Source organism: Dioscorea cayenensis, chromosome 9 (genome assembly GCF_009730915.1).
Source record: "Dioscorea cayenensis subsp. rotundata cultivar TDr96_F1 chromosome 9, TDr96_F1_v2_PseudoChromosome.rev07_lg8_w22 25.fasta, whole genome shotgun sequence".
In the NCBI taxonomy this organism is placed as follows: Eukaryota; Viridiplantae; Streptophyta; class Magnoliopsida; order Dioscoreales; family Dioscoreaceae; genus Dioscorea; species Dioscorea cayenensis.
Genome location: NC_052479.1, coordinates 5,317,790 through 5,389,878, shown reverse-complemented (window position 1 = coordinate 5,389,878; position 72,089 = coordinate 5,317,790). Strand labels below are relative to the sequence as shown.

Genomic DNA, 72,089 nt, shown 5'->3' with positions numbered 1-72,089 from the left:
TACACAACCGATGTGGTACTATATTTCCAACAGACATGTCATCTATTAGTTAAATATATATATATAACATGGATAGAGAATTGCTTGAATAATCATATATAAGTGGATAATTACTGATATATTCTCATAAAGTTACATTTATTTATTCATTTGTATTTGTTTATATATTTTTTTATGGATTTAACATATAAATTTTATAAAAAAAAAATTAAGTTGCTTTTGGGTTACAGATTTATATAAATAAATAAATAATACTGATGTGCAATGGAGTCCAAGTAAATATCATTTTTATAGGGTATAGAAATAATTTTTTAAATTTATATTATATATATATATATATATACAGAGAGAGAGAGAGAGAGAGATTAGGTATATCATGAATATATGGGTTGGTGGATGATCTTCATAACTAACAATTTTTGGTAGTTTGTTGCCTTCTTGGGCTCCATTAATTGATTGCCCAAACTCATCTCATGCTGTATGCACCCTGTATGAGCTCATTAATTTTTCATTTTTTATTTTTCAAAATCCAACAACTCACACACACATTCACAATGAGAAAGATTCAACAAGTAAAGACCCAAATATAACTATTTCAAAATAATTAGAAATCAACAATTAATTAAACTTTAAAGTATAAGAATCAATTACCAAGTACTCCTCCACTTTTTTTAATTTAATTTGTATACACATTTAATTTAATTTATTATAAAAAAAATTATTGCATCACAAATTGGTAAACACAAACCTTAGAAAATATATAATTTTCTTAAGAAGTGTAGTTGTTCATCTCAAGTTATAAAATTTCCAACTTGGTTGCTTCTGTTTGGGTTAAAATTTCTTTTATATCATTTTCATGTGAAAATAGATGTAAAAATGAAAAATAAATAAATTCTTTAAAATTCTTAATTTTGAAAATGCATGTACAATGCATGCATAATATATATATATATATATATATAATTCTTTTTGTATTTCATAATAACTGCCACATTTGGATTTTTTTTTTCAAATTATTTCATGTATAAGACTTCTAAAAAAATATTAATTTTTTTTTAATTTTTTTTTTCTTATATCGAGCAAGGTGTGTGCATTAATAACCGTAAATAACTCTAATAAAGATAAAAATTTCTTATGATGATCTTTCTTTAGATTTTAGAAGTTTTAATGACAATACTCGAATTTGACAATTAATATGAAACGGAGAAAGTAATACACATAATTAAAGTTAGAAAATCTCTTAACTTAAACCAACGAACTCTTGATTTATTAGCATCGTGAACCTGAATAAAATGTTCATGTTCTTGCCAAAAAAACAGATTCAAACTTCAACTCAAACATATGTGAAGTATTAACTCTCAGTTTACGCACACTCCTGATATAATTTATCCACATTCATTATTATTAGTTTGGGTCAAAAATTTTCTATACCATTTCCATCATTTCTTACATGTGGAAACCAAAGACAATCTCATTCCTTGAGTTTTCACATGGTGCATTGAAATCAATTCTCTAGGAAACAAGCCTTTTGGGGGGGTACAGTTTAGGTGATACACTCACTCCAATATTGACTTGCAGACAAATTGTGATGACATATCCACCCTCAAGCCCATTCTTTGTTACTTGGAAGTTTTTGATCATTGTCTAGGACTGACTCTATGCAAAAACTAGACAAGAGAAATTGACAGATCATTTTTATAACCTTAATAGTCTGGCATTTCTCATCTTCTTCTCCTTCTTCATTGTAAAAATCAAACTTTTTTAACCAAATAAAAAAAAAATACTAGAATTGAAGTTCATTTTATTATTCCATAACTCATTCTGTTTGTGCATCTTATTTTCCAATAACTGTTGAAAGAAAAAAAAAACACTGTAAAAGAAAAGAAAAACTAGTTTGGTTTGCATAAAAAGGATTTCTTCTCCTTTCATCTTTGTCAGTGGTCCTTTGTTTTCTGTTCTCATTTTTTCTAAATTAAAATTTTCCTCCTTAATTTTTTTTTTTGTTAAACTTAATAAATATATATAAATATTAATTAAAGATCTGGTAGGTTAAAAAAAAAAAATTACCATGAATTAAGCAAAAAAGAAGAAAAAAGAAAAAGAAAACAAACCAAGATATGTCTCAATCAATCAAACATGATTTAAAATTAGTTAATTCGTTAGAGTTTATCTTCTCATACGAAAAAAACGTTGCGTTTACGTATTTTCGTTAATTTACCGGCACTTATAAAAACCCTAACACCACCTCCATCATCCATAACTGAACCATCAAATCATACCCATTTTCCATCTTTTTTTTTAATAAATAAATAAATAAGTAAATAAATAAAACTAAAATTTGCCCTTTTTCCATTAATTTGATTTTGATTAAACTTAAAAATTCCACCTTTTTTTTTTGCTTCTGTACAAAACCTCCTCCGAAGAAAACCTGAACTTATTTTGTGTAGAGAGGCAAAAGAGTACTAAAATTAACATTAAAAAAGAAATAAAAAAATAATAATAAGAGAGAGAAAAACTAGAGATCCAAAGAGGCCTTTTTGCTTTGCTCTTCTTCTTCTCTTCATCTTCTTCGTCGTCTTCGTGGGTCGTAGTTTTCTACTCGATCTTAGCGACGCCGATGCGGTTCACCGGCATCGGAGCGCCGGGGTGGGTTCCGGCGCCGTGTTCTAGTGCTGACATATAGCTTCGGACTTCCTTACGGATCATCTCCTGCATCACTGATAGGAACTCGGCGCTGAAAGGGAACGCGGATGGGCTCCTCCTATCTACGGCGTCGACGTCCATCCGCTCTGGTTCCGGCAGCGGCGCCGCCGGATGGTGGTCGGAGGAGTCGGATGGATCGGATCCGGGGAGAGAAAGAGAGAGGGATAAGGAAGTTACCGGATCGTCGTGGGGAGGAGAATCGATCTGAGGTTGAGGCGGTGATGGTGGAGGTGGAGGAGGAGGAGGAGCGGCGATGCTGATCCCAAGTCCGACCACGCCGGACCTCGGCACCGGCCGGTAGATCTGAGACGCCACCGCCGGCGTCATCATCGGATGGCTATGATGACTCGAATCACTAACGTCCGACCCCGACGGACTACTCGGGCTGAAAGCAAAGCCCTCCGCCGGACATCACCGGACCGACGCTGCTCGCCCGCTTCAACGGGCTGCACATCTTCATGGAACTCGAGATCCGACGGCAGCGAATCGTAGTGCTGAAGCTGAACATGATGACCGCCGCCGCCGCCGCCGCCGCCGCCGCCGTTGGAGAACTTCCTCTTAAGCGTAGAGTTCCAGTGGTTCTTGATGGCGTTGTCGGTGCGACCTGAGAGGAGACGAGCGATGGTCGCCCACTTGTTGCCAAACCGCTGGTGTGCCCGCAAGATGGTCTCATCCTCCTCCGGCGTGAAACGGCCGGTGCTCGACCTGAGGTGAGAGCTGGTTACACCACCGGAGCCGGCACGACTTGCCGGAACGACCAGGGATGGATTTGCTGATCAAGGACCAGTTCCTCGGTCCATGCTTCCCCACCAACCGCTGCAAAGCTTCATCCTCCTCAGGACTCCATGGACCCTTTATCCTCTCCGCCGCCGTCTCTTTCCCTCTCGCCGGCGCCGCCATCGCCACCAACCAAACCCTAAATCTAGGTCAGTACTATAATTTCTCGTTTTGATATTTTCACACCCTAATTTTTTTTCCTAATAATTCGATCGAGCATGGAAATCGCAAAGGAAAAGACGATGGAGAGAAGAATGGTTGGGGAGGTTGAAACGGGTTATTATAAAGCGTGGAGCGGGTTACCTGCTCTTCCGGTCATATATCACCGGTTGTAGCCCGTGCCAAACGCCCGCTACTTCCAGGCAGGCGGTTGCTTGCATACAGCTGGCGTGTGGACACGCGTCACACATCCGGAGCCGTTTCTTGATAAGGATCGAACCGCTCGCTCTCTCGTACGGTTATGGGAAACGCTAGTTGAAACGCCCGGAAACGCGATCGGGAATCGCGTTCTCTCAACCCGGCGAGAAGTTTGCCGTTTGTCGCGACGTCGTAATTAGTGGGTTCACTGCAAAACTGGTACTGTTTTCTATTTATATATATATATATAACGCTCTAACCAAATTATTCGTTATTTTTTAAAAAAAATTAATTTAAATTAGAAGGGTATTTTGGTAAAAGAACATTGAGATTAATTTAATTTTTGAAATTTGAAATCAGTTGGAAGTGGTCTGGTTGGTCCCCCCCAACGAACCACATAGAAAAAAAATATATATATATATATATATATTCTCGGAATGACTCGTGACTTAAATGGTACGTTATACTCGCGTGGACAACTGGTTTTCGGATAAGAACGAATTTTCACCGTTCTTTTCGCCTCGTAAGTAGCACACTCTCGTAACAGTAGCGCCGGTACACACTTATAAAACACTGCATGCGGAGCTAACATAACGGTTAAAGCTTTAGGATTCGTGCTCGTTTGAGTCGGTGGGTGATTGACCGTACAGGTGTACGCAGAGCAAGTACCACTTCGCTACGGTTTCGTTTTTCTGTTTTTCTGTTTTTATTTTTTATTTTATATTTTTTAAAATAATAATAAATTTCCCGCGGATTTGCTTCATTTCGTCAAACATAGTAACTGTATGCAGCTAAGCCTTGGACTATTTTATTTTATTCAATATTTATTTTATTTATTAATTAATTTTATAATAAATAATAAATAAATGAGTATGTTTCTAGGAAAGACATGAAAGGGCTGGATCCAGAAGAGGGGGGTGGGCGGCGGGGGTTTGACTAAAGCCAGGCTGGAACCCAATTTCATGAGGTTAGTTACACTCTCTCTTTCGGTCTTTCATTTTCTTTATTATTATTCACTTGCATGCATATCTCTATATATATATTATATATATTTATAATAATATATATGTTTAAATTAATTTAAAATTTTTTTATGGTTTTAAAATAAAAGATTTTGTTTGGAGACCGTATCTAGTTTAAATATTCAAATGAGTATATTTTTTTATTATTATTAATAGTATTTTTTTTATTTCATTATAAAATTAGTGTAGAATCTTGTTATATAAATTAAATCACATATTTATGAAACCACCACTGTGTTTTTTATTTAAATATGTAATTGAAGAAAATTAATTGAAACATAAAAACAGATAATAACTTTTATTTAAAAAGTAAATCACAGCATATACCTATCAGTCATTTTTTTTATATTTTAATAAAAAGGATGCTGTTTATCTTTAGCGGTTCACTCTTTTATCCTTATTTAAAATTCCAATTAACTTGTGTGTCAACCACACAATGAATTTTCAAAAAGGATTAAAATATTTATTTATCATTTTTATCTGTTAGAATATTCTAAGCACCTCATAACCTCCACGCAAATAACCTGACTTCATCACCAATTTTTTAAATAATCCAATTAATAATTTAATTAAAAATTATTAATATCAATGAACACGCATCATCAATTTACAAATCCCATAGAAATACAGTGAAAAAAATAATATATAATATTTTAATTTCAGCCGCAAATCAGTATTAATAATAATAATTGAATCAATCACAATCATCTAATTCTATTTACATTTAACTTAAAATTTAACCAAATTATAAAACCCAAGGGCATTAAACCAACCTGTTCGGTGATAGTACAATGTTTCATCTTACTTTTTCTCTCTATCTCTCTCATTCAGATTTTCTCTCTAACTTTTAAAAATCCTGGGACATTCATGTGAACATCCTCATATAATGTATTGGATATATATAGTATGGTAAATACATGTTTACAAACACTAGACTATAAAAGACTACTATATATATCCAAAATAATATATTAAAAAGTATAACCTAACAACGATAATCCCCATGGTATACAATTTTACAGAAAAAAATAATATGATTTCTATAACTATACAATGCTAAATTTCTTCATTATATAACTTTTGAGAGTTGAAAAATATAACTTTTCCCACAAGAGACATAATATACAATAAATAAACAGTTTCTGCACAGTGCTTTTCATCAAAGTAAACAGTGCGTGACTAGCACTGCAAAGCAACGTCCTAAACTCTTGTTCTCATATTATATTTTATATATTTTATTATATATATATATTTTTTTTTAATATATCACTAAATTATTAATAATATATATTATTATTATTATTATTATTATTATTATAGAGAGAAGAGAAGGGGGGTTAGGTGGCAGTGGGAGACAAGAATCAGAAGGCGGATCATTACTGCCGTCCTGTCAAAGCCAGCCTGTATATAAATACCTCTAACCTACTATTACCCGTTAACCCCTCTTCTCCTCACCGACACTTACCGGTCACTCTTATTACTGGTCCACTCTCTACTACTATTATTTCACTACTATGCTACTAACCGGCATAGTATTGCTTTTTTTCTTTTTATATATATATATATAATTTTATTATTTTTAAAAAATATATTTAACTTTAACAAAAAAAAATTAAATTAAATTAAAAATAAGAAAGAGTTTGTTAGGGTTGGCATAGAGAGGAGACAAGGACTCTTTCGGAGCTGTTTCACTTTGTCCGTTATATAAATAAATGGAAGCACCAACCCATGCTTCTCTTACGTACACGTATCTTATTTATTATTTATTATTTCTTATTTATTTTCCCCCTGGTTCAATGATTCCTCCTGTCTCACTATCCAACACCACATCCTCCTTTTTTTAATTTTTTTAAAATAATAATTATCTATTTTCTCATGTCAATAAAAAAATTTTAATTGGATTTATATCAATTTATTATTTCATCATTTTGAATATTTTTAACTGAAAATTACTCAATTATATTATATGTATATTAAGTTTAATTATATTAATTTTACTCGTGAGTGAAATGATTTACCTCCAACAACATAAGTGCCATATTGTTCTAAAAACAATAAATCTGCTTTTTTTCAGTGTTTTTTTGTCTTTAGTAATATGGAATCAGCCTACAAATATTTTACTATTCTAATTGAAGCTTCATTACCCTGAAAAACAATACCTTGAAATTTCTCATTCTACAAATCTTTTGAAACATATAATTATAGCATAATAAAATCTTCAACAATAGTTTAATTTGCCTCTATTGATTTTCATTAAAATTGAACTTATATTCCTATTTTGGGTATTCCTATTTTTTAATTTTTAATATAATTATGATTTATCTATTTTATCAAATGTATATAAATATATATATATATATATATATATATATATATATATATATTTATTGTGGTGGTGAGCCTAAGTATATGGAAAAAGGATATAGCACAAGTAGGTCAGCCGCTATTGAATATTGGGTTCATATTCATGTACATACATATAAAGCACACAATATCTTTTTCCCTTTTTCTTTTTTTTTTCTTTTATCTTTTCTACGTTATGTTACATTGCATTATACATGTGCTTCATATGACCATGCATGTACTACCAACCAACTCCTATTCATGTTTGACTCTTATTATTCCGACACTTTTATTATTTCTCTTTTCGTTTACATTTATTCCCATTTTTAAATTATTAAAAGAATTTAATGTATATATATGTTTCATGTACAATAACACTATTCAAATCAATGCTTGAGTTATTTCCATTTTAATAGTCTAATAATAATCCATTAAAAATTTGGGATTTTAAAAATTTAAAAAAATTAGTTTTAAAAAATCCTTCCAAAAATCCTTCCACAATCTTAAATAAATCATGTTAAAAACATTTATATATATGAAATTAGTATGTCTCATTTTGATTCAATTAGAAATTACAACAAATTTACTCATTAAATACACAAACACTTCACACAGAAAACCTAGTGTAATAGACCATCAAAATATTTAAATATCAATAAATAAAAACTAATAATAAATTTTCTTAAAAATAAAACTTAAATATTTATTTATTCATCACAAAGTCACATACAAAACTATCTAAATCAAATCTGCTTTTTTTTTCATGTTAACCCTTCTCACCAAAATAATTCCAAATTTTTTCAAAGACTAAATCACAAAATCAACCATTATTATATTATAATAATAAATTTAAAAGTAAACAATTCCAATGACCAATATTTAAAAGTTACCATTTTAAATTTATTTTATTTCAATTTTTACTACAATTTGCCCATCAAACAAACACTTTAATAATAAATTTAATGCACGAGAGTATGTCACATAATATATCATATGAAATGGCTAATCTCAATGTTGTAAAAACCCGACCGAACCGGCCGGTCAATCGGTCAACTGGTGAACACGTTGGACCCGACCGCCCGGTTTTTTTTATTTTATTTTTAAAATTTTTAAAGTTAAACTAGTTTAAATCAAGATATTACATACATATATTTTATTTTATTTCTTATTTTTTTTATTGTTGTTGTATAATTATATTTTATTTAATTATTTATTTTTAAAATATTTGTTATATAGTTGTATTTTTGTATATTTGTACTTTGAAAAATTCAAATTTATTTAGAGTTGATACTTTGTGATTCTTTTAAAAACAATATAACTTTACAATTATAATTTTGTATTTTTTTAATTTTTACTTATTTTTTAAATTATTTTTACTTTTTTTTTATTTTTTAAAAATTTATGTATTTGAAAAATCGGTTGGACCGTGAACCGGTTGGCTAACCAAGTTGACAATAGGTCCGGTTTTTAAAACATTGGCTAACTTAAATAAAACACATCAAACTAAAATTTAATAAATAAAGTATATAAATGATAATAATAAATAAATAAATAAAGAATAAGAAAAGGGACAAAAAGAAGCGGGGATTTGGGGAATCGTACTTTTAAGCCATGCAGCAGCGGTTACGCGTTGACAGCTGTTCCACACTTAACGTCCACCTACTTTCCCTTCTTTCCCGCCCATTCACATACCACGTGGATTTTTTTTTATTCATTTATTTTTTTCCAAAAAAATGATTTAATTAATTATTTATTTAACTTCTATTGTAAATTTTTTAAAACAATAATAATAATAAAAGGTAATAATAGTATGGAGAGTATAGATAGATAGGGATGATGGAAGACTTGGTCCCATGTGCACGTGCCATTGCGTCTCTCCCGTGTTTCAATGCACACGTGTGGCATGTGTCCCTTTCCTTTCCCATCTCTTCTTCCAAGTTCCAACTTAGCTTGCTTTTTCCTCTCCTCGAAATTATAATAATAATTATAATTATTATTATTTATAATAATATTTTTAAAACATTTTGAATTTAAGGATGTAATTAGTTAAGACGGAAATCCACTTTTGGAAATTAATCAAATAATTCATGTCGGTGGAGATGAGTTTGCTTTGTTAACTAGATTTTGAGATGTTTGACTATACCAATTATAGTATATTTTTGTTATTTTTTACACTAAATTTAATTAATCATGTAAGTCTTAAAAGTTAATTTAAAACATAAGTTTAATTTTTTTAAAAAAATAAATTTAGGAGTAATAAATGCTTATAATTAAAAAAAAAATTTGTTGATTTTAACAAATAAAGAAAACTCTTGGTTCACCAACAAAAGAACAAAGGCCAGAGTTAGATAACAAAATAAATAAATAAAACAAATAAAGCATGTTAGATAAATAGAACAATTAAATTACACCTTCACGATTATATAAATATTTAGACTAACTTTGTCAATAATATATACTCTCTACGTTCCTTTTTATTTGTCATGGTTAACCGAATCTCAGATATAAAAAATTTAGTTATTTTATAAAATTTTATAAAAAAAAAATTAGTTTTTTTAAATTAGTCATAATTTATATTTTCACATTTCTCTCATATTTAATTTCAAAAAATATTCAATTGTTAAGGAAAATTTAGATAAAAAATAATAAATAGTTATTGATGTTAAAAATAACATATAAAAAGTAATTTAGGTAGTATCATTTTTAAATTATTAAATTATTATATATAAATAATACCATAAATAATAATTTATGAAATATTTACTAAATATAAACACATTAAATATAAATATATTCTCATACTCCATTTTACCAAATAATTTATATATTTAAATAATAATAAAATATAAAAAAAAGAAGGGTAATATGGTAAATGGAGATAGCAAGGGATTGGGTCTGAGGATGTCCCCCGAGGGCAGGCACCGTCCTAATATTAAATTCTTATCTGGCTGGACCAGCATCCAAACAAGATCCCATATTTTACCCTTTTTATATTATTTTTATATTTTTATATTTTATATTAAATTAATTAACTAATTATTCCACCAGTTCATACCAACATTTGCATTCCCGAGACATCCCCACTACTCCCACTTCCACTATTCACACTTGTACACTTTAAAAAAACAAAACATATATATATATAAATTTATTAGATATATATATAAATAAATAATATTAAAATAAAAATATTAAAAATATATATATATATAAATAAGGGTTTGATTTGATGAAAGCCTGACCTAACCCATTTGATGACTTTAACTAGGGGTCCAATTATTAAAGCCCCTAGATTGAGATAAAGTTTATATTATAAAGCGTAGTTTAATGTAGTTTGATTGAAGGTTTTGTTTTTATTTTATTTTGATCATGATCATGATCATCATCATCAAGTCTAGTTTTAACTTTATTTCAAGTAAAAGCACAAAAAGGAGTTAAACGTGCCGTTTTTGTGTCCACACTCTTTTGTTTTTATCTTTTTTTATTCGTTATTTGTTATTTTTATATATATATATATATATATATATATTTATGTGGTTTCTTATGTTACAGAGATTGTGATTGATTTTGAGGTGAGAAAAATTAAAAAAAATAGAAAAATAGTTTATTTACACTTGTGTTTTGTTTACTTGTTGAAAATGATGTTAAAAAACAGATGTGATTCTGAGAATGACAAAAGAAGGAAAAAAAAAAAAGAATAATATTGGTTTGATTGAGCATATTTAGTGAAAATTGATGGATGTGAGACAAACAAAAGTAAATATTCTAATATATATTAAAAGTCAATTAATATATTCTAATTCTGCCAGTTAATTCATTTTCATTTAAATATATTAAAATAATCTACGTTCATTAATTTTTCCATAATATTTGCTCATTAAATTATAATTTATTTTTTTATAAAAATAAACAAGTCAGTCACCTTTCCATTTACTAATGTATTAGTAAAACTAATTTTTTACTTAATTACTCATACAATATATATATATATATATAATTATTTAAAATTATTTTTTAAAAATATTAACCTTTTTTTTCCTCCACTCAATAATGGTAAGAAAATATTTATTAAAGATAAATAAATTTGTACATGGGATTTTCAGGTAGTGAGCTTGTAGTTTACAAGGGTATATATCCTTAATTTTATTTTATTTTTTAATATATAAAATAAAATTCTTAAATTTTTTTAATATCTTAAATTAGTAATAAAAGAGATTTTTTTCCCCAATTTTTTTATTAATATTATTTAAAATTATTATTTTTTTAAAAAAAGATGGTGGTTATTCTCACTTGATCTTTCTCTGTCTCTCTCTCATGAATTATTGACGTCACGTGGAAAACAAGAGGATAGTCGGATAGGCATCATGTCATCATCCATCCAATGGCCCACACAACGCCACGTCATCTCACAACCTCCCTACTCCCGCTCCCAACTTCCAACAACCAAACCATTCTCGAGCCTCGTGCGCTTGACACGTGTGTCACTTCATGCTTTGGTGGGGTCCACCCCCACTCTCCCAATCTTCTTTTGTCGTCTAGTGACTGTTGTATGACGTGGCGTCCCCCCTCCTAAACCAACCCTTAACCGCTGCTGGTTCTTCGATTCTGCTCCCTTTTGGCGGGTTGCCACGTCACCACGCCAGCTTGAACCCACTCTCTCTCTCTCTCTCTCTCATATTAATATATATATATATATATATAATCTTTATTTTGAGTTCGTGTCGTGCCGCACGTGTGGGGCTATCATTACCCTCGTTTTAGATTAGCTTTCATACTACTAAATCGTTTTTCGTTTCCTCGTTCTCGTTTCCCGTTTCTCAACTTCTAACTAATTGGCTTTTATGCATGTGCACCCTGTACATTTTGAAAATTATATTTTTCAGGTATAATTAATTAAACATCACTAAAAGAAAAATTCAAAACTTAGTAGACAAATTCTCTTACAATTGAATTTTGCAGATAATATCTTTTATTTCCCGTTTCTCAACTTCTAACTAATTGGCTTTTATACATGTGCACCCTGTACATTTTGAAAATTATATTTTTCAGGGAAAATTAATTAAACATTACTTAAAAAAAATTCAAAACTTAATAGACAAATTCTCTTACAATTTAATTTTGCAGATAATATCTTTTATTTTAATTTATATTTATTTTCAGCCACTACAGTTCACTCTGTTAATTTATTTTGATCTTACAATATATGTTTTTTGTTTAATAAATATATTTTTATTTAACATTCTTTGTTTATGTGTAATCATATGTTTTTTAAGTTAATATATTACTTATTTTATCTAATATTTATTTTTGATGTTTAATATATGATATTTTTTGATTAACATTATCTGTTTCCGCTTAAAAAGTTGATGATTATTATGGTCAATGTTAGCTAGTTTTATAAGAGATTTATTGAAAAATAAATTATCAAAAAAATAAAAAACTTTTTGGAAATACTCAAATTTGACTAGACGATATGTAAATAAATGAAACTTGGGAGTGACTTTTAGGGTATTTCTAGTATTTTTTATGTTTTGGCTGATGTGTTTTTTAGTTAATTTTTGTTTTATTTTTACTTAGTAATTTTGAAATTTTACTTTTGAGTGGAATTTGAGCTCGGTTTATGTGAGTTGCATTTTTTTAATCTTTATTAATGAGTTAATAATGTATTTAGTATATATATATATATATATTGGACTGGGTTTATAATAAATTTTAAAATAAATAATATATTATATACTTAAAATTAATTTTTAAATCAAAAAAAATCAAAAGATATTAAACGAAAACAAGCATTATCTTAAAATTAAAAATCAGAGTCTTATACCATCTAAACTAAATCCAATATAAAATATATTAAAATAAATTTTCTTTGGATTTTATTTAAAATCATTAAAAAAAATTATTATTTGGGGTCATATAAAACAATATAAACTACTACTCATGTTGTTATACAGTTAAATAACGGTTGAGAACCAGAAAACTTAGTATCTAAATAAGTTCACATCTCTTGTCTTAGTTTGGAAGAAGAGTTCCAAGTTACCATATTTTTAAAAATAAATAATTAAAATAAAAAAAAATTTCATAGTTTCTCGAATGATGACGTGGCACTCGTTTGCGGTTATGAAAATGGGAATTTTGCAAGCCACTAAAGCAACAGTGGACCATGAGTGGTTGGAAATCTGTTTCCGTTTTCCTTCTTTTTACTTTTTATTTTTTTCTTTTATTATTTTTTTATTAAATAAATAAATAAATAATAAAATAAATATTTGGTGGGGCTTTCCAAAACGGCCGATGCGCCAACTGACTCCCACCCACAGACGCTAAACGACAAACAAAGTCGTTGCTTCATGGAACGAGTTCCCATATTTTTCATTTATTTTATTGATTTATTTATTATATATATATTTATTTATTTATTTAAAATTAAAGAAAACAGCTTCCCGTGGACGCTGCTCGTCCAACCACTCTACCTTTTGGCTTTTCTCTCAAGCGCTTCTATTGATCCCCTGCATGGCTCCGAACAGCATTCTTCACTTTGCCCAACCAATCAATGACTGAAACGTGTTCTTTTCATTATTAATTATAATTTTTTTAATACATATACCATTCTTTCTTTAAAAAATAATAAACAAAAGATCTGTAATTTTTATTTATAATTATTTTTAAAATTGTGTTAATAGATTATTAAACACATATTTCTCAGCATGATTGATAGATGTTCCTTTTATAGAATGATTTTGTAAAAGAATGTATGAATATCTTTTTGAATGCTCAATCTCACTTGAGTTGGTTGGTTAGTTGAATTTTCAAATGACATGTAAGTTCGAGCATCTATTTCACGTAGTTAACATAATATTTTTCATGAATTTATTTTATAAAAAAATAAATTTAAATTTTTTATATGTTGTTCTTTTGTTATTCAAACCATTTTAAAATATTTTACAATATGATTTTTTTAATTATAAAACACTTTTAAAAAACAAGAGTTTTTATATGATTAAAAAAAAACATTGTCAACAAGTGGTATACTAGTCTCAGGGCTTGCAACTGAAAAATTCCACGTGATTGAGTGAGGTTGTACATATTGGATAATTAATTTCTTCTTTGTATGTGCACCCCAAACAAACTATGCATGTCGCATTTATTAAAAAAATTTATTAACTTTATAAAAATACATGCTAAGAGGTTTATCATCTTACAACTCTCTTAGTATGCCATATGACATGATTTAGAACCTGTATTTTCTAGAAATCTGATTATTCAACAATTTATATGAAAAAACATTCGCTTTGTTCATCAAATAATAGATCATTTAATTAATTAATTAATTAAATTAAATTAACCAAAACTAATTAGCATGTGTGTTAATGAATGAAATTACTCATTAATACTTCACAGTTTTATTGACTATTATTAATTACACAACGGAAAGCGAATTATGAATTGGGAATAAGGATTAGATAAAGAGGAATGGTTAGGTTTAAAGGGATGATGATGATGCATGGCCCCTCAACTTGAATGAAGAGAAGGCAAGTTGGTGTTGGGCATCCTCACATCTTTTCTTCTCTTTCCCTTTCGTTCTCCATGGCCAACTTCTTTCCCTAACTTTTTCATTATATATATATATATATTTATATATTGAAAAAAATTATATATATATATATATATCTATACATACACATATAGAAAATAGGGTTTAGTGACTTTTAATTATTTTCAGGGTTCTTAGTGGTGGTTCCCATCATATCACCATCAGCCTTGCAAAATATCTTTCATTTCACACATCACTCTCGTTCTCAACCTCCACTACTTAACAGCCTTCCAATCATGTTTCTTTTGTTAGTTCAAACTTTACCCTCATTTGTTATATATTTATATATATGTATAGAGTTTTAATAAATTTAGTTTGAGTTTGTGATTTTGTTTTTGTTTATAGTTTGAGCTTGATTATATGCTAAGCTTTTGAATTTCTAAATGTAAAGAACGGTGGTTGTTTTTTTAGCAGTTTGATAGTTTATATGTTTATTGTCGTTTATTTGTTGCCCCTTTTGTTTGTTAATATAAATAAATTTTATTAATAAAACTAAAATTATATGATCATTTTGATTTCGACATCTTTAGTTTTGATAATATATATATAAACTTCATCTTAATTTATTTTACACGTCACTCAAGTTATATCATAATGAGGTAAATCAATTTGAATTTTATAATGTCAATGGGATAGAAGAACTACTAGTCTAGTTTAATTTTTATAAACTAATATCCGATTTAAATTTTATTATTTTGTCGGTGAAATATAATTTTGTTTTTTAATTTCAAAATTAATTAAATGGCGATATAGACAAAAACATCGATATGTTTCACTATATAAACATTTAATCACTCTATTAAATCAAACTCAAACTTTCAACATCTAAATACTAACATATATATATATATATATACAGTCATAGGACAATTGAGTCTCACCGATCACCCACTCACCAAAGGCTAAATCATAATCCATGCAAAGAGTAATATAAGTTTATAAGTCTCTTTCTTTGACCCATCTTAATTAGAAGTGTATCTTCTTATAAACACTATAATTAAAGCACAAACATTGCATCACTAAACCTTCTCAAACTCATGATACTTTTCCCTTGTTTCCTCTTACTTGGTACTTTCCCTTTTATTACATACTTTATCATTAATGTGGGTGTTTAGTGGCCCTTCTTCTTTTTTAAGTTGGCCACCCATTAACAGTAATTAATTAATTAATTAAGCAATTTCCTTTCATGCTAATCCAAACACAAGGTGGCAAAGTAAAGGCAAGTGAGTCTCTCTCACTCTTTCTCTCTTTCTCAATCATTCACTAGTTTAATTATTATTTTTTCTCCTTTAACTTAAAACAAAGGATAAAGGAATGGTTCTAAAAGATGGGAACACTCACCACCCTTGATGGAATCTAGGTGACAGCCTTGTGAGGCAACTTCTTATTATTTTCATGCAACTTTGATGACTCTCACATTATTTATATATTTTTTTATATTCTATGTTTGTGCTTGAGTCCATGACACCCACTCAACTCTCCCTTAATGATCTTTTATTATTATATTAATCTAGTCATTAATTTAATGAATGAAGAGTTTGGAAACTAGTGGGCAATGTGTGCAAATTGCTCTTATATCATGGTCCACTTATATGTACTCTATATATGTTTGTTGTCCTCTAGCTCTTCTTTCACCTTCTTTAGGTAATGACCATTAAATTTAAATTTAATTTTAATTAACTTGGGTTGCTTGTTTAGATGTCTTTCTAGTTCTCTATAAGCTTCACAAGAGAATATATAAAGAAGACTTGAGAAGACTAGGTGATAAGGATTAATACGTCAATGTAGACCAACTAGTCAAACAATGATAGTTAAAGGGAGTTTTAATTGATTGGATAAACATGCCTTGTTGAAATAATCCAAATAAATAGGTTCATTTTTTTTTTTTATAGTTTTTATTAGAAGGTTTTCTTTAATAACTAAATATATTATTTGTCTTTATATAATTTGATCATTGATTTTATTTTTATTTTGGTATTTACAAAATGTCCAATATGGCTATTGTGTCCACCAAAAAAATTTATTAATTTATATATATATATATATAAAAAAGATTTTCGTATTTGATTTTTTTTATATAAATATGATATCTATTTTGCACATAAAGTTGTCGACATGTGGATTTTTAATATATATCTAATTAATGTTTAAGATTGTCTAGACAAGACTGATTGCAGTTTTTTTTATTTTTAAAAGATTATTATTTATTTTATTATCTCATAAATAAAATAGTGAAATGATAACTTGACATGAAAGCAAACATTTTATTTGCCTCTCATGTGATATATATATTCCTAACAAATACCTACGTAACTTAAAAGACTATAATTGAGTCAAAGTCATTATCTAAACCATATCCTTATCTTAGTTAATCTTGTTCTAATCAAATACGTCTCCATTAGATTAAGATGGCAACATGAACTAGTTGTTTCCAAATATTATTCTCTTTGATTCAATATTGGAATTATAATTTATTTTTTTAATAATATATGTCAAAATCATCTATTCTTGTCAACTTAGGAAGTTAAATTGGCTTCAAAATTAAGAAAAAAAACATTAACTATAAAGAGTATCGTGATGATAGAATTCTTTTGTTTTTGTTATTTATTTATTTATTTATTTATCAAATACTCTCTCTGTTCTTTTTTATCTGTTATTTTCTAACATCAATAAGAAGCATTTCTTATTTTTTTTCTTTCTAAAATTACTCTTAACATTCTATTCAATTCGTTTTTTGGAATTAAATATGAGAAAGAAATATAAAGATATAAATTAGGGATAATTTTGAAAAAATAACTAATTTTTTTATAAAATTTTATGAAATAACTAAATTTTATGGAAGGAGTAGTTTTTAGGCACATCAATTAATGAACAATGTCTAATCTTCTCTAGTGTCTTCTTTAAACACAAATAGAATCATATGCACATAGGGCTGTAAACGAGCCGAGTCAAGCCGAGCTTTGCCTTGTTCAAGCTTGGCTTATTACTATTTAATCGAGCTCGAGCTCGAGCCGAGCTTTCTTCGAGCTTCATTTTTCATGTTCAAGCTTGGCTCGTTACTATTTTAATCGAGCTCCAGCTCTAATCGAGCTTATTTCGAGCTTCATGCTCAAGCTCAACTTGTTAAGAAAATTCGAAGCTTAACTTTGCTCATTAGCTTAATTAAGGCTTGACTATTTTTTATATTCTATTTTTTTATTTAGTAAAGTATCATTTAAAACTTATTTAATGAATTATTATCAAGTGTAACTCAACTCGATTTGAGTTTGAGGATTAAAAGAATAATTTAAGCTTATTTATTAAATCATTAAGGTTTGAGTTCAAGCTTGTTAAAATATTCATTAAATAAGTTAACAAATAATTACAATAATAACAAAATAAACATTGTGATGTTACTATCTATAAATTTTTTTTCGATATTATTAACGATCCAATAAATAAGGTTGTTCATGACACTATGAATGGTTATATTAATGATTTGTTACAAATAAAATTAGAAATGATACTATAAACGAGCTTTTACTTATACAATAAACAAGTTGTTCAAAAGATTCAATGAGGCGAGCTTGGTGGTGTTCAAGCTTGGCTCGTTTATCTTATGACCTCATTTAACTTAATGAACTAGCTAACCTGAGCTTTTAACGAGCTGAGCCTTCAAATAGTAGTTAAGAGCCCTATATGTGTGACTCAAATTGACAACGACATAGTCACATATACACCTTAATATACATACATATATATATATATATAAACGAGCTTATAAACAAGTTTGTTCACGAGCTGTGTTCGCGGGCCAAAACGAGCCGAGCTTTTGGCTCGTTTATTAATCGAGTTTGAAAATGATGTTCAAGCTTGGCTCGTTTACAATATGAGCTGAACACGAACGAGCCCTTATCGAGTCGAACATCGAGCCGCTCACTAACGGCTCGGCTCAAATACACCCCTATATGCAAACCATCAAATCCTAAATCAAAAATGGGTTGTTTATTTATTTATTTGATAATATGGACAAGCCATCTCAAACACATACATATTTGTTATTATTATGCCTCAATCATGCATTAGAAGATATTTGAACTCTCGACCTAACTTCTGCATAGGAGTGAGTGTCTTAACCGTTAAGCTACAAAGGTTGTATATTTAAAATATTTTATACAATGTAGCTATGAAATAATTTCTCACATAATTTTTTTAAATTAAAAATTTGATAAATCAATAATCCATTACGATATATAATATAATATGACAAGTAATTCAAATGGATCCGAATAATTCATATCAAGCATAAAAATAGAAAGGCCTATTATTTCTGGATAAATTTTAATTCATTCAGGCATTCAGCCTTTGTCTAGAATACATGTAATCCATAGATTTTTTTAGCAAATTTTGTGTTTATATAGACAGTTAATTTTAGTAGAAGCTCTAATCTAAATTTTGGCATAATATATGCCACTTTATTTTTATTATAATTTCAAAGGTTAAGGTATTTGGGTGTTTAGGCTATACTAAAATTAAAACACAATTAATTTAGCCCAAAACTATAAGATAGGCCCAAATGTTATACGTATAATTAATTTGAGGCAAAATAATAATAATTTTTATGTCGTCATGTTTTTAGGGTTTATCCTAATATCACTCGATTTCCAAAGAGAAAATACTTCTATCATTATTGTTACTAAGTAAATTTTCACAATCTCTTTGGATTATTTCTATATTTGAGCACTTTGTTTTACATATATTTATTCTATATAAATTCCATCATTCTATAAAATTATATATATATATATATATATATATATATATAAATCATTATTGAGGAATTTTATAGTTGGGATATACCAAAATCTTTATTACAAATAAGTAGTCTTTTTTTTCTGTTAAATTTATAAAAAAATCCTACATATTGCTGCATTTCAATATGAATTATGAAATATAACACCTTGCGACACAATATATGATCACTCTTAAATTTAAATTTACAATCGCAGTTGTATTTAGTTGGAGGTGACATAAATTTTTGTTTTTTTGAATTTTTAGTTATCAATAATTAAAATACATGGATTTGAAAATCTATACATATTGTATAATCTGATTCAGGATTTTAAGGAAGATTTTTAAATTTTGTTTGAAATAATTCTCTATTGCATTTATGTGTTTGTTTTGTTTGTATTTGATGCAATGAGAAGTGCTTAATAACATTTATTTGCTTACATTAAATATTTCATTTGATATTTTAAATTATAATTATTAAAAATATATTTTAATTTAGTAAGAAATGTATACCAACAATTTGTTTATTGATTTGAGTTTAGATATTAGAATAAGTTAAAATATCAAACTCTTCTAGGCCCTTAGTCTCAAGTAAATGGTTCAATGATCGAGTCATTTGAATAAATGTTAGGTTAATAAAAATATTTTCTAAAAATATTTTCTAATATTATTTTATAATTATGAACTATTTTTAAATTATATGATATTATATATATATATAAAATATTCATTACTATTTGTTAATTATAAAATAAATTATTTGAAGGAAAAAATCACATTGTTAATTAATTTATTTATATTATGGTATTAATAATTAAAAAAAATTAATTGCATTTATTTGTTTGTGCCATAAATGTTCATGAGATGTTTCAAAACCGGATATGCCAATAGTTTCCATTATAAGGAGTTATTTAATCATAGTTTTCATTGTTTGTCTATTTACAATATTGACTCAAAACCCTCAAAATTATAAAATACTGATGCAAGGGAATTTACCTAGTTTATGTTAAATAGGTTTTTATTTCATTGAAAAATTTATAATATGTTTTTAAAGAGCTTGTGTTTAATTAAAAATTAAAAAAAAATCGGATTTGAAGAATATACAAAGATGGGAGAAATATATGCAATTAAAAACATTGTGGTTGGTTATGAAATTAACACATCAATCAGCAAATACTTGAGATTTTAAATGATATTGAGTACGTTCAAATACTTTTATTTCAATGAACTAAAAAAAATAAAAAATAAAAAAATAAAAAATAATAAAAAAAAATAAAAATTATTGATCATATTTAGAAAATTGGATGACCAAATCCAACCAATGAAACACACCCTATCTGCTAACAAAATCAGTAAATCTAAGCAAATAAGAAGATATCAAATAAGAATAACCACAAAAAACAACCTCTAAAATATACAGAAATTACTGAGTCGGAGAATTTTACCAATCCCTCAAATCTATACATACTATTAAAGTAGATGTATAATCTACTCCGAGAGCATTTCAAGGAACAATTTATTTTTTTTAATAATATTTAAATTTTTATTTATATTACTATAATATTAATAATTGAAAAACATTAATTGCACCTAATTATTTATGTAATAAATGTCCATGAGACTTTTGAAATCCAATGTATAAAATAGTTTCTGAGTTGTTTAATTATATTATTTTATATATGATATTGCCTCAAAACTCCTCACAAAATTTTAAAATCACCGATGCGAAGCGGGGGAAATGCCTAGTATGATAATAATCTCACTGTTTTAAGTGGTTGTTTGTTCATAGTAATGATATATAATGCTATATACTTAGAAATATTGTGGTAATTTATGATAACCATATTTAGTTGAGAACTTAATATGTTAAATTGGCTATACTAATCAATTTGACAATATTCTAAATTCCCAAAATACCCTTGTAGTTAAAATTTTTAAAAAATTAAAATTAAAATTAAAATAAAGTTTTAGATAAAAATAATTAAATTATAATGTCAAAAAATTAATTTTTGGCCCATTTTCTCAAAATGCCCTTGTATCTAAAATTTTAAGTAAATTTAAAATTAAAATAAAATAATTTTTAACATAAAAAATATTTAATTAGAATACAAAATATTAATTTTTTAAAAATATTCCCAAAATACCTTTGTATTTTTTAATTTTACAAGAAAGAGGGCAAAAAGAATTAGACGAAAAGGGTGAGAACAAATTTGGAAAAAAAAAATGCCTATAACTTAGAGGTAATGTCATTACTAACTTGTTTGGTACTATTTCACAGTTAATAATCTCATATTATCTTTACCATAAGTAGTACTATAATACTAAACACGATAATGTTATGTCTCCTAATAGAATAAAAAACTAAAGAGATTACAATGTTAAGAAAAAGAAATAATCTTACCCGGCCTCCGAGTGAAACAGTAGTAATAAACAAAAAATAATAATAATTGCATAATTATAAAATTTTTATTTCATAAAAGTGAATAAATTTTGGAGTGATATCCTGAATCCTAATGGGGAAATAATCTCTATCATCTGTTTACCGCATCACAATTTTGGTTGAATCAAGTCTAAATCATACTCTACTTCTATCATTTTAAAAATTTTAAAACTGAAAAGTAGAATTAAATATAAAAAACTGTAAAGTACAGATTCTCCCAACCAAAAATATCTTAAAAGACAAAAGAAAAAAATAAAAAAAAAAATTCTCATGAGTAAGGTGTGGTTGTGGACAAGTGGTTGGAAGATGTCAGGCAAGGTGAGCTGTTTTCATTGTCTCCTTCACACAAAACCCTAGTTTTCAATCTCATGTTCCCCAAAAAAACCCTAGTTTTCAAAGTCTTCTCCCACGTGGTCTGATATATCAAACAAATAAGAGGATTTACGTACATCATCATAATATATATATATATATATATATAAAGGAAGGATATATATATATATATATATTTATATTAATATTTATGGAGTCCAATGTTTGATGAAACCTTATCAACAATATTATGCCCTGTCGGCTGGCTTGTGGAGCCACGTTTCCCATCTGCCATATTTCATACCTTCCTTTTTCTGTTATTTTATTTTTATAATAATAAGGATGATGAAGACTTTGGTACTTGTGTGACCACACTGTTCAAATATCAAATTTCGTTTTTTGCAATATATTTTTGGAATATAGGAGACTAGGATTGCCAAGATGGGTTTGGTAACTCTGGTTAGTGATTTGGAGTGTGTTTAGTTATCAAACCATCCAACAAGGTAATAATGTTTTATTATATTCTCTACTCAAAAAGTCAAAAATTCGAATATCATTTATGACTTGTCTATAGTTATAAAAAAATATATTTTTAAGAATATGTTTTTTAAAATTTTGGGTTAGTAAAAATATATATATATATATATATGAACTAATAAATTTAAGTTAGTTAATACTAATGAAAATTACATATTTTAAAATTAATTTTTAAAATAATAACAAATAGATATTAACATTAATAATTATATATATTAATTAAAAAAATAAAAATTTAAAACTAAGAATAATCTTTTTTACTAAGTTGTTAGTTAAGAAATAAGTACTTTTTCCCAAACTAAACATACAAACAAATATCAATGTTATAGTCATAATTATTTAATATTTTATAAGAAATTTATAAATTCCATAATGAAAGTTGATCAAATCTTCATATAATATATGTTTTTCTTAACATAAAAAAACTAACACCGATGCTCTTAATTTTGAGTTAAATGAAATTTTTTTAATATTTTTATTTTAGGATTTTTTTATATATTTTATTTTATTTATTTATTTAATAATTTTTGACTCATTGATTTCTAGAGTAAGATATTGAAACCTTATAAAAAATATAATTTTTTTAATTAATTTAAACTCAAAATCACCTATTTTCTTGAGTCAAAATTTATTCCAACCTGTAAAAACATAAATGAGATTTAATTAATTAGCTAGGAGATAATTCAATGAAGCACCATTGCAATATAAACAAAATAATATAATCAAATAAGTAAATTATATATTTATATATATATATATATTATATAGCATGGGGGATTTGCTGGCATACATGAAGAAAAGTGAAGGAAAAAAGACAAGAGAAGCCAGCTGTGGGGTTTTAATAATTTTGGACTAAGTTGTTGTAGGGACTTAATAAATAAGTTTTAGTTCATGCATGTAAACAGTGAAACCCTAAAAATAAAATACTATTATAATTAGTATCTCAAAATGAGTGTTGTGAGTTCATCATCTTCTTTCTATCTCACGTGAGAGAGATATATAAAAGACAAATTAGGACAAGAGTGTTTGTTGTCCATGACTTGATGTCCAAATCACTAGTAGTGGTGGTGGCATGGTGGTGGTGTTGTTTCCTTTCAAGATGTGAAATATTCTGTCAATGTCTGTTGAAACCCTATCAAATTATCAAAATTTCATTGTTAGCTCACCAATCTTGTCTCCTGCCACGTTTTTAAATTGCTTTTCTTTTTCTTTTAATTATGTTACCATGTAATTCCATAACAATTATATTTATTTATCAAAAATTCCTAACCCAGTGGTACTGATATCACTACAAAAAATATGGTGTCAAACTTTTAAGTATCTAGAGTTCAAATTTTATTGGGTATATGTGATGGTGAGTCTAATGATAAGTAACCTAGTGTGAATACATGTTTATAGCTAAAACCCCTATATCACTCAGTGAAAGTGTACAGGTGGGATGATCAATTTCTGACCCATGTACGTGCAATGCGTTTGTCTCATTTATATGAAGAAAAAAAAAACAATTATATTTACTATATAAAAAAATCATATATATATATATACACACACAAATACATATATTTATTTTTAACACAGGTTTTTTAGAAGCGATAGAATTTAAACCATTTTAAGTGAAGTACTAAAAGATCTATAAAAAGATCTATAAAAGATATATATTTTTTTAGTGAATAAATTTTGCATACATAAAGATTTAAATTTAAAATTATTTGCTTAAGCCACCTTAGTCTTTTTTATTTGAACCAATTTTTGTAAATAAAAAATGATGTATAATTAAAAATATAAAATTACTTGACTTCTTTTATAAAAATACAATTTCTTTTAACTTAGTTTTTATATTTTTTATATTTTTTATAATGGTTTCAGGAGTATTTTATTCATCAAAATGACAATTAAAATGACAATTAAGCCATATTGGTTGTTTGGGTAGACAAGAAACACTAAACAAAGCATCTTTTAAAGCTTTAGCCTTTTTTTTTTTATATAATACTATTGATTTTTTAAAAAACTATGAGATTTTAATTTTTTTTAATAACCTATTTGTTTTCAAAAAATTATTATATTATTTTTAAAATGTCAAATATTCTGGTAGTTTTTTAAAATTAATCTCTGTTTCATATTTTTTTTAAACCTATTTATTATTTTAAAAAATATTTTTAAAATCAATTTGAGCATGAATGTTTTGAAACACTGTTGGGTTGGGTTGGGTTCTATTTGGAGACTCAAGACAAGGAAGTTATCGACATGGCTATGGTTCGAGAACCGACTGGGTTCGAGTTCATGAAACTTGAATCGAAACCGAACCGCCCTAGGCAAGGTTAATTTCTTGGCGGTTTTGGTTCCGATTACGGCGGTTTGGTTCAACTGTTCCGGTTTGACGGTTCATACGGTTCGGTTTTTTTTTTTAACTAAATAATTCAATAATTCAAAATTAATTAACACAAAAAAATACAAGAATTAATTTAATACTAATATAAGCCCTTTGCAATCATAGATTTAACTAAGAACTTTGCATTTAACTAAGCACTTTGTTATCCTCTTGCATGAGTAACAAAGTTTCGCATGACACAGTACATATAAGTTGGATGAATGTCACAAATCAGACTTAATCGGCTAATCAAGTATTCAGAATCAGACCTAATCAATAATCAATTTGGTTAATATCTTTAATTAATTATTTAAAAATATCTTTTAAACATGTAATTACTTAATTAATTACTAATTAATGATATTAACAAAATAAAAAAACCCTAATCATAAATGAGCGTTATTTATATAGTATGGCATTATTCATATTATATTTATATAATATAATATGAACTTTTGTTTTGAACCTTTGGTTGAACATGTATGTGGAGCTCGCGGTTGAGCAACGATATGGAACCATCGGGTTCCACGGTTTGTTTAAATTTTTGAAAGCCGGGCTTTTTTTTTAGGACTGATTCACGGTTTTTCCGGTTCCGGTTCCTGTTTTTGGCGGTTCGGTTTCGGTTCGGTTCCACGGTTTCGGTTCAAAATGACCACGTCTTAGTTACGTGCGTTGATTATTAAATTACTGTATAAATTAATAAATTAATATAAATATATAATATACTCTCTCAGTTCTTTTTTATATGTCGTGTTAATCGAATCTTAAATATTAAAAAACTTAGTTATTTTACAAAATTTTATAAAAATTAGTTATTTTTTCAAAATTATCCATAATTTATATCTTCACATTTCTCTCTCATATTTAATTTTTAAAAAAATTGAATAAAGTGTTAAGAATAACTTTGGAAAAAAATAATAAATGATTCTTGATGTTAAAAGATGAGATAAAAAAACATGCATTTATGACAAATAAAAATGGAATCGAGGGAGTATTAAAGGAAGAGTTGAAGTGCACTAAATTTATGTTACTATTTAAAGTGTGATCATTGTATATTTATTCCTACCCAAAAAATTTTATTTTTTTAAATGATTTTTTACACAAAGCCTTTGATTATCCATGAAAAATAATAAAATTGTGGTTACAAAGATAGATTTTCTTATAAAATTGACATATGTTATTTCAGTTTAATTTATAATTAATTTCTTAGCTGAGATTTACAAAAAAATTTGGAAAACTTGGCACTTATGATTCTATATTTTAATTATTTTTTAAAATAAAATAAAAAAATTATCTAGGGTCTTCTTAGACGCATTTTATTTATTTCAATAATAATTTAGGGTCATATTGGATGCACTTTATTTATTTATTATAAGAAATGTTTATTTTATTAAAAAATTGTTTATCTAGTTTGAAGACATAAACTAATCCTAATGCTTAGCTAGTTTCCCATTATTTTCATTAACTTGGTACTTTTCCCTTCATAGTTTATCACTGATTAGTAATTAGTGACCTCCCCATTAAGTAGTATTAATTAATACACTAATTAAAGACCCACAAAAATTGATGATATGGATAAAATTGGCAGCTTGGAGATTGTTTATCATAAAGTTAAACTACATATATATATATATATATATATATATATATATATATATATATATATATATATATATATATATATATATATATATAAAGCAATGCTTTTTGTGACTTTGAGAACTTTATATACTATATATATATATATATAAGGCCCGACCATTTATAATCGTTTCTAAATAATAAATGTAAGAACGTTTATATCGGCTGTTAGATTAAAATCCAATGATTGTGGTATTGTACATGATAATTACAATGCTCAATACAATGAATAGAATCTTTTATAAATAGTACAAAGTATGATGAAACAATATCTTTTATAAATAGTGCAAAATATGATGAAGCAAAACCATTGAATTGTTCAACTTGATTCCCCCCACCCCCAAATGAAAAAATTTATAAATAAACCCCAACCCAACTTAACACAATAAGAGACAAGTACCGAGGGATAGCACTGTTTGTGTTATTGTTCATATTTATTTGTGTATGTTTCTCTTTTCTCAGTTCTCTTTTTATCTTTTTTTTAATCTAGAGACTTTTATAAACATCTTTAGTTGACTTTTTGGCTATATATATATAAAAGTGTAGTTTGTCAAGGGCATGTGCAAGGGTCTGGTTTTTTTATTTTCCAGTTTGTACACCTTCACCCCATACATCTCGCATGACTTGAACTCGATACACTTAAAAGTTCCACGTCATATCTTTTATGGTGAGCCTAGTACCATTATGATAGGAACTCTTTGATAATAGTCAAATATACTGGCATCATTGGCCACATCTTTCATGGTGAGAACAGTACCGCTATGATAAGAACTCATGGTAATAGTCAATAGATTAGCGTCATTGATTTGGCATAAACCTAATACAAGTCATATTAAGTTTTAATAAAATTATACAGTTCATTGATCAAGATGCCCAACCGGTCGTGCAATCTATGGGCAGGTTCTTGCATGGCCCATATCACACAGTATTGGGCTGTGCCATCCATGGCCCCCACATGCTAGGCGTGGCCCACTATGTTTTTTAATGCATAAAATTATAAAATACATATTTTAATAACTATAAAACAGTCATTTTCGATGATATTTATGCTTTAGGCATGTTAAGGGGTCTTGTTATGCCGGGACATAGAATTTAATTGGATTTTGCTGGCTAAAGCACAAACAGTGCTCAAGCTATCCTTGTCCCGGACATGTACAGTAGGTCATGCCTGACATGCTTAACACTTTTATCCTTAATTTGATTAAACATGGAGGAAAAAACAAGTATGCAAATTCATTTCTCATACACAAGTTTGGATATATGTTACTTTATACCAAAATCATAAATTATATTAATCAGCAGGTTCTACTGAGATTCAAATGGTCTGATCATACTTAAATTCAAAGTTGATAACTATACTCAAACCATAATTCTAATGTAACTCGAATTAAATTTTAAATAACTAAATAATTATGAATTAATTACGTTTATCATAATTTAAGGGATGGCTTTTTCCTTCCCAAAAGGTTCATTTTACTTGTGCCTCTAGCATTTGTTATGTTGTTTATATAATATATTGATAGTTAAGAAGAATATCAAACGAAGCAACGTGGAGCATAGTAATTAATCCCAAGTTTAATATGATTAGTGCTTGCATATCCTGTTTACATGTATATATTCAACACTAATAAACAATGATATTTTAAAAAATTAGGTCATATCCATTGCTTAAGGAAATTAGTTAACAATCATTCTCATTTATATCTTCAATGATCAATCTTAGGATTTTATATTTTACAAGCTACCAACCACCTAACCCTAAGTTGCTTTCTTAATGTTTAAATATTAGTTGAACAAGTTAAGTAAATTTGCTATGACATTCTTTTGGAAGGTTGGTATACTGTGCTCATTTCAATGAAACGTCATTGAAACGGTGCTTGATCCTACCTTCTTTTCTCTGCCGTCACTTTATAAAATTAGATTATATAAAACTCAAAAGTTATTCATTTAGAGTTAACTAAATAATATGATGTTAATAAAGTGATTGCAAACGTTTAAATAATTGCTTAGAATTTCTCATTGATGTTACAAAAAACAAGAAATTTGGTTACAAATACTATTCTATACCTAAAAGATAATGCAGAATATAAACCAATGATGTTATAACAAAAGGATTTCAAAATAGTTAGATGATAAACATGATTGACATATATACTTTTAAGTATTTGAAATCAAGATATACCATCAATCCATAACTTGTTCACATAAAATTTTTGCATACATTTCCTTCGATAAGAATATCATTCATTGTTTCATGGCAATCTATTTATTCTCTTTGAATGATATGTACCATTGTTGATCAGCTTTTATGATTTTGAATACATATGATTACAGTCATCAAACCCAAATTAATTGGAACTACAAAATCTATTCAATAGTATCCATCACATAAGGTATGAGCAAGTCTTAAAATATGCAGAACACAAGCGCTAATTAAAAATTCTGAATATATATACTGTGTATGTATTGCATGCATGCATATATGCCTTGTTCACGTGAAAGATATGGCTAGTTTGCCTCGGGATTGGCTATTTTATTATGTGTGTGTGTACGTAAACATTTAAATACCAAAATTAGAGTGTAAAGCCAAAGTAATTTTTTAATGTCATTCTTCACTTTTCTCTCTCCTTTTTAGTTTTTATAACCTTGATTCACATCTTTCTTCACTTTTTCACTTTACTCTTCTCAATTTGAAAGCGAATGATTAGGAGAATATATATATATATATATATATATACATGAAAGATGTAGGAGAGAGTTGAATCACCTCTCTCTCTCTTTTCTTTTCAGTCACACGAGAGAGATGCTAGGGTGAAAAGAAGAGGAAGGTATTTTTGCCCTTCAAAAAAATTATTTATATTTTAATTGGGGGCATACACATGTAGCATATGGAAATCGGTTTAAAACTTCAGCTCATTTAAAGTGAGGATCTGAGTAAATTGAAATATTAATTCTATATCTGTTAACATTTATGATATGATTTATCCAGTTTGTTAATAAATAAATAAATAATATAATATAATCATACTCGATAAAAAGAGTTTTATTAGTTACATGTGAATACTAGCTTTAAGTGGAGGCATTATTTGTCTCTAATTTCATGAGCAAAACAGAGATTTTTAAAATATATTCTAATAATAATAATAATAATAATAGTAATAAAAATATTAATCCCAACTCTCAAAAGATTAGAAAACCCATATATATATAGTTATACATTCTCCTTCTCGCACGTGACCTATTATTCCTAATTTTCCATACACGCTAAAGTTCTTAAGTTCCAAAATTATTTTCCTTTTAATCCATTTTTTTAAATTTAATTAAATTTATATTTTTTATAAAAATACTAATTCACTAATATTTTTCTTCATCCTCCCCATTCTCTCTTTTGCTAACTAGTTTTTTTAGACTCAGGGTATTTTAATGAGCTTGCGCAAAACTCAGTGATTTGTTAAAACATGATGAATTTCCCTTGTCATGTAGTCATGGAGAGTTTTCTCATGGTTAGAATGTGTCATCCTCTAATTTACTTGAGTTTCTCATATATGAAAAGTTTACCGTGGTTGGATAAATACTGACAAGCTCACATGTGGTAATTTTTTAAAATAAAAAAATAATTGAGACAATTTTTTAATAAAAAAAATATCGATTAGTTTAAAAGATATAGAAGGACTTGAAGAGGCCTAGACGTGTTGGTCCGTTTCTCCCATACAAAAACCACGTATATATACATGCATGGTTTGATGACGTGAAAGAGAATGCACAGTTAGCCTCAGAATTTGATCTTATTTTAATCACAAAGCAATGGCCAAGTGAAAATCAATAGTTTTGCTTATATATCGATAATGATCCCCATAAAAGAATTGACGGTTGAGATCTTGAATTTGGCTAGAAATTAATTTAATGGCTTTTTGCTTTGTGATTGGAGCTTGTGTCAATCTCAAAGCATGTCTAAGTGCAACAAATTGTTTTCCATTTTCTATAATTAGTACTATATATATATGAATTCTATGCCAAACTAATATACTTTTCAACAGTATTAGTTCCTTAATTTATTATTGTTTTCATTTTCTTTTTATTTTTTGTTGTTCCATCAAAATCATGCATTCCTGGTTTATATTATATTTTTTTTTCTATTAGATTTGGCAAAAATATTCAAAGATGACCCAAACAATAAAAGATTTTTTATTTTTTTTTAAATGTCCACATGATATATTGGTTTGCAAGTAACCTTTTACTCATTAAATTTTCTTTCATATTTTTATTTTCAGTTGACTAGTACAACTGAAAATGACATGATCTTACAAACTTACAAGAGCATAAATAAACTAATACATGAATATAGAAAATCACAGACTTCATTATGTTTTTATAATATTTTCTTTACACATGCACTTGAATCCATCCATATTCCTAAAAATCTTGTACTTGAGCAACTTGAAAATTTTTTAAAATAATGCAACTTCAAACTCTATTTTACAGTACCAACTTTATATTCAAGAAAGACGACTTCTACTTTGGATGTTTACACATTGAGAAAGAACAATTACAATACATGACATAAAAACAAGTTGAACAAACTAAAGAATATAATTCAATGTGAACTATAAAGTACCATATATAGCAATTAACAAATGAATTATGAACCTAGCTATATATATATATTACTGGTGGATATTGGTAGTAGCTGCATGGCCAGCACCAGGGCTAGGACCAGGGTTCTTCATCCCTCCAAGAGTATCCATGTTTGTGAAGCTATGACCTGCACCTGGACTTGGCCCTCCACTCTTAACACCACCAAGGATCAACTTGTTTGGCAAACCATCACTCCGGCCGCCTTGTTCGAGCACGTCGAAAGGCCGAGCACTTGCTGAAAAGATGAACCATGCCAACACCAAAGAAATCATCAAGTTAAAACTCTTTGATGAGTAGTTCAAAACCATGGCTAATAATGCTTGATGTTTTAGGGTTCTTAGGATATATGCTTTGGAGAGAGGGCTTGTTAGGGTTTTATAGAGACTTAAGTGATGAACTAGTTTGACTAAAGAGAAGTCTTTGTTAATATTTAAGCATGTGATAGGGAATGCGGAAGCATCCTAGTTGATGCTTGTGAAGAATGGAAACAAGGTTTCTTGGTTTGAAGGTAAAGAATGGGAGTTATTTTGTTCAAAAAGTTGAATGTGGCATATAAGACTTTTAGAGTTTGATATGGAATTAAACGAAAAGCATTCAACTAACCATTTGTTCTATGTGGAAGTTGACTGTAAAGAGCATTAGAACTAGAATTTGGATGTGCTTGTATTGAAAGTTTGGAAGTTTGATATTGAATTCAATGCAAGCATGCAACAAACAATTTTGGTTTTTCAGCCTATGGCTGCCTGGTACAAGTCTTAGTTCAACCATTTTGGGTAACCTTAAAATTTTTTGTTTATTTAAATAAGTTATCCTAATATTTAGTCAATGTCCAAGTTGTGTGTTTGGTTGGGAAAGGATGTAGATTCCAATATATTTGGCTATATATATATATATATATATATATATATATATATGTATATATTTGAATAGCTTGGAAGTAGGAATTTATTTTCCAAAATTGTTGAACTTTAGATTAGAATATAATTAATATATATATATATATATATATATCAATAGTTAGTTATATATAATTTAATTTGAAATATTTATTTTAATTACTATTAATAATTATAAGAAAATTTTCATCTAGCTCAAATTTAAATTTTGGTCAAAACACATGATGCAATCATCTCTGGACTTCAAGTTAACGTGCGTGCACGCACAAATATTAAATTAAATATCTAAATATTTGTTTTTTTAGAAAAAAATTCTTTAATATATGTCAGCATGGATTAAGTTATTCTTTTTTCATATTACTTGTCATGTTTTCGTGATGACTTCTATTTCTACTTGCAAAATAATTCTATTGATTTTGGCTCTATGAATAATTTTGTCAACAAATTGACCCTATCCCTATTATGTCAGCCGATGTCTTTGAATATTACGTTTATAGCTCCTTTTAACAAAGTCATATCATTATTTATTTATGAATAAAAAACTAAATATTTTTATTATTCTTCAGCCACACATAATTAACTTTGAAATTAAAAATTTATTTGCCATCAATACATCTTCAATTTTCCCAATGGGCTCATGCAAAGCTCAAGGCTTATTCATGAGTTGGCCTCTTTTCTCTTAGAGATGAACTTCATTGGTTCATGGATCTTAAGTTTGAAGCAATTGCATGTTCAATTTCTGGCTATGTCTAGCTCCAAAGGGGAACATTTAATATTCTTTGAACTTTCAATTTTTTTTTTTCTCCAATATTTATTTTTTAAAAAAAACTTATGTACTTGCACATTCATCATCACATATGTTAGACCAATAACCTAATTTTCCATGATTAAATCAAACATTTCATTGGATTAACACTTCATGTGTTAATCTCATGATCAATACACGTAGCAAGAAAAAGTCTTCGAAAAAACACTCAATAAAAAAAGTTAAATTAATTCAAACTTATTCACTGCTATATTTGGTTAAGGGGTTCATTGCAATGTTACATATATGCCAAAAAAAATTTATACTATCTAATTATTTAAGTAAATATATTTAATAAGTAAGTTTTACCAATCATTAACATTAATAAGTAAATAGCATTGCTTAAAAAATTAAAAATTTAATTCTGAAATAATTATTTAAATTATTTATTCAAGTTTATACAAAAATTTTCCATTCAAAACTCTATTTTCAAAGTCTAAAAATTTAATGAGAGTTTGATCAACTTGCCAAATGGATTGATCAAAATTCCATGCATGCCATCTCTTGAATCCAAGTCACTTGGTGATGCAAATCCAACACATGCATGCGCTAATGTAAACTATGTATATATATATATATAGAGCCTGTATATGTAAGTTATAATTAATTAATTTATCTTTTTACATAACATCTCTTTCTTAATTGTGCTTATTAATAAAGGATCCGGGGTTTTTTTTCTTTAGCTTCTAGATCTTCATTCTCCATCTCCAAGAGTTCATAAGATCTGGACCTCCTGATTACCATCTTTAGATTCAAGTCATCGACAACTCTGGGACCTCATCTCTAGAGCTATAATCTGGAATATTTGGCCGGAAAGAAATAATCGAATCTTTAATTTAATTACTTTACTTTTTAACTCGATTATTTTTAAAATTGCTAATATGCTCATTTCTTGGTTTTCATTAGTCATAGATCCACACCAGCACTTGCCAATTGAAGCTTCTCAGAAGATTAAGTGCTCTATGGATTTCATGAGCACTAGAGTTTCATCAAATACCGACAATATAATTCACGAGCCAAATAGGGAGTAGTTGACTACTTCAGACAGTTGGTCAGGCCTGAGACACCAGACGGCGGATTTCACCAGCCTAACTATTTTTTTCTTTCCTTTGCTTTGTATTTCCGATTGTTTCTTCCTTTCCTTAAAGTGTGCTTCACCCCTAGTGAGAGCCACTAGCTTCTGTAATTTCTTTTTGGGCTTTTGTTTGTTTGTTTGCGTGTTTGTTTGTTACTTTTTCAATAAATGTATGGTTTATCCATTTTTTTTTTAAAATTACAAGCATGATTTCATGGTTAGAAGGTACAAGTCATATATGAGAGTTTGTTTGTTAATATATTCAGCTTGAGTTGCCATTAATTTATGGGATCTTAGACTAGACTAACTTATGCATGCATTGTGGAATGTTTACCAAATAAAAAGAATTATTAAGACAAAAAACGGGTCATGTGATGTCATTGGTGTCTTCATTGTAGACAAGTCATACTGAGAATATATAATTGACTTGCATTTTTTTTTATATTTAACAAAATTCCATTCAATTCAACAAAGAACCAAATTCAAGATCAAACTCCTACTTTCTACTTCTCATTCTCCACATGCTTAAAATTAAGTAAACACAAGTTGCATGCATTTTCTTCTAATTGAATATCTATATAAACCTAAACAATCACTAGTGTTGATATGTGGAGTTAATTAATTAGGCATGGCAATGGGGACAAGAGTGAGCATGAAGGTGCTTCTTTGTATGATGATAATTGCATGCATGATGATGTTCTTAGCTTATGCAAGGCCATTAAACATGGCGGAGAGTAGCGTTGATCGTGAATCAATGAAGGTTAGCTTCTTCACAAACATGAACACTTTGGGTGGGATCAAGGACGCAGGGCCAAGCCCTGGTGCTGGCCATGGAGCTATTGCCAAAGTGCACAAGTGATATAATAAATTTGTTCATTATAATTTATTGTTTGTATTTGTTTTTTTCTTCCTTAATTAATTGTAATATGTCTATTGATATATATAATAGTTGTTGTATGACCATGTACTTGGGATTTTATAAAGAGAAATAAACTATTCATTAATTTTGGTATTAATTTCACCGATTTCATCTATATAATTACTTGAACATTTAGAAGAGAAACTTTGAAATGTAAAGTATATTCCTAACAAATAATTAATATAGGTTATTTAAACTTGTTGCAACTCCATGAAGAAAATTATAGGCATTTCTTATTACAAGTAATTAAAGATTAACTTAAAAAATTAGATAATCACTAGTGGAAGAAGAGGTATATAAGAAAGCTTAATACATCACCAATCTCTTGATTAATTTCTTCAAAAGAAGATGGGTGCTTTATATATATATATATATACATACAGACATACAACCACATATATGCATGCATGTGGCTAAGAAATCCTAATCCTAATCGGTTGCTAATTTTAACTTTAATTAGTTTCAAAATTATAATAAGTCAATTTTACAAGACACTTTTCAATACAATATATTTTAGGATTTTTTGTTAGTTTATTCTTGAAAATTCAATTAATTGTGTGTTTGCTCAGCTTGAACCGCTCTCATGGGTTGCTTTGTTTTGTGATAAGAATCCTGTGATTGAGAAACCTTGGGTTGCTTTGTTTTCTGATAATCGACATAAAGATTTGGGTAGTGAATTGAGGTTTGTTCCACTTGCTGTCTCTAATGGACAGAGAGTTGCCCGATTTCATTCGGCTGATGTAAAACAACAGGAGTCAAGGTGGAGGAATACACTGGTAAGCTGTGTGTATGGGTTACAGCCAAGGCTTGAGAGACTGTCTTTTTTAATTTTGCTATGATTAGGTGGAAGAAGTATGGTTTATTATCTATTTCTAAGGTGAATTCGAAGTTGTTTCTTTTCCATTTTAAATAAGGAAGAGGGGTGTAATCAGCTATTGAAGGGTGAGCCATTTTCTTTTGATAATTGACCTCTTATTTTGAAGAAGTGGTAGTCGAGGATGAGTTCAGATATTTCATCAGTTTTCTCTTTGCCTTCTTGGATTCTACACCCTGGTCTACTGTGGGAATTTTGGTCTCCTTTAATGCCGAGCAAAATAGGTAGTGTTTGAATTGTGGTGTTCCCCTTCAATGTGATAAGTGTACTTTGTCTTTGATGTAATTGGGTTATGCTCGTATTCTTGTTGATATGGATGTGCTTATGGGGAGTTTCCTTGAAGTTATTGAATTGCAAAATGAAAATAGTACTGGTTTTTCTCAAAAGATTGTGTTTGAGTGGTGGCCTATTGTATGTTATCACTGCAGGAAATTTGGGCATTCAAAGCAAGATTGTGGTTTGATGAAAAAGCAAAAATCTGTGTGGAAATTTAAAGATAAGCACTCTCAGGATAAGAGGGGAAAGGGGAGCTTGTGGTGTTTGGAGCCTCTGCTGTAAATACTAGTCATTTTGAGGGGTTGGCAAGTCAAAAGGATGAGGCTGGAGGTCAATCTAGAGATCCTGCTGACAGTAATTCCATTGGTGCTCTAGATGCAGAAGTACAGAAGAGGTCTATTCTTCATGTATGGCTATGTGATGTAAGGAAGGAAGTATCTGTTAATGGTGTGCCAGATATTTCCAATTCTAATTCTGGGAGTGGGAACAAATCTCCTAGCTTAGACCCTTCCAAAGTTGTGGAGGCTTCTTCTATTGGGGGAGATTTCCCTACTGGTTTGGTTGGTGTTCAGGAATTAAAGGAAAAGCCGTTTGTTTCCTTGCAATATGGGATATCTTATAATGTGCCTAGTTGTAGTAATCAATTTGAGCTTTTGGATGTTGGTAAGAAGGAATGTACTTCTAAGCTTACTGTGGTGGATGGTAAGAGAGGTAGGAAGTCTTCTCTCTCAAAAGTGTTAAAAGATGATTATGTCTTGGAATATTAGAGGATTGAATAATATGCTTAAACAAGCTGAAATTAAAGCAATGCTTCCGAAGTAAAAGCTCAATATTATGGGTGTTTTGGAGACAAGAGTAGGTGAAATGAATGTAGATAATGTGTTTGCTAGGTTGAGGTTTCCAAATTGGAAGCTAATGCACAACTACTCTAGTAGTGATATGGGGAGGATATGGGTTTTATTTGATCCTAATATAGCACAGTTGTTTGTTGTGGAATATGGCTTATAATTTATTCATTGTAGGATCATTTGGCACAATAAGATTTTTTTTCTGGACTTGTGTGTATGGGTCCTATGATATGTCTTCTAGGAAGCTATTATGGCAAGATCTAAGAAGGCTTGGCAGGAATGTTGATGCTCCTTGGCTTATTCAGGGGGATTTTAATGCTGTATTAAGTAATGGTGATAAAATTGGTGGGATTCCTATTAATATTGAGGCAACAAATGATTTTCAGGAGTGTCTATTGAATCTAGATTTGCAAGAGGCAGTGCCTATGATTGGGCCAAGGTTCACTTAGACAAACTTTCAAGAGGGTGTTTGAAGGACCTATAGGAAAATTGATTGGTACTTCAGTAATCTTATGTGGCTTAACAGGTGGGGTGATAGCCTATGCTCGGTGTTGAATTCAGGTGTATTTGATCATTGCAGTTTGCTGGTAAAATTTGGTAAAGGTTGCAAGAGGATTAAGGCTCACTTCTGATTCTTTAGCATGTGTTGTGAGCATCCAAATTTCTTTAAAGTTGTTCAGAGAGTGTGGGGTACCTAAATTGATGGTGGGAATATGTTTTGGGTCTACCAAAAGTTAAAACTTCTAAGGGTTGAATTGAGACAACTTAATAGTAGTGCTTTTGGTATGATCTTAGATAGAGTACGAAGTATAGATGTGGTCTTGAAAATATCCGGAGCCAATTGTTGACTGGTCCTTTCAATTTGGATGTACAGAGAAAACAGAAATCTCAAGTGTTGCAATTACAACAACTATTGGCTTGGGAGGAAAATTTTTTAAAGCAAAAATCAAGATGCCAATGAATTAGAGAAGGAGATCAAAATTCAAAATTCTTCTTTCGCATGATGCAATAAAGGAAAGCTAAGAATTTTATATCTCAGTTAACATTGAAAAATGGAGTTATATATATGTTGTGACCAATCCTCTATCTTTGAGGCAATTCTGAAGTATTATAAGGAGTTTTGGCCATGCTCACTCAAGGAATGGTAAATTTGATGCTTCTATTTTTCATGAGAAGGTTGTACCTAGTAATTTGTGGGGAATTTTAGACAAGGAGGTATCTGTTCAAGAGGTACAGGAGGCTCTGTGGAGTATCAAGAATGATAAAAGCCCTGGACCTGATGGTTTCAATAGTTTTTTCTTCAAAAAATCGTGGAGTATTGTGGGCCCTAATATTATTGCAGCTATTAAGGATTATTTTAGGAATGGGCTATGTTAAGGCAAGCCAATTCAACTTTCATTACCCTTATTCCTAAGGTTTCTAGTCTGCAAACATTGAATGAGTATCGGCCAATATCCTATTGAAATGTGATCTACAAGATCATTTCTAAAATCCTTTCAAGTAGGTTGAGAGGCATATTGAATCATATTCTGAGTCACAATCAATCTGCATTCATTCTAAGTAGAAGAATTGCAGACAATATTTTGTTAGCTCATGAACTAGTCAGGGGATATCATAGGGAGAAAGACTCCTATTATGATATTAAAGTGTACTTCCAAAAAGCATATGACTATTTTTCATGGGACTTTCTGAAGAGATATTGATTGCTTTTAGATTTCTACCACATTTCATCATGCTAGTTATGAATTCTGTGAGGTCTTGCATGTTTTCAATTATGATAAATGGACAGTTGGAGGGGTATTTTCAAGGGAAACAAGGCCTGAGATAAGGAGATCCAATATCTCCTCTATTATTTGTGTTGTGCATGGATACTTTACAAGGGTTCTTAATAAAGCTGCAACTCAAAAGTTTGTTTTTCATAAGCACTGCCATGAGATGAAGTTAAATCATCTGTGTTTTGCGGATGATCTATTTGTTTTTCTAGTGGGGATGTTGGATCAATTATGATTATTCAATCAATCATTCAACACTTTAAAACTATATCTGGACTTCAACCTAATTTACATAAGAATATGATCACTACACCAAAGTAGGGCTTCTGCGGCGTTTATTTAGTGGCGTTTATGAAAAACCCCGCCAATATAATTTATTTAGCGGCGTTTTTTAGACATAAACGCCGCCATATTCTTTCCGGGTTTTAAATAATTTTCGCTTGGAAAAAGATTTACATTAGCGGCGTTTTTTTTAAAAACGCAGGTAACATAGAGGCGTTTCTTGAAATACACGCCGCCAAATTAATTCGGGAAATAAGAGTAATTAAAGTTCAAAAATTTAATTTTTATTAGTGGCGTTTATTTTATTTGGTGGCTCTTATATAATAAAACGCCGGTAAGATAATTTATGGGCTTGGAGAATTTAACATGTGGAAAATATATATTTAATTTAGCAGTGATTATTTTAGTAAACGCGAGGGATATATATTGATATGGCGGCATTGTTGGGGTTATTGGGGTTAAAATTATCTGCGAAAATAAAATTTATATAACAGCGTTTATATTAATAAACGCCGGTAAAGTTTAATGTAAAGATTAAAACTTTTTCTTTCGATTTCTCTCCCCTTGTTTCTTCTTTATTTCTCTCCACACCGCACGTTGTTCTCCTTTCGCCCTGTCTTCTTTTACTTCTTGAGCACAATTGAAGCTATCGAGTTCCTAAGGTGATCATTTCCCCCTTGGTATATTATTTGATTATGGATTTCATGTGGTTGATTGGGTTTTTGTTTGGGAAGAATTAATTATTTGAGCTATTTTTTTAGGGTTTTGAAGAAGGCCGCCGCCGCCACCGTGAGTACTCGTCGGAGCTACCGGAATCGCTGAACGCTGATGAGCTTCGTCTTCATTGGAATCACGGCATAACCTTCGATTGTGTAAGTTGTGAGCTTTATCTTAAGGCATTATTCCCTCTCCTTGCAACTATTTCTTCACTGCAATGTGGAAATATAATGAGAATATTAAGATATACTCCATAACTCGAACAACTGTTTTTTTTTTCTTTTTTATTATTGTCTTGTGTGGTTCTTGGGAATTATCGGATGTATGGATGAATCTCGATGCTCTTCTTTGGAACAGGGATTGGAGACCAGTGTAAGAATCGAGGGGTGAAGCAATTCACTGAGCTTTTGAGGGAGTGGTCGAGATAGCCGGGGTATTGCATGTATGGGTTCTTTGTTTTGTTTTTTTAATTTTGTGAACATTAAGGTTTGAATGATGGTTCTTGATTTTGTTTCTCAGATATTTCATGTGGGTTGAATCTTTATTCACATATCAACATCTCTTTAATGCTGTATCTTGAACTCTTTTCTTGTTGATGTGGCGAATTTTATAGGGAATCAATAGGAGGGAGATAGTTTCAATCTTTTTTTTTTAACATTAAGAAATGGAATCTCTTTTTTAAGTCATTATTCACATATCAGCATCTCTGGTTTGCTGTATATTGAGTCCTTTATCATTGATGTGCCAAATCACGTAGAGAATCAACACGAGAGAGACCTGTCCAATCCTTATTTTAGTATCAAAAACATAATCATGAATTGAGATAAGCTTGTTTGGTTTTCTATAGAAAGTAATTGTCTATAATATTTATGGAATTCTAAGCCGTCTATATTATCTATGCACTATAAAATTAAAAATTAAAATTTAAAAAGATGTCAATTAGAGTCCTCAAGAATGTCAAAGACGGTATTGCAACACTACTTGTTATATATGTTGCTCAAAATGTCATAACTATACTAGAAGTTTTTAGTTTTGGGAAATTATTCATTCTTTATTCATTAGAAATTTACAAAGATGTATATATATGTATGCCATATGCCATATACTTTATCTATATCTATCGTGCACATATATATCAGTGTCTGTATTTACATGATTATACGGTGGTGACAAATTGGGCTGATATACATGCATGACATGCAATTAGCAAGGATATTCCATATATATCTAATCACCTTTTTCTAAGATAACAATGTTATGCATGCATTCTCATCATGCATGTGTAAACGTTTGTTGTTATTGGCCTTTTCTTGAAGCATTAATTTGTTAGTTTTTTTTATTGAAACATGTGTTCAAGTATTTCACTCTTATTTAAGATACGGGCCTTAGATTGAAGAGTTCACTCTATCTTAATACATGATTAAGCCATGAGTAAAATCTAATAATAATATATGTGTGTTTATAATGACTTATCTAAATTGTAAATAAAAAGTAGGTCTTGTTTATATTAAACAGATTGATAACTTTGTGTGTGTGTGTGTGTGTGTGTATTTAACGATTTTTCAAAGAAAAAGATGAAGTTTCTAGAGAAGTTCGAAGCAAGAACAAATTAACATGTGAAACATGTATGACCATCATATATAGTAATCTCTTTTATCTTTAAATATTTATGTTAGAAAAAGAAGCATTATGGAATAATTGTAATTTTCTTCATCATTAAAACTTCATTCCAATAAACTAGTGCATGGAAAAGGAATGATATTCCCTTCTCACTTATGAGTCATGTGAATTATTCCCTTCTTTGTTAGATTATGTTTTCCATAGTTTCACCTTGATTTATAAGACCCAATGTGTTTACATCAATTAAAAAATAGCTACAAAGTAAAAATTCTATAGTTTCACCTTGATGTATATCTTAATGTGTTAAGGTGAAATATGCTTTCATTTAGAATATTGTGAATAATTTTTTAATATATTAAGCAGAAATGGCGTAAGTCACGATTGAGTCAAGAATACGAAGATGGAGTCGAACAATTTCTCAATTTTGCATTTGCCAACTCAAGTGAAGATGATAGGATCATTTGCCCTTGCATAAAGTGTGTGAATATCCATTGGCAAACACGTGAAACAGTGCTTGAACATTTAGTTTGTGATGGCATTCTACAAGGTTACACATGTTGGTTTTTTCATGGAGAGCGTGTACCGTCACCTATCCATGAGCCAACAAACACATTTACATCTCCATCAAACTCTAATCCTCACTTCCAAACTTCTCGTACAAGACCAAATAGTTTGGAAGAATTATTGCGGGATGCTTTCAACACCCATCAAGTTGATAACGAGGGCCTACCATCTACTGCCGATGAATTCAATGTTGAGGTGAATGATGGAGGTGAAGCTCCTATAGAAGTTGATGAACAACCTTCTAAAGAAGCGGCAAAGTTTTACAAGTTGCTTGAAGATATGAACGACAAACTTTATGAGGGATCGCATCATTCTAGATTGTATTTTTGCATTCGACTTTTCCATCTGAAATGCATGTGCGGGATGACTGCTAAAGGCCTTGACCACTTGATTGAATTTTTACAAGAATTTTTTCCCTCGGCCGCAATTCCTGAAAGTAGTCATGAGTCGAAGAAAGTTATTAAGGATTTGGGTCTTGGGATGAAAAAATTCATAGTTGTCCAAATGACTGCATGCTATATTGGGAACATAATGAAGGTAAGCAATCTTGTCATATTTGTGGTCGTTCTCGCTGGGTTTCTACTGATTCTGGTGAACGTTTGAATGATGACAATGAAGTGGTTCACAAGAGACCTGCGAAGGTTTTACGGTATTTTCCATTAATACCATGACTGTAGAGACTTTTCATGTCGACTAAGACTTCTGCTGATATTATCTGGCATGCTAATGGTCGGACCAATGATGAACTGTTACGACACCCTGCTGATGCTGAGGCATGGAAATCATTTGATGCAAGATATCCTGACTCCGCTTTTGATCTTAGAAATGTTAGGCTTCGTCTTTCTTCGGATGGGTTTAACCCATTCAAATTATTAAGTACTTCTTATAGCACTTGGCCAGTGGTGTTGATTCCTTATAACTTGCCACCGTGGAGTGGGATGAAACAAACTTCTTTTCTTTTGTCAATGATTATTCCTGGAGACAAAGGTCCTGGAGACAATATTGACATCTACTTACAACCTCTTATTAAAGAGTTAAAGCAATTATGGGTTGGTGTAGAGACGTACGATGCATCTGTAAGGAGATATTTCAATATGCGGGCTGCCTTGTTATGGACTATTAATGATTTCTCTGCTTACGCAAATTTATCAGGTTGGAGCACTAAAGGGAAATATGCTTGTCCTTCTTGTGCTGCAGAAACTTCTTCACAATGGTTAACTAATGGCCAGAAGTTTTGTTATATGGCACATCGGCGGTGGCTAGAACATAATCATCCATACAAATCTCAGAAATATCTGTTTGATGGTAATGTAGAGATGCGTGGAGCTCCTTCAGTTACTACTGGATATGATATTTTATTAATGTTGAAAGAGTTGCAATTTTATTATGGAAAGCATGGAAAAAGCAAACTAAAAAAATCAAACAATAATAACAAAGCGAAGAAAAGACCACAACAAGTATCTGATATTGACTTGGAAATTGATGATGACGAAGTACAAGAAGAGGAATCAACTAAAGCAGCTTTGTGGAAGAAGAGAAGCATATTCTTTGATTTACCATATTGGCAGCACAACCTGCTTCGCCATAACTTGGATGTGATGCACATTGAGAAGAATGTTTGTGAAAATATTGTTGGAACACTTCTTAATGTTGATGGGAAATCAAAAGATAATCTAAAATGCAGACTTGATTTGGTTGACATGGGAATTCGTCGAGAGCTTCATCCTCAATATCTTCCCAATGGCAAAACAAGACTACCACCTGCTTCTTTCTCCATGACAAAAAAGAAAAAGACCTATTTTGTCAAGTCTTGAAGACTATAAAAGTCCCAGATGCTCACTCTTCAAATATATCAAAATGTGTAAATCAGAAGGAGCGAAAACTTCAGTCTTTAAAATCGCATGATTATCACATATTGCTGCATGATTTGCTTCCAATTGCTTTGAGGTCATCCATGTCAAAGCAAGTGACTCACGCCATTTCAGAGCTTTGTAACATATTCAAAATTATTTGCAGTAAAGTTCTTAAGGTGGAAGATCTTGTCAACCTTCAATATAGAGCAACAATAGTTTTGTGTCATTTAGAAAAGATTTTCCCACCTGCATTCTTTACTGTAATGGTGCACTTGGTTGTCCATCTACCAATGGAGGCCAAAATCGGTGGACCTGTGTATTATCGATGGATGTATCCAATCGAGAGGTATTATTTTGCTAAAACATTAATTTATTATAATTTCTTGTCAATCAAACTTCTATAGGTTAACAATCACAACAATTCTGTTGTAGGTTTTTGCTCAAGTTAAAATCTTATGTTCGGAATAAACGATATCCTGAAGGATCTATTGCTGAAGGATTTTTAGCAGAAGAATGTGTCACTTTTTGTTCTAGGTATTTGGTTGATGTTGAAACGATATTTGATAGACCTAGGAGAAATTTAACACAAGTGCAACATGAGCTACTTGCAAAGTCGTATTTATTTGAAAGTGGTGGAGAACCAATAGGGAAAGTTGAATTAGCACAGTTAGATGATAGATCATGGACGCAAGCACATCGTTATGTGTTATTTCACTATAAAGCTATTGAATCACTCCAAATGTAAGTTAAATACTTCACATTTCTTATTTGGTGTGTTAGAAGTTTTTAACATTTTTCATCATTACTTGTAGTGAGTATAGAAATATTTTGAAAGATCAAACAAGAGGTCGACGTTCAAATGCTCGTGATCTTGATAGGAAATTTACTGAAACTTTTCATGAATGGTTGGGAGAAATGGTAAGCAACTAGAAAATCTTATAACTTGAACAATTCTCTATTAGTATTTTTATAATTGGATTCATGTAACTTGTATAGGTTTCTCATGGAAAAAATGTGTCAGAAGAAATTAAATTTCTTGCACAAGGTCCAAATAGGATTGTTAAGAGATATAAATGACTCGTCATTAATGGATTTTGATTCCATACTAAAGCTCGAGAAAGATTGAGGCGAACTCAAAATTCTGGATGTCTTGTTACTTCTTCGACAATGAGCTATGCCAGTGCTAGGGATGCTAATCCATTGGAAGGAAATGTTGACTCCTATGGGGTGCTAAATGATATAATTGAGTTAGACTACTTTAACAAGTTCAAGGTTGTGTTATTTCGTTGTGATTGGGCTGATGTGAATAATAGTAGGGGGCTCAAGAAAGATAGATATGGATTTACAATGGTAAATTTCTCTCGCACGATTCACACTAGTAAACATATCCTCGATGAGCCTTATGTGTTTTCATCACAAGTGAAGCAAGTTTTTTATTCTGAAGATCCTAAAGAAACTGGTTGGTTTGTTGTGATACGTAATCAACCAAGGGAAGTGTATGACATGGGTGATGAAACAACAGATGATGGACCTCGGACTGAATGTTTACCTTCTTCTCATGAGAGTATCTTCAATGATAATGATGACGGTCAATGGGCCAGTGAAGATGTTGACGAGGACATTTATGACTTTTGACAGTTAGCAATGTCTTATACCAATTGTAATGACTTTACTTGATTTTTAAGGTAAGCCATATCTTGTTTGTAATGTCTTTTTCATACTTGACTTGGTCACATCTTTGTACTGTCATCTGTTAATGTTCAATCTCATGGTTCTGTCAATTAAGAAGTTCACTTGTTTGTAATGTCTTCTTCATCTTTGCATATATATGATATATATTGTTGTTCTTGTAGTTTACTTGTTATGTGCATATATATAATTATTCAAACAATGTTTTATAAATACAGGTTGAAATTGGAAACTACGATATCTTCTATGAGATGGGCATTTAGCTATCTTTAGATCAGGTACCAATAAAAGTCTTCCTATAAGTATCATTAGTTCATAAACAAAGAAATAAATGTTATCAAACATATTCTTCTGTTTTTCTTGTCTGATAAATATGCAGATAGTAAAGCTAACACAAGAAACAAATAAGATTCTTCCATTCACAACACTGCTGTCACTGCACACACATTAATTCTTCTTGATCAGGTAAATGTTATAATTTTAAATCAGAGTTTTTCAGTCATCTAAATTTTTTTCGTCTAATGCCATCTTTTTGTTGAAAAAGCAGGTAAACCTGGTAGAAGCACTTGAACAGGAAGGCGATAACATTATTCAACCAGAAGGTGGAAAATGTTCTAATTCTTCAAAACCAAGGATTCTTGGTTTAATTGAAAAGATATATATATATATATACCTTCTCAATATATATATGATATATATTAGAATCTTCCAATTTCTTGTGGTTTTTACTGAGACTTTCTTTGCAGGAAACTTTTAAGCTTCATTTGGATTGTTCAGATCTGTCTGATTACCAACTTTATCCTTGCAATAGTTCTCAGATTCATTGTTTTAAAGTTTCCGTCATTAAAGCTTTATCCTTTCAAGCTTCATATTTTTTTTCCATTATTCAGTTGCGTTCTGCTTCTATTGCTTCTATTGCTGTCTGGTTGTTACTAGGAAGAATAGCGCCGACACTGGGACAACACTAGGTAATCAGAATCTGAAACATGCTATACTCCTGTGATCATCTATATTCTTATTGGTTTGCTGCCATTTTGCTCAATTCTGTTTGATTTTGGCACGCTCAAAATGTCATCGTCATCATCTTCCTTATCATCATCATTATTCAGTATTATGATGTTCTTGGAAACTTGATATTGCCATGATTTCAGTAATATAAGATGTGCTAAAGAATCTGTGATGTACGATATAATTTATTCTCCTGTTTGACCTGAAATAATATCAGTAAAGGTCCCCAGCTCCTTTACAACCACTTCAATGGCATTGTTTTCTCCCATAAAAGCATTTAGAGAGTGGTTTGACAAAAAATTCATCCTTTATCCTGATTTATCAACTTTCTGTTCATACTTGTTTTCTTAATATTGATATCATGATTTGAATTTTTATTTTAGTGATGTTTTGTAAAAATGTTTTTCTAAGACATGCAGTCTACAACTCTCATCCCAATTATTTTTAGTTGGATATCAGTGAAGGTTTCGTTTTGCAAAGTTTTCTCAAAGTGTTTTATAAAATATGAGCCAATATACCAAACTGAGTGCTCAGTCTCCCATTTTCCCAGGAGATCCATAAAGTTTTAAGAATTTTGGGAGCTTCAATCCATTTCTTTTTAGTGGAAACTGTTTTCTGTGCTTTCTATCTAAGTTTGAGGATTAAAAATATGGAACCCAAAATAATTTTGAGCCCATTTACTGTCATGCTTTGGACTGTCAACTTTAGCAGCTTTTGCCTGGCTGTATAATTGATTTGCCTTAACATTTTAAGGCCGGGTAAACATTGTACCAGAAATACAAAAGATGAGGCTTTCCAATCCATCTGCTTGGAAGTTGGAACATTTTTTAATATTTCTTAGCACCCAAAAAATTAAAAGAAAACTCTGCATGTGTACCGTATATGTGGCTCTCATGTAAGATTAGAAAATGAGTTTTGAATGATAAACTGTTTTTCAAAAAACTTTTGCCCACTTTGCATTTTCTTTTTTCCAAATAGAGTTTCTCTTTGCAAATAAGTTAAAATTATTCATTCCATTCATGCTTAAGTTGGTAAGATTTGCTTCAATGGTTTGTTCATTTCTCTTTTGTTCTGCTGGTATCTAAAGTTTGAGTTCATGAAAATTCCTGAGTCCATGGCTATTAGATGAGTTCTGGATCTTTAACATCTCATCCTCTTCTCCATATTTGGATCATTATTATTTGAGATGCCTAGTGAAAGCTCATTGGATTTATATGCATGAAGAGTTAACAACATACTGAAATTAAGCAGTCAAATCTATTTAGCTCATTGTGTGACGCTAGCTTTTGATAGTTTAAACAATTCTCAAACTATTATGGATGAGAACTCTGGTACATGCATGCTTTATGGATGGTCACTTAATTAACTATGCTTCTCAATAAAAATCCTATCTAGCAGAGATGCACTATAGAGTCCAGCCTATGATCTAGTTTCTGTCGAGTTTCAGGTGATTTCATTGCAAGTTCAAAAACATTTATCTGTTGTTGCAATGTCTTAAATAACACCTTTCTTTTTATTTCCTCGTCTTCTCAATTTATGCACCAAATCTTACATTTTATCATGTGTCTGCACTGTATTTTTTTTCTCAGATGAATGCAAACTATAATTCATTTTGGTTATGTCAGCTACTACTTTGCACCATTATTTTTGTCATCAACAAAAAGTGCTATAATTGATTTTAGCTTTTGGAGGAGCCAGGCTTTTCTCTGATTATACTCTCTCTTAGGTTGAATAGTTTAATTGATTGAAAACTATTAAGAATGTAGACATTATATAGTAATGACTGTATAATTTTGTTGGAGAAGTTCTGTTGAACTTGAGTTAGGTTAATCAGATCTGAATTTTCTAACTTGGTTTGCTCTGGTATAGGTCATCAATAATATTCCCAAAACCTGGTATATTTGAACACATAAAACTCCAACACCTAGTCTATTTGAACACATAAAACCATAATTCAACCATACACTCCCAATAGAAAATTTGAAAGTAGCAACATTAAGTGAAATATGGTTTATTTCCTTCTCTACATATCACATAATCAGGTTTTTCAGGCCATAGCTACAACATTTCCTGCATTTGAGTATATCTTCCCATTTCCCGGGAAGCTGGGGAAAATACCACCACACCACCAAAAGGAAAGAAGCTTCCATAAAAATGGTGCGTGTAGATTTATTCCATATCTAACCATCACATCCAAAAATATAACAAGTGGTCATACTTACATCAACAAACACACTACCTCATCAGCATCACAAATCACAGATAAGTAATCTCCTATTATATAAAACCATGAAACTAAACTGAAATACAAAACCATGTTGAAACAAAAACTTCTTGTAGTGTCATGAGTGTCAAAACCAAACTGAAATATAAAACCATGATTGATAGAAAAACTTCTTAGAGTGTGATGAGTGTCATTATATGAATTGAACATATTATTGACATATTATTGATGTATTATTGATGTATTGAACCATAAGCTTTTTTGGTATTATATGAATTGCAAGAATAGGGGAAAATTTAATGGGGGAAAGTCATAACATGCCATAAGGTTTAAGTAATTAGAATTAATTCCAAATATTTCTCATTTATTGATATGATTTAGATATGAATTTATAACAAACCAGAGGCTTTAGATATGCTTATCCTTTTTTTTCATTCAGTGATATGCTTTAGATATATTTGTGACATATCCCATGGTTCCTTTTTTTTTCTTTGTACATGAATTGCAAATAAGTTGTAGAACTGTAAATATCATAGATTGCCAAACAATTTAATGCATCATGGCCTCCATTTCTGTGATTGTTGTCCTTATGTGTATGAAATGCAAATCTATTGTGATGTGATTCACTGTGAATGCCCTTATGATGGGCGTACATGTTCAATTTTTTTTCCCATGTGTATGATATATATTCTTTTATTATGTAAACTGAAATTGCAAACCATGTTGTATGAAATTCCTTTCAATTGTTCAATTAACACATAAATTTGCCTTATTGGATTGCCAAACAATTTGATTTAACAGGTCTTATTATTAATGTCTAGTTCAATTAACACATCAATGCCCTTATTAACCATATGAATTGAACATATTAAATATCTATATTCAATTAATGACTAATCTCTCTAACATACACATGAATCGTCTGCGCTATAATGCTGGTGTTCAGCAAAAATAGCAAGAAAGTTTGTTATAATTCAGTAAAATGATCATCTAAATCATAAAATAGGATTTGATAGAGGGTTGTATTCCCTGCATCCTAGAGTAAATAGGGTACCAAAAATGACATTGTTTAGATTTCAGAACATAATTAATTACCTGTGATGGCTGCATGACTTGGGCTAAAATATATTGTGAAGCAACAAGTAACACAGGTAGAACAAGATATGCTAGAGTGTCTGACCATCCCAAAGGTGGATGACCATCCTGAAAAAAGGATTGAAGTTGAGATTGCAATTAATTTCACTAATTCTAGATAATAACTCCATCAAACAATAGAGAGGAGAAAATGATAATCCTTTGGTAGAATAAGAAAATAATAACAATAGTAATAATAATAATGTTCTTCAAATAATATTGACATCAATGAAGGTTTTATACAATAAATAAGGAGTTCTCATTTTTGTATGATATATGCACTCGTCACTAAATCCTCATTTCTTGAGTAAGAGAACTCAAGCCAACTAACTAGCAGATACTTTAACAAACTTGTATTTATCCATGCAACTATTGCATTCTACTTAATTATCAAAAATAAATTGATATCAGTTACATATCATACGTTCTTTTAATACGTTCTTCCAAAATACATGTACTTGTTGTGAATTTTGTAACATGTTTTTGTTTATATGATGTAGATAAGAGAAAAGATGCCGAAATTAAAATTGAAGTGTATGAAAATGGTCGTGTCAGAACCGGCTCCAAATAATGCTCCAAATAATCGTACTGGGTGTGACGCTGGTGTGGGTGCTAGAATGGACAAACACTAACAACTCCAATTCATCAGCCCCTATTGGTTCTAATAGATCCGCTCCAACACTTCATGTTGCTCCTCACTGCTCAGTCCCATCATTTTCAGCTAATTCAAATCATAATGAACAAGTGCCAAACCAAAATAATAGTACTAGATTAGAGAACGTTCCCGCAGTTACTGAAGCAGAAAATTTAAATGCAGGTTTGTTTCATATCTTCAATCTTAATCATAAGTTATTATATTTGCATTAATGTTCTTATTTTCTACTAATATGTAAATTATTGTAGTTGATAGAAATGGACAACAAAAAAAAGAGGCCGAACTACTTTGAAAGACTTGTGGTCATTACCACCAGAAGAGAGGATTGTGGTGAGTGCAAATCATTTGGGACAACCAATTGGGCCCGAAGCACAACTACTGGCTGGATTTCTCAGCATGCTTGCTCGAACTGGTCAACAAATTGGCATCCATTATGAGAGTTGGCATAAAGTGCCAAAAACATTGAAAGGATGAATTGTTCAAATTTATTGAGGTAAACCCACATAATTGAATTGTTCAAATGTTATTTCTATAAATATACAAACATCAAGTTACATTAATAAACAAAATTGTTTATAATGTCTTCAACTAGTTACGATTTTCTCTTGGAATTTCAAAAGAGTATGTGCTCAAGTCTCTGGGAAGAAATGGAGAGATTATAAGCATGATTTGAAAAAGCATCATTTCAAACGAGAAGATGGTTTGCAAGCGAACAAAGATAAACATCCAAATGCAACCATTCGATGGCAATGGGAACAATTAGTCGATTATTGGTATTCAAATAAAGGAGAGGTATTAATATGTATTTTACTTATCTTACTAAAATTATCATATCTTTCTTATTTCTAAGTTAGTATACATGTCATTATGTAGGATTCAGAAAGACTTGGGGTTGCTAGCAGAAAACAACAAAAATATACTCATACCTCTGGATTAAAGAGCTTTGCTAGAAAGGAAAAGGAAATGGTAATCAAATATATATTAAGAATTAAATTGTTCATGTGAGTTAAAAATGTTGTTTTTTTTACTTTCATTTGTATTTTAATGATGTCTTCAAGTTATCTCTTGATGTTTGTGATTCAAACAATTTTTTTGTTTAAACACTTGTAGGAGGTTAACAGTGGAAGAAAAGTAGGACGCCTCAGAATTTTTTAAAGCAAATCATACCAAAAAGGATGGTTCTCACATGAATGTGGAAACTGAACAAATTATGGTAATAATTATGTCTTAAGTATTCCTTAATTCGTAATTTGGTGCGAAATATATGACTACTTTAAAATAATTTTTTTCATTATATACAGGTTAAAGCAAATGAGAAGTTAGTTGAATGTGAAACAGTAGATGAGGATATGCAAATGGTTGAAACTGAAATTCTGACACAAGTTATTGGAAAAGAACGATGTGGGCGAGTAAGAGAGCTTGGATTGGGTCCAACACTCAAAACTTATTATAGGGGTACGACTAGCAGAAATTCTACTACCTCAAGCGCCCAATCAAGCGAGTTTGTTGAGCGATTTAATCAAATGGAACAACAAATGCAACAATTGAAAGAGGAGCGAGAGCAAGAACGTGCACAAGAATGTGCTTGATATAATGCTCTTCTTGGGTTTTTACAAACTCGATTTCCTGGAGTTACTATTCCCTAGAGTTGACACAGCTGGTCTCAACTTCTCAGTCACAGGTATTTCGAAAGTGGCAATGTTACTATGTTTGTATCTATTTGTTATAATTTTAAAAACATTGTGGAATCTTTTCTTATAATTTTTTTTTATTGCAGAATCAGCCTTCTGGAGATGAGTAATGGCATTCATCAAGCTATGGAGGATTTTTATTTATCTTTGTTTTCTTTTATATTATTTGGAGTAAGCCAAGAATCACAAACCTAACTATGTACTAATTAATATCGAAGACTTTTGTAACTTGTAATTTTTTTGAAATTATTAAATATCAACAATTGTGTATTGGTGTATAGATAACTATGTGACTATTGTTATTTTGAATGTTAATTCCAGGTCTTTGTAGTACCATTGTTTTTGTAAAAATGCACATAAATAAAACTGCAAAATCAAAGGAATTATATTCAAAATAAATTTAGCGGCGTTTCAATACAAAATGCCGCGGAGAGCACATCATTTAAAAGATGGGTAAACTAGTGGTGTTTATCTTGAAAACACCATTAATCTAGTGTTGTTTATTTAATAAACGCCTTAAAATAGCAGCGTTTATATAAACAAACGCCACTAAAGTAGTGGCGTTTTACTTTAAAAACCCCATTAAATTTGTGGCATTTTAAAAGAAAACGCCAGTCACTTAGTGGCGTTTATTTATATAAATGCCGCGAAATTTACATTTTTTAAAATTTATAGACCACACTTTTGCACGGCGTTCATGCTAAAAATTGCCGCGATAATAGCGGCATTTATTTAATAAACAACACTATTTTGATGCTCATATATGTATACTTTGCTTCCAATTTTGCCGGTGTTTACTATATAAACGCCGCTATTAGGACGGTGTTTATTTTGATAAATGCCGCTAAAATACCGACATTCTCTTTAGCGGCGTCATAAGCGGCGTTTTTGAAAAACGGCGGTCATAAATTTGGCGGCGTTTATAAACGCCGCTGAAAGCCGATAAAAATGCTGCTGAAAGTACCATATGGTGTAGTGGATATAATTTTCTGCTGTTACACTTGTGGTTAAAGAATAGATTATTTCTATCTTGAATTGTAAAATGGGTTATCTACCAGTGAAGTATCTTGGACTTCCTTTGTTTTCGACTAGACTCAAGAAGGAGGATTGCCATGTATTAATTGACAGAATTTCTGCTAGAGTATTGAACTGTGCTGCAAAATCTCTATCATATGTTGGGAGACTTCAATTGATTAACTCTGTTTTTAAAAGCATGGATGTTTATTGGAGTTCTGTTTTCCTTCTCATTATGGCTATGGTTCATGAGGTAGAGAAAATTTGCAGATCGTTTCTTTTACATGGATCCGGTGACTGTAATAGAGAAGGCCTAATTAAATGGTCTGTTGTTTGCAAGAGCAAATCTAATGGTGGGTTGGGTGAATTTTTTACAATTATGGAACCTAGCAGCTATCACAAAGCATATATGGGACCTTGTGCAAGAGAATGAGACATTATGGTCTATTTGTGTGATTCAAAATAAATTGAAGAGGCTGAGTTTTTACGGGATTACTAAAAATGTGGACAGTAGCTGAGGCAGCTACTCAATTTGAGGGGTGTGGTTAAATAATTCTTTGTTTAAAAATTGGGGGATGGCAGGAAGTTTTCTTTCTGGTTTGACCCGTGGTATGAAGGGAGGTCTATTATGGATTTGTTTCCATGGATTAATATGAAAGGGACCAAGTTGTCTAAGAAAGCATGTGTTAGTGACTTTTGGAGGGATGATGGTTGGCATCTGCCAATCACTGGATATCCTGCATTAGTTCAAGTTTGGATTTTACAGGGGCATTTTTCTGTTACCTTAAATAAGAGAGATCATATTTTGAGGAAGCTTAATAAGAAAGGTGAATTTAATATTGGCAGTAATTGGAGAAATTTAATTCCTGCAGTGCAGGAGGTTTATTGGGCTAAGTTGGTGTGGTCTAAGTGCATTGTGCTTAGGCATGCTTTCATTTGCTGGTTGGCATTACACAAGAAGCTGCTGACAAGGACAGATTATTTGCTTGGAAAAGTTATTGATTCAAAAAATTATGTTTTTTTTTTGTAATAATGACGAGGAGGATTATCCCATTTATTCTTTTGTTGTGATTTCTCTAAAGTAGTGTGGGTGAAAGTACTAAGAGCTATGAATATTCATAAAGAAGCTTTAAATTGGAAGAGAAAAGTTAGTTGGTTACAAAAGAATGCTACTAGTAAGTCCTTACTTTCTAAGAGAAGGAGAACTGCCTTTGCTGCTACTCTGTATCTGATTTGGAAGGCAAGAAATATGTTGATTTTTCAGCAAAAGTTATTCAATGTGGATCAAGTTTTTAAACAAATTAGAAAGGTGATTCTGCTGAAATTTGTTGTGTAGAGCCACAACTTATATGATTGTGTTTGTATGAGCAGGTGGATGCATTGAGTATTGTAGTTGGTTTATTTTTCTGCAATATGTTAAAGAACCCATTACTATATAGCCCATTTTAGCCTTTTACTTCTTGTGTCTATATATACTTGTATACATCACAACATGAAGATGATTCTTCCTCTCTTCATCTCTTCATCTCTTCATTTTCTCTATATTCTATATAGCCTTATTCTAACACAATATACTTTGATCCGGAGATTTGGCAGTTTGCTATTAATTGGAAATGTTATTATGAATGTGATTTGGTTTGGCACTTTAGTCTGTTGAATTAGTGATTGACTTAGGGGAACCTGATTTAATTTGTGGTTCTTCTTATGCAGCTTGAGGATTGGTGGATATCATTTGATTTTACTAGGCCTCCAGATTATGCTGAGTTGAGATTGATTAGCTCATTTAGTGGATTGAGTAGTGGATGTTGATTGGTGAAGACCTTGGTAGTAGATTGGTTGATGCTGAGAAAGAAAATGAATTGGTCGTGGATTGGTGATGGTTTTTTGGAGAGAATGAGATCTCATTGTTGTTTTGGCCATATAGTTCAATGGAATAGTTTGTGTTCTCCATTTGGCATTAATTTGTGGTTAGTTTGTATTCTATTTGTTTGAGCTAATATTTTTTTTTTCCACTTTGGCTTTACAAAAAAAACCAAATATTATGTACCGCTTTTTTTTTGGGGTATATATAGCCATTTGTAATAATAAAAGTAAAACTCTTATTAAGGAAGCTAGTGATTTAGAAGGATTTTGCTGTGGTTGATAGATCTAAATTGAAGGATGCTAGTAATGTGGAAGAGGAGAATGAGGAGCATGAAGCTGTGAAGGAGAAATCTCTAGGTTTGGGAACCCTTTTGAAAAATTTGGAAAAGAGTACAACTGGTAATGGTGATGTGATTTTGAATTTGAAGGGTAGTGATTGCCTTCCAAAATCCAATTGCAATGTAGAGGTTGTTTTTTATTCTAATGATTGTGGTAAAGGCCATGAATCAAAACACTGGGTTTCTTTGTTTGCTGACAATAGGACAAAGGAGGTAGGCAGTGAATTGAATTTTGTATCTCCATCTGTAGAACATGGGCAAAGGATTGTTCATTTTCATTCTGATGAAGCAATTCAAGAAGAAAATCAATGGAGAAATACTCTTCTTGGATGTGTATATGGTTTACAGTCACGACTAGAGAGATTCAATGCTTTTTTTTCAAGCTAGATGGCGGAAGTATGGTGTACTGAATGTTTTTAGAGTAAATGTTGATTTGTTCTTAATTCAATTTTCAGATGAAGAAGCTTGTGATCAAGTATTGAAGGATGGCCCATTTACATTTGATAATCATCCAATTGTTTTAAAAAATGGCATCCAAGGCTAAATCTAGATACTGATGCATATGCTCTTCCTATTTGGATACAACTTCTTGGATTACCATGGGAATTCTGGACAAAGAACATACTCATGAAAATTGGAAGTGTTTGAGGGAATCCATTGTATTGTGATAAATGTACTCTATCTTAAGTGAAGTTGGGATATGATAGGATACTTGTGGAAATGGATTCTTCAGGTGATTTTCCTGAAATGATTGACCTGGTGGATGAAAAGGGTTTTGTTTTTCAACAAAAAGTGGTTTATGAGTGGGGACCTTCTATTTGTTCAAATTGTAGGAAATTTGGACATTTGAAGCAAAATTGTCTGTGTACAAAGCAAGAGAAATTAGTCTGGACATTGAAGAGTAAAACTGACTACAATTTGGAAGATGGGAATGTTAAAATCGTGTAGGAGAAGGAAAGACAGGCTACAATAGTCATATTGGTGAAAAACTCAGTGAATACTAATAAGAGTATTGTCCAAAGTAATAAGGGGGCAACATGGACAGAAATTATCAAGGGGAAAGCAGTAAAAATTTCTAATACTACCTATGAATCTATTGATCAGAAGGTTACTCTGTCGAAGAGGGATATGACTTCTGTTCTTACAAAAAAGGATGAAACAATTATTGCATTAAATTCTGGAGATAAATCTCCTACAGAGTGTCAAAATCAAATGAATATCAACAATAATTTATTATCTTATGGGCCTACTTGCAGTAATAGTTTTGATATCTGTGAGGATGTTGGTGGAAGAGATATTGTCAATTTGTATAGTGAGAATAAACTCAATGAAGGAGGTAGGAAAGGCATGATTGGTGACCTACCAAAATCATTGAAAAGTGATTATGTCTTGGAATATTAGAGGGCTGAATAGCTCTCTAAAGCAATCAAAAGTAAAAATAATGATTGCTAGATATAAACTTGTTGTTATGGGAGTTCTTGAAACAAAACTAAGAACAGAAAATATGGATGCAGTGTGGAATAAAATACAATTGCATCAATGGAAAATGGAACATATATACTCCATGAGTGATCAAGGAAGAATTTGGGTCATCTATGATCCTAGACAATTCAATTTACTGGTATTGGAAGTTAACTTGCAATTTATACACTGTAAGATTACCATGGGAGATTTCACTGTTTATTGGACTTGTGTGTATGGGTCATATAACCATGTGATTAGAAGAGAGATGTGGATGAAACTATCGAAGATTGGCAATCATTTGATAGAGCCTTGACTTAAACCTAGTGGAGGTGCAGTATACTAGTCCTAAGTTTACTTGGACAAAGGATCAAGAGAAGGACAGAAGAATTTTTAGGAAATTGGTTTGGTGTTTTGCAAATCAACTTTATTATGAAAGTTTAATGGGTCCTCTGTGTTCTATAATTAATTCCAATGTGTCTGATCATTGTGGTTTGTTAATTGACATGCAACATTCAATAATGAAAGTGAAGGTTACTTTCAGATTTTTCAACATGTGGTTTGAGCACCCAGAGATTTTCAAAATAGTTGAAAGGATATGGAAGATCCCTATGAGTGGGAATAGCATGTATAAAATGTACCAAAGACTGAAATTACTTTGGGTTGAATTGAGGAGTCTTAACAGAAATAATTTTAATCAACTATCAGGGAGAACTTCAAAATACAGAGATGACTTAGAAAAAATCAAAGGGAGGCTACAAGCTGATCCATTCAATGAGACAATTCAACAAGAGGAAAAGAGCATGCTTATACAAATGCAGGAAATGCTTCATTGGGAGGAAAGTTTTCTTAAATGAAAATCAAGATGCCAATGGATTCAAACTAGAGACCAAAATTCAAAATTTTTCTTTCAAATCCCTGCAGAAAATGAGCCATGAATTATATTACCCAATTAATCCTGTCTAGTGGGGAGGTTTGTACAGACCAAAATGCTATAAAGGAGAGTATACTTGAACACTACAAGAATTTTCTAGGCATTATAAAAGTTAGAAGAGGTATTTTTGACAGCTTTGAATTTTCAAAAAAGGTAGTTCTTAATGAGGCCAGATTTTCTCTTTGTAGAATGGTAACAGAGAAGGAGGTAAAAGAGGCATTATGGAGTATAAAGGATGACAAAAGCCCTGGTCTTGATGGGTATAATAGCTATGTTTTTAAAATAACTTGGAGCATTGTGGGTAAGGAAGTATACCAGGCTGTTCAAGAATTTTTCTCCACTGGAGTGATGTTAAAACAAGCAAATTCTATTATCATTACACTTATCCCTAAATTGATCAGTCCACAGAAAATTAGTGACTTTAGACCGATTTTATGATGCAATGTTCTATATAAAGTGGTATCTAAAATTCTGGCTGGTAGGCTGAAAAATGTTCTAAATGATATATAGTTCATTTAAACCAGCCAGTATTCATACCCGGGAGATTGATTTCAGATAACATCATGTTGACCCGCGAATTAGTCAGAGTATATCATAGGAACAAGTTGAATTGTTGTGCTCTAAAAATTGATCTACATAAAGCATTTGATTCTATATCATGGGACTTCTTGGAAGAGGTTTTCGTGGCTTTTAGATTTCCTGAACATTTCATCAGACTGATCATTAATTTAGTTAGGTCGTGCATGTTCTCAATTATGATTAATGGTCAGATGGAGGGGCATTTCCCTGGAAAAACTGGGCTAAGGCAAGGTGATCCAATTTCTCCACTGTTATTTGTGTTGTGTATGGAGAACTTGACCAAATATTTTAATAAGATGTTTCGAAATGGATTTAAATTTCATAGAGGTTATGAAAACCGCAAGCTATGTCATCTGTGCCTTGCAGATGATTTATTTGTATTTGCAAATGGAGATATTAATTCAATTGGGATGATTAAGAATACATTGAAGCATTTCCAAGAGGTCCCTGGTTTCCTGCCCAATTTGCAGAAAAGTTTTGTCTTTTTTTCTGGTATTGAATAGATTGTTAGAATCCAAATACTAGATGTGCTGGGATTTAAAGAAGGGAAACTACCAGTAAAATACTTGGGATTTCTCCTAATTTCAACAAGATTAAAGAGGGAGAACTGTTTGGAGCTAATTGAAAAAATTACTGCTAGAATAGCAAGTTGGACTGCTAAACCACTGTCATATGTAGGTAGACTATAATTGGTGAATTTAGTTTTGGCTAGTTTACACATATATTGGAGCTCAGTTTTTATTCTGCCTAAAACAGTGGTACATGAAGTGGAGAAACATTGCATGAGGTTTTTATGGCATGGATCAGCTGATTCAAAGAGAGGAGGCCTTGTGGCATGGTCTTTAGTGTGTCAATATAAAAATGTGGGTGGTTTGGGAATCGAACCAGTATCATTATGAAATCAGGCAACACAAATCAAACATATTCGGAACTGATCAAGGAAAAGCAAACATTATGGGCAATGTGGGAGACTAAAGTAAAACTGGACAAGCTCAGCTTCTAGGGAATTACCAAAACAGGAGATAGTAGTTGGAATTGGAGAAATCTTCTGAAACTAAGAAAAATAGCAAAGAAAATGTTTGATTATTTAACTTGGAGATGGGAAGAAGTTCTCCTTTTAATTTGATCCATGGTGTACCGAATCATCCATTGTAGAGCTATTTCCTAACATCAATTTCAGAGAACCTTACATATCTAGGAAGTCCCTTGTATGTGAATTTTGGCAGGAAGGAAAGTGGAGATTGCTAGCTAGATGGAACACTACAATGGCTGAAATTATGGAGTTTCTTGATAGACACTTTGCAGTTATTGATGATAAATCAAATTGTATTAACTGGAAGTTGGATAGGCATGGAACTGCCATTGTGAAAAGTACTTTGAAAGCTTTCATACAACCACAAGAAAGAGTTAACCGGGCAAGATTAGTTTGGTCGGCAAATAACATTCCAAGACACTCTTTTATACTGTGGTTAGCAATACATAAAAAGCTACTCACTAGAGATAAGCTGCTCTAATGGAGCACAACATACTTTGATTTGTATGTGCTTTGTAATTCGGCAACAGAGGACATTGAACACTTGCTTTTTAATTGTAGCTTCTCTAAAGCAATATGGATAAAAGTATTGTGGGCAAGTAATGTGAGGAGAAGACCCTTCTCATGGACAAGGGAAATTAGCTGGCACATCAAGAAAATAGGAGGAAAATCCTTGTTAGCAAGGATAAGAATAACATCTCTAGCTGCAGGTGTCTACTCCGTTTGGAGGGTAAGAAATAATGTAACTTTTCAGCAGTAAATTATAAGTGTGGAGAGGGGTTTTTTAGCAAATTAAAGAGATGGTAATCTTAAAATATCTGGGCCAATCTAATGAAAGAAGAAATAACCGGGTGTACAACTCTGCAACATTGGGTTGTTGGATAGAGGTTGGAATAACTGCCCTGAAGGATTACAAAAAAAGAAAAACAAAGTAAAAAAATGAACTAGTGGTGGACGATAACAATAGATGTGAGATGAATTGCGGGTGGATAACAATTGAAGGAAAGGTAAATAGATAGCATTTGGAAAAAGGAAAAATACATGGTGGATTTGGAAGCATTCATGGGTGTGTGGGTTGAGAGTAAAAAGGTAGACACCTGATTGGATTCTGGAAAGCATTTATGGGTGTGTGTGATGGAATATAATGAAGGTGGCATTATGAATGATGTTTCTTATTTCAGTATTATTTGATGTTTTTTTTTGGTACCATGTTTTTTTTTTAACTGTTGAGCTCAATAAATATATTTTTTTAATTTGTTTGGTTTGACAAAAAATATATTTTACAATATTTTGTATGTGATTTTCTGACAGTTTTTAGAATATTAATTTTGTTGCCAATGGCATGAATGTTGGTGATTGGGTTGGGATGTTGGTTGGTGGCAATAAAATATAATGATGGAATTAATAGTGAATTAAATTATTTTAGATATTCGAAAGTAAATACACATGATTGTTTTTTTTTAAAAAATAATAATAATTTTCATTATCATAATAAGTTTAATGTTTTTAAAAAATATGGTCATATTTGAGTCCATCAGTGTTTGCTTAAAAACTAATGATTAGATCGACCTATGTAAATTAACTAGTTTATTCACAAAACAAATATCAACGGTATAATACCCTAGTTGGTCATCTACTTTTCTACTATACCTTTTTGGTCCATATCTCAGAAATGCTCAGATGGTCACTCTGCTTTTGAAATGTCACACGGTTAAAAATGCTCAGTGGGTCATCCCTGCTTAGGGAAGTGTGCTCACTGGGTCTCTCTGGGTGGGCGTATTTTAAAGTAGAGGGACTGGGAGCGTTTTAGCTGAGACAGTTTTCAGTAGAGTGAGAAAGACTCGATCAGAGGACCAGAGAGAAGAGGATCAGAGGGATTATTTTGGTGATTATACCAATATCAACCGTATTATTTATTAGAATCATAATTTTAGAGGAGACTTGATTTTTTCCCCCTTAATTTATTTAGATTTAAATCATTATAGACAACTATTGAAGCAATTACATTTTCTAATAAGTAAAGTTAATTTGTTAATTACATATTTACATCATGCCGATATTATTAATTTAACTTTAAAAGCAAATTAATCTTACTGGCCCATAAGGGCCATAACTATAGTAATAGAATCCATTAACACCAATAATCAATATATGTTGATTAATAAATGTTTTTAAGTTCAAGTGAAACTATGCTTAGGATGAAAAAGTAAATTATAAAAATATTATATCAGAAGATTTGTTTATTTAATTATCTTATAGTCGATCATCAAGGGTGGATCGGTTGAAGCATTCGGATCTCATCAACATTTAAATTATCACATTATATTTATGGAATATGGTTACTTAATTAATTAATATGAATAATTATAAATCTCAACTTTGTAATTAATGTTCTACGTACGTACTTCTTGAGCATATGGCATGATCCTCAAAGTACATCAATCATGCATGGCCAAACAGGCCCTAATTAATGCATGCAGGGCAAGATCAAGAAGATGAAGAGGTGGTTGAGAATGGTGGGTGAACCCCTTTACACCATCCGCCATGGCAAGTATATATAAATGTGAAGAAGCTATATATATCAATGGTAAGTAACCGGACAAAACAAAAGGATGGTACGTGATTGGTAGGTGTTCATGAGAGGCCAAAAAACGCACTTCATTATGGTCCATTGTTTCAACTTCAAGATGGGGCATTACGCACTGTATTGGCTTAATTTGGTTAGTGATTTGTGAGAACTACAAGCCACAAGGAAAGATATGATGAGTTCTCTTTGTGACAAAACTCGTTCTCATTATAAGAATTAAAACATTTGTATGTGACGAGTGAATTTTTTATTATTTATTTTTTTCTTTTTAACTCACTCTAATTTTATGGGAGATTTTTATTGCAAATGTGGATAAGCCACGTGTCAAATGTAAGCATATGTATGAAATTAATTACAAGTTTAACAACACATGTATCCTCACTTTTATGCAGAGGTTTGAATACATCTTCTCAGAAATATGAACATCTTACACAGAAAACTCATTGTTAATAAATTAAATAATTGTTGGTAATATGAGGTTTCTGTTTTTTGTTTTATAAAAATGATTGATGTTATTATTTAGAATAGTATTCGTATTGTTACTTTTAATGCTCACATGGATGTTTGAATAAAGAATAAAAGGTTTGGAATAAGAAAATTTACTATTTGTTAATGTTGTATTAAAAAAAATTATACTAGTTAATTAAATTTCATTTTTGACTTAATTGCTGGTAATTACGAAAATTAAATATTTTCACATTAAACATTTTATTTTTCTAATAATAATAAACATTTATTAATATTAATTATTTTGAAAAAATGATCAAATATATTTATTTAAATAATTGGATCTCTAAATAGGTTTATAAGATATTAGCAAGTGTTTAGTTTGAGAATAGTATTTTTCCCTTGAATGAACTTGGTGTCAAAATAATGACAATAATAATAACAACTAATAATAATAATAATAATTACACATTAATAACAATTGATCTTCCAAATCTTACTCCATCATATATACAAAATAACACAAATGCATAATGCACAAAACTCCAACACTAGCAAATGGCAACAAACACTTTTCTAGCTTGTGTTGTTGTCAATGTTGTTCAAATGAAAAATGGACGTTTTGAAAGAACTTCCCAAAAGAGAAGCTGAATTTATTAAAAAAACAAAAAACTAACAACAAGACAACAGAAAAAGAAGGACAAAGATAAGAACAACTAAACAGCTAGTAAGAAAAACCACAATTCAAGAAAGAGTGCATAATCCAGCGGGGGAGATCGCGTCCGAAGAGGAAGAGGTTTAGATGCCGACGACGAAAACCCAGGGAAGCGAGGTGAACTGCAGGATCGAGCCAAGAGAGAGATAATCAGAGCAAAAGGGCGGTGACACATATCCGATGAGGGAAATGCAGAGTTCTCGATTTGATCTCGAAAAACGCCAAGCAAGCATAGAGGCAGAGTTGTTAAGAGTTTCCAGGACACCGTGGTGAGCGCAAAAGATTCTCTTGATCGGGAAATTATGGTCAAGAGCAATTTGAAGAGCAACTTCAATAGCGAACATTTCATCAGATGAGTTATCATTCATGGGCTGCGACAGACAACCTGCAAGAGAGACGCAATTGTAAGTATTGGTGACGAAAAAACCGATGGATCTTACCTGCAGGTTATGGTTGGACACCGCGTGGGTGATGATTAAAGGCCCATCGGAGCTGGAGAAGTTATTTAAGATGAAGTTTTTGCCAATGTGACCAGAGTGACTGTTGGAGAAATCATGAACATGTGCGACAGTTTTAATCACTGCAACAGAAAGGTTAGGGTGAATATTTTTAAAAACAAAGTTGCAGCGACAAAGCCAGATGAACCAAGCTCCTGCAGTAATGATTGCACGAGTAAATTTTGTGTATTGGTGCGCAGTGACCCAGATGCCATTGAGGAAATCGTCATTAAACTGAATATTTTGGCTGGTCCTGGCATTGATTTGAATCCAAAAGTCACGAACCTTTTCACAACTACAAAAAAGATGATTGATTGTTTCTCTATGTAAACCACAGAAGATGCATGGGCGATCAGGGCCAATGTTCAAATTGTGCAGAAAGGCAAAGGTAGATAATCGGCCTTTTAAACATAACCAAATAAAAATGCTTGACACGAGGAGCCACGAGATAATTTTTCAAATCATTCTCCAACCGAACCAATTGTCGGAATAAATCGAATGTTGATTAAAGAAATGGTAAACATGCAGGAGTAATTCGACAATTGGTAGTTTTGGGAATCCAAATCCAATGATTATGAGATTCATAATCGATAGTGGTTATGTTGGAGGTGATAGGAACTGGTAATTCACCAAACAGGCATGAAAGGTTCTGGGTCAACCATTGATCCCCCAAAACAAAATCAGAAATGCACATGTTCTGAAAATCAGCATTCATATTCAAGAAGGTTGGCTTAAGCGCAATAGGAACATCAAAAATCCAAGGATCCCATTGAAGCGAGGTGATATCAGGATTAATAGAGTTGAGGCGACACTGATGCTTAATGAAATGAGCAGAGTGACAAAGACACGCGAAAAGAACCAAGAACATTTAGCAGTGGATATTGTCATGCCGTAAAATTAAATCTCCGTGATTTGTCATAAAGGATATCAACCCAAAGCGTTTGCTCATTATTAAGAAATTTAAAAATATGTTTAGCCATAAGCGAGTGTTTAGTAAGAGAGAGATCCTTGATACCTAAGCCCCCCTCAGATTTACCTGAAATTAAAGACTTCCAACCAACATTATGGATGCCCGTTCCATTGCCATTCCTACACCAGAAGAACTTCCTAACAGTCTTGGATATCTCGGTAAGGATAGTCTCAGGTATAGTAACAATAATACATAATAACAATGTTTCAAATCTACCCCCATCACGCATAGTAACAATAATACATAATGCGCAAAACTTGGACGCCTGCAAATGCCACCCATTTCAAGAACATATCAATGTTGAGTAACATTTCACGCCGCATCATTAGTTACATGAAAGTATTGGCAAGGTAAATGATATTTTTAACAACAATATAATACATATAGGAAGAAAAATGAATGATAGTATGCCATCAACAACATCATACAAGTGACCCAATTGATAATAATTCTAAAATTAAATAATTTAAATAATTTTTTTTATAATTCAGTCAACCAAATAAAAACACCCAAACAATTGAAATGATTATAATGAGCAACATTCCAACACTTGCAAATGCCTACAAACACTTTCCAACTAATGTTGTTGTTGTTGTTGCCATTCAAATTAAACAAATATCTTGAAAGGGATGTACGATGGGAGCTAGACTACACATTAATAACAATGTTCCAAATCAACCCTCACAATAAATAGTAATTAGTAACAACAACACATAATGGGCAAAACTCCAACACTAGCAAATGCTAACAAACACTTTTTTAACTGATTTTGTTGTTGTTCAGAGGTATTGCAATGCCATCCACAAATCTTTTAACATTCACAAAGGAAGACCCACCTTCCTTGATTGCCTTCCTAGCCTTCTCCTTCAACTCTCCGGCCATCCTTCTCATCTTCTCCGATTCCTTTCCGGCCACCACCTCCTCCACACACCTCACCACCTCCTCTCTCCTCGTCGGCGAGCTCATCCTCACCCCCACCCCATATACATCCACCAAAAACTTCGCATCAGTCACCTGGTCCCCCCACTGAGGGTACGCCACCACCGGCACTCCGGCAGCCATCGTTTCCAACGTTGAGTTCCATCCACAGTGACTAACAAAACATGCAACTGCTTCATGCCCTAAAACCCTATCTTGAGGGCTCCATCTCACCACCATTCCTTTCCCTTTCATCTCCTCCACGTACCCTTCCGGCAAGTACTTCTCCAACTCCTCCCTCACCTTCACAAATTTTTAAAATAAAGATAATGATGATGATGATGATGATAATAATAATATAACATCACTCTTAATTTCAAGTATAAAAAAACACTATATATATATATACCACCCAGAGAAATGGCAGGCCGGTGTTCTTAAGTCCGGTGGCCATCTCAACCATCTCCTCCGGCGACAAGACGACGATGCTCCCAAGTGACACGTAAACAACGGAATTGGCTTTCTGCTCGTCCAACCATGCCATGCACTCATCTGCCACCTTCCATTGATCACCTCTTATCTTCTTGGACTTCTCTTCATCTTCTTCGTCTTCGATGAGAGGTCCGACAGGGATGACCGGCAAGAGCTTGGAAATGGATTGGATAGCATCGTGTTCGAGTTCGTCGAAGGTGTTGAGGAGGATGTAGGTAGCTTTGGAGATGTTTTTGAATTGGGAGAGGATGGAGTCAGTGAGAGAAGGGTAGGGGTTGGTGGGGAGGAGAAAGGTGGGGATGTCGCCGGCGGTGAGTGGTGGGAGGCCGGGCAAGGTAATGGTTGGATTAGGGTTGTCGGAAGATGGGAAGGTAGAGAGGGAGTGATAATAGTGATAGTAAATGGAGAAGACGGCGCAGGACTGAATCCAAAGAACGGCGCAGGGGATATTGAAGTCGCCGGCGATGTCAAGAACCCAAGGGATGAAAGGGTTGTTGACGATGAAGGAGACGGGGTGGCCGTCGGAGGATTGGCTGCGGAGGAGGGAGGAGAAAGAGGAGGAGCCGATGGTGTTGAGGTGATGACTGAGGGTGGAGATGTCTATAGAAGGGTCAAGGAGCTCGGTGCCGTCGGAGAAGAAGGAGAAGCGGAGGTGGCCGGAGCCGATGGGGGTGGAGACGCCGGGGAGAGTGGAGGTGGAGGATTGGATCTTTTGGCCGGCGGAGATGGTGGTGGAGAAGGTGACAAGAAGGCCGGTGGCGGCCACGCGCTTGGCGAGACGGAGGAGTGGGTTCAGGTGACCTTGGCCAGGGAAGGAGACGAAGAGGACGTGTGGAGGGTTTTGTTCTTGGCCCATGCTGGCTAGAATTAGGGTTAGGGTTAGGGTTTTGGTGGAGATGGAGGTGGAGGTGGATGTGGAGATGGTAGAGGGGGAATGAGGGAATGAATAGCAACTTTGATGTATTTAATTAATTAATAATAATAATTATTATTATTAAAAATGGAGGACATCGACTTGTTAATGTTTTGCATACAAGAAGTCAAGTGGATGACAATCTCTTGTGATGTGTATATAATGCATGTATAAACAAGTCATGCATGACTTTGAATTTAAGGAAACAAAAAAAAAAAATTTTGCTCTGCTACGTTTTCATTGCCATGTGATAAGATAAGTGGGCCCACTAAACAAAATGGTCCCAATGGGGTTTCTCTAGAACTTGAATCTGGTTTTCTATATATATATATATATACAATCAACTTTATTCCGAATTTTGTTTGAGTGTTATATAGAAAAGAAAAACAGACTTGTTATATGCCTACAAAGTCAACCTTTGCTAAATATATATAGTTATATTATAAACTAATCAGGCATAACTTTAAATTAAATTTTGACAATTCAACAAATTCAATAGTTAGGATTAGGACTACGTGGACCACCATCTGTGTGTAGTATACTTTTATACACCATATGTTAGTTAAAATTTAAACACTCAACCTTTGCATGAAAGCGCATGTCTTATTTATTGGATTAACCAATGTTCACAATTTTAGAGTAATAAACAATATTTATAATGTTTTAAGATTAAGTTCTAATTGATTATAAATTAATCATGTATAACTTTAGACAATTTTTTGACAAATGTTACAAATGCAATAGTCAAGATAGTGCGCACAACCGAAAATTAATTGTCTTCACTATCCATGTACAAGTGTAACCTTACCCATCATGCATTGGATGAGATTAAAAACCCAACCCATCATGACATATTTCTACTCGATAACTAGAAATGGCAATTATTATAAATGAATAATATAATTACAAAACATAGTAATCTCCTTAAAATTTTAAATTTAAATTATTTTTTTAACTTAAAATTTAACTAAAAAATAGGTAATTCTTACTACATCACAAGAACACATTTTTATAAACAGTTTATACTATGGGGTACTATAGTGTTATAATCCAAATTACGAGTACCGAATTGATAAAGAAGCAAACAACTTTACTAATTTTTTTTAAATAAATATAAATAATATACATCACAAATATGACAATATATAACCAAAAAAAATACATAATAGGATAATTTTTTTTAAATCAATAATATTTCAATCATATTAAAACAGTTAGTATTTTATTTATCTTTAACCGAATGTATAAAATTCGAATTCGTGGTTTGTACAATTACCGGATGTGACATTCAAAGAAACCAAAAACAAATTGGCAAAGCCATGATGCAATGTAGAAAGAAAAGTTTGTAACTTTACTTCAGTCTTGATTGTAACTTGTGTGGCTTCAAATGTAGAAAGAAAAGTTTGTAACTTTACTTCAGTCTTGATTGTAACTTGTGTGGCTTCAAAAGTAGCTTCGTTGGGAAAATAAACCTCAAGAATTATTTATTTGAGAATCAAGCTCAGAAGGAAGAACAAAATGATTAGATCAAATTTTGGTGTCATTTTCACAGCAAGTTACAATCAAAAAGAAAATTATAACCAAGGACAAATGCATGCCAGTCAATTATGTAATTCAACTGTGTGTTATTTTTTTTTATTGTTGAAAATTGTATACTCTCTCTTGTCTTATTTATACATCCCATTATATAAGCTTTCTTTCTTTATAATTTTTTTCCATATACATTTAAAAAAATTATGAAACATTAAATAATTTTTTTTCTAATTTTACTTTTTATTTTAAGCGTATTCTTATATCTTCTAATTCTTTTTTTCTTCCAAAAAAACTAAAATACTAAATTGAGAAAGAGAATAAATATAATTAAGTACTAAGAAATTAATGAAAACTTGATGAAGTTTTAAACGAGGGTAATTTTGAAAAGTTAAGATTTAATTGTTGTACAGGTCCCTGTAATTATATACTTTCTGCCCTTTTAGTCCTTGTAATATTTTTATGTACAATTAAATCCTTATATTTAGTTGAGTTGGGTCATTCTAGTACGCAGTGTAGATGAGTAAGTGTAAATTGGAAGGACTTAATTGTACATAAAAATATTGCAGTGGACTAGAATGACCCAACTCGACCAAATATGAGGACTTAATTGTACCAAAAAATATTAGAAAGACTAAAAGGGCAGAAAGTACACAATTATAAGGACCTGTATGGCAATTACACCAAAAGTTAATATTAAATTTACATATTTAAAACTAGCAACTAATTTTAATTGATTGTCTATATATACATAATTGATTAAAGGGGACATATAAACATGACCAAATTCTGGAAGGAGTATAACGTAAAAATAAATTATTTAACTTTATAATTTCTTGAAGTGATTTGTGTGTAAGTGAAAACCAAAAAATAGGAAAGTCCAATTATTTCTTTGCTTTAGCCTTTAGGTTTTAATTGACAATTTTAACATTAAGCTTAAGATATTAAAATTTTATTTAATATGAATAAGATATACTTTAGGGTTTTTTTTCTAATATAATTTTTTTTTATTTATAATTACTAAAATAACCTCTGTAATCTTCTCTCTCTTCATTTTTGGTCGATTTTAATTTTTTTGTTCATGCACTTTTAGAAATGGGCATAGAGGTCCATCCTATTACAGACCATTAAAGTTAGGTGACTTGGCTTTTTTTTATATAAAAAATTAATATATAATTAAAAAAACTAATAATAATAATAACAATAATAATAAATTATTGTCTAAGTTTCGGATTCGGACTAGATCCGAATATGAAAATTAAATTTCCCTCGATTATTCTATTTTCTTTCTCCTCTGCATCCTTATCGACTGACGCACTCTCCGCAGCCATCACGACCACCACTGTCCTCAGTTACCGTGACCATCACCTCCTCGTTCACTGATGTTTTGTGCCGACGTTCACATGCAAGGGTAGCTTGCCTGCAAACAACTACCAAGCAATTTCCGAAATCTCAATTGTCGAGCAACCAGTTCACCTAAGTTTTGCAGAAAATTACCAAATCATGTTGATTTTATCAACGGAGAGGAAGAACCTAACCTTGTTCTCGATTTTTTTTTAATTATTTTGTAAAACCTAGAAGTTTTCACAAAATTGTTTGATGTTTTGTAACTTTTGATCACAATACTTTTATGTAATTTAACTATCAGAGCAACAGTACGTAAAGAATAACTCATTTGAAAATTTCTTTGATATATGTGTTTGATGACCTATTTTTTTTGTTGAAGAGTCAACTTTGGTGTAAGTATTAGTTGTTTTGATTAATGAAAAATTAATGCCATGGCCTAATCCCTATTTTATAAATTAAAATTGAAACATTTTCCTTAATGATAACTCAAGAAACTTAGTAATGCACAATTTTATGGAGTACTTACGGGTTCCTTAGCAGGTGCACACTAGGGTCTACTTAAGCAGATTCCTCGTTAAGGCTTTGCCATGCCTAATGCAACGCAAGAGAATGGTGGTGTGAGGTGTCCAGCCCTGTTTGAAGCTCTAAGATGGATGTATAACTCAATATTGAGTTTGTGAAGGAATTACTATAGCAATGGGGATGCAGAGAATGGCTGTAAACCTCACGGGCTCCATGCAGCCGTGAGAGAATTTCTAGTTTTGGGAATTTCATGCGGGCGCCATGCGGCCCACATGGAGACCGTATGGGTTACTGTAGCATCCCGAATGAGTTACTTAACTCTTCATTCTCTCTTCAATGAATAGGGCATTCTTTGAGATTTCTTGAGAGAAAAAGAAAGGGAGAGAGGGCTACGGGCTAGGGCTTCAACATCCATTAAAGGGGAAGCTTTGAAGACATCCTAGAGCTTCGGATCCGAGCTTGTGAGCTCAAAGAAGAAGAAGTGAAGGTATATTTGTACTCTTCTTCTTCATTCTTGTAAACCTAAGCTAGGGGTTGCAAGAAGGTGGGAAGGTTGCTAGGGCAAGTTGTTTATCATCTTCTTGTGTGTTCTTATTTGCTCAAGAGAGGCTTATTGTATGTTTGTATGCATTAATTAGCCGGATTAAGCTAGGTTGTAGCTTAAGGGAGAAGAAGAACACTATAGCACTTCCCATACCAATTGAACACTCTAGGTCCTTGTGGTTTCTCTTTGTAGTGAGGAGTTTTTTCACAAGGATTCTTCCTGAAAAATGATGTACATTGGTTTTTGAATGAGAATTGTGTATTTGTTTGTCGTTTGATCCAAAGGGGGTGAATAGTGTTGACTGCCAGGTTTTGTCCACTGTGTTGTATACCCCGGGCTCCCCAACAACTGGTATCAGAGCTATTTGTTCACTTATTTGTTATGGAAGGAGATGCAAGATCCATGATGAAGTTAACGGCGGCAAATTACTCAATTTGGAATCCAATGATGGAGGATTATCTGTATTTTAAGGATTTGTTTGATCTCGTATTGGGTGATTCAGCAAAGCCTAAGGAGATGTCTGATGATGCCCGGAAGAAGTTAGACAGGAAGGCTTTTGGGAAAGATCAGGAAGTGGGTGGATATTAGTGTATTCCACCATGTAGCCCAAGAGAAAAATGCACATGTAACTTGGGGAAAGCTAGCAGCTCTTTATGAGAGGAAGACTGCAATGCATAAGGTGTTTGCAGTTAAGAAGCTCTCCAAATTGAAATACAAAGATGGGAGATCCATTGTAGAGCACTTAAGTGATTTTCAAGACTTGTTGAATCAGTTGACGACTATGGGGGTTAATTTCAATGATAAAATTAATGTGTTGTTTCTTCTTGATTCATCACAGACAGCTGGGGACACCTTGGTGGTGATAAAGGATGAATTCCGCACTGTATGGCAAGGTGACTATACAAAATGGCAAAGGATAGTTTGCTAAAATGAAGAGGCAAGAAGAAGAAGCACGTAATCATGGGTCTAATCGTGCACTTGTTACGT

The 72,089-nt window shown here is 31.3% G+C and overlaps 2 protein-coding genes, 1 long non-coding RNA gene and 1 pseudogene across 8 annotated transcripts; 2 read left to right on the top strand and 2 right to left on the bottom strand.

Moving 5' to 3' along the window:
- Nucleotides 1-2,554: 2,554 nt before the first annotated feature.
- LOC120269459 lies at nt 2,555-3,748 on the bottom strand (annotated as a pseudogene).
- Nucleotides 3,749-35,750: 32,002 nt separating this feature from the next.
- On the top strand, nt 35,751-46,467 carry LOC120269169. Of its 6 annotated transcripts, none has more exons than XM_039276496.1 (12): nt 35,751-35,967; nt 36,494-39,905; nt 40,005-40,115; nt 40,318-40,402; nt 41,944-44,343; nt 44,430-44,738; nt 44,810-44,915; nt 44,994-45,682; nt 45,905-45,964; nt 46,066-46,151; nt 46,231-46,288; nt 46,433-46,463. In XM_039276496.1, exon 5 carries the CDS (start codon nt 42,831-42,833, stop codon nt 43,956-43,958), a length of 1,128 nt encoding a protein of 375 aa, XP_039132430.1. In that variant the 5' UTR covers nt 35,751-35,967; nt 36,494-39,905; nt 40,005-40,115; nt 40,318-40,402; nt 41,944-42,830; the 3' UTR covers nt 43,959-44,343; nt 44,430-44,738; nt 44,810-44,915; nt 44,994-45,682; nt 45,905-45,964; nt 46,066-46,151; nt 46,231-46,288; nt 46,433-46,463. The 6 variants fall into 6 exon arrangements, 5 of the variants coding, with proteins under 5 accessions (XP_039132430.1, XP_039132429.1, XP_039132428.1 ...); XM_039276495.1 differs by having other exon boundaries at nt 35,751-36,289; XM_039276494.1 differs by having other exon boundaries at nt 35,751-39,905; nt 44,994-45,347; nt 45,442-45,682.
- Nucleotides 46,468-46,577: 110 nt separating this feature from the next.
- LOC120269171 lies at nt 46,578-52,611 on the top strand. Its single transcript, XR_005539095.1, has 8 exons — nt 46,578-46,654; nt 50,553-50,869; nt 50,956-51,200; nt 51,300-51,499; nt 51,581-51,673; nt 51,818-51,920; nt 52,009-52,388; nt 52,485-52,611. It is a non-coding gene; the product is annotated as an uncharacterized LOC120269171 (long non-coding RNA).
- Nucleotides 52,612-65,359: 12,748 nt separating this feature from the next.
- LOC120269520 (gallate 1-beta-glucosyltransferase-like) lies at nt 65,360-67,195 on the bottom strand. The gene is made up of 2 exons (XM_039276860.1): nt 66,164-67,195; nt 65,360-66,057 (listed from the first exon to the last, which is right to left on the bottom strand). Exons 1-2 carry the CDS (start codon nt 67,100-67,102, stop codon nt 65,596-65,598), a joined length of 1,401 nt encoding a protein of 466 aa, XP_039132794.1. The 5' UTR covers nt 67,103-67,195; the 3' UTR covers nt 65,360-65,595.
- Between the last annotated feature and the right edge of the window lie 4,894 nt (nt 67,196-72,089).

Coding starts and splice junctions, on each gene's coding strand:
- LOC120269169 (XM_039276493.1), top strand. CDS start 42,831: ATGTCGACTAAGACTTCTGCTGATATTATCTGGCATGCTAATGGTCGG.
- LOC120269520 (XM_039276860.1), bottom strand. CDS start 67,102: ATGGGCCAAGAACAAAACCCTCCACACGTCCTCTTCGTCTCCTTCCCT. Junction 66,058..66,163: donor GCCTGCCATTTCTCTGGGTG/GTATATATATAT, acceptor AAATTTGTGAAG/GTGAGGGAGGAGTTGGAGAA.